This window comes from Saccostrea echinata, unplaced genomic scaffold (assembly GCF_033153115.1).
Source record: "Saccostrea echinata isolate AGI-Se365-2 ecotype Australia unplaced genomic scaffold, CSIRO_AGI_Sech_v1 ptg000017l, whole genome shotgun sequence".
NCBI classification, from domain to species: Eukaryota; Metazoa; Mollusca; class Bivalvia; order Ostreida; family Ostreidae; genus Saccostrea; species Saccostrea echinata.
Window position 1 is genome coordinate 4720152 of NW_026889766.1, and position 72089 is coordinate 4792240.

At 32.0% G+C, this 72089-nt stretch overlaps 3 protein-coding genes, 1 long non-coding RNA gene and 1 pseudogene across 4 annotated transcripts in view; 2 read left to right on the plus strand and 3 right to left on the minus strand.

Moving 5' to 3' along the window:
- LOC133189261 (uncharacterized) overlaps positions 1 to 1274 on the minus strand; it is a 4006-nt gene extending 2732 nt beyond the window's left edge. Inside the window, exon 1 of the mRNA XM_061324664.1 lies at positions 1238 to 1274. Coding sequence (XP_061180648.1) covers positions 1238 to 1274 — 37 coding nt within the window. The remainder of the gene's footprint in view (positions 1 to 1237) is intronic.
- Positions 1275 to 18310: 17036 nt separating this feature from the next.
- LOC133189262 (uncharacterized) lies at positions 18311 to 45726 on the minus strand. The gene is made up of 11 exons (XM_061324666.1): positions 45658 to 45726; positions 45363 to 45557; positions 33558 to 33702; positions 32811 to 33400; positions 32147 to 32268; positions 30477 to 30568; positions 30117 to 30319; positions 29687 to 29803; positions 28033 to 28671; positions 26124 to 26202; positions 18311 to 18366 (listed from the first exon to the last, which is right to left on the minus strand). Exons 1-11 carry the CDS (start codon positions 45724 to 45726, stop codon positions 18311 to 18313), a joined length of 2307 nt encoding a protein of 768 aa, XP_061180650.1.
- A 3011-nt stretch (positions 45727 to 48737) lies between these two features.
- LOC133189156 (uncharacterized) lies at positions 48738 to 49736 on the minus strand. The gene is made up of 3 exons (XR_009721421.1): positions 49618 to 49736; positions 49170 to 49283; positions 48738 to 48928 (listed from the first exon to the last, which is right to left on the minus strand). It is a non-coding gene; the product is annotated as an uncharacterized LOC133189156 (long non-coding RNA).
- A 4473-nt stretch (positions 49737 to 54209) lies between these two features.
- Positions 54210 to 61699, plus strand: LOC133189263 (uncharacterized; annotated as a pseudogene).
- A 200-nt stretch (positions 61700 to 61899) lies between these two features.
- LOC133189264 (uncharacterized) lies at positions 61900 to 65198 on the plus strand. The gene is made up of 6 exons (XM_061324667.1): positions 61900 to 62067; positions 62205 to 62252; positions 62529 to 62624; positions 63112 to 63174; positions 63477 to 63524; positions 64898 to 65198. The coding sequence occupies exons 1-6, from the start codon at positions 61900 to 61902 to the stop codon at positions 65189 to 65191; spliced, it is 717 nt and encodes a 238-aa protein (XP_061180651.1). The 3' UTR covers positions 65192 to 65198.
- The last annotated feature ends 6891 nt before the right edge of the window (positions 65199 to 72089 follow it).

Here is a 72089-nt window from a genome sequence, read left to right on the forward strand (position 1 = left end):
TTGAGGACACAAAGTTCACAGTGGACATCAAGTAGTTTTTCCTGCTATTTATACCAAGCTCTTTTAAACCATATAGTCACTGAGTGCATTCGCTTTCCAACTAATTGATGAAGTTCTGACCTATGCCTATATTTGTTTAAATTCTTTCTGATTTAAGAATACATTTGACCAGTTGAAACCAAGAGTACATGTACTACATAAAATTTCAAGGTTGTGATTAGGATTCAGTCAAAATTATGCCCCATACAGTATAGCAATATGTGGATGCCATGTTCAATATACATATTTGCTATCATTAAACTTGCAGAGACCATGAATCAAAATAATTCAAATGCTTAAAAATCATTTTATTTTTACTGCTAGTCAAAATACAGTCACTCAAGCATATCCTTTGTTAATTTGAAAAAAAAATGATAGTTTAACATTTATTATTAATACCATACCAAAGCACAAGATAGTGCACTTCTTACATAATCCAATGATTCATGCCGTGATTTTACCTATTTAGATGTTTCTTATTTACAGTTCAGTATACATGATATACCAGTACAATGTGACACTAACCTAGTATCTGTTAAATGGATCATTACTATTCTGTTTTTAAGAAGTTTGCAGGGTAAAAAGTATAATAAAATAAAAATGTTGATACATTTATTGATTGCCTATGCTTAATACTTTTATAAAATATCAAACATTGTATCATAACAGCTTTAACAAATGAATTCAATACATTCAAAGATACAAAAATCAAATTATTTTCATCCACAATTTTATCATATTCAGTTGAACAACAGCTACATCTATTATATAAAATGTATGGTAGTTGGCACTGATGGTATATATATCCTGAGCAAAGAAAAAACATACCTAATCAAAGAATACAAAGCTCACTTCTATAAATGTTATCTACTAGTAAGGCAAAGTCTCACTCAACAAACACTCTGGTAATGTATATCACCTGGATCCAAAATCTATGCAAGTTGGTCTGGGTTAGATTTAACTGCTCAATAACCCTGAAAATGTATGTTACATCCAGCATCAGAAGCAGGATACATCATCTATGTTTACTGATCACCAAAGAGTATATTGTTACTTTGAATGAACCTTCTCTAAAAAACTGGTCATTAATCCAGAAAATCTAAGTCAAATCAAGGATTGGTACCCTGAAACATTTACATGTACATACATCATCTTTGCAGGTTTATTCAACGTAGAGTTTATAATTACATGAGAATACGACTGCTCAAAACACTTAATCTTGTGGAGTCCCCCATGTGGCGCAAAGGATAGAGTTTGTAATCTAGAGTCGCGAGTAAGGATTTAATCCTTAAGTCTCAGGTTCAAATCCACTGGGGATGTGGGGACCAGTCCTTCAGATTAGACCATGTAAACCGAGGTCCCCCCTAGCAGTTGATGTGGGCACAAAAAAGATCCCTTACTGCTCAGGCTCCGAGTGCAAAGTATAGGTCAAATTTTGCAGCTCTCCACCAGCAAGTAGTGGCATCTCCATATGGATGAAAAATTCTTGAGAGGGATGTTAAACAACAAACAAACAAAAACAAAAAAAAAAAACACATGAGGAAAATGTAGATCAGGTCAAGCATCTGAAGTAAATCTGTTAATGTGCTTTAATCCATGCAAGTTTGTCCAGGTAGAGCTTAGGAATGAACCTTGCTCCTTAAATTTTAACTGGGATGACAATGCTAGGTATATAATAAGAACTCATCTAGACTGTCCAGAAAAGCTAAAAAAATATTTAGCAATTTCTTACTTGCATGATTTAAAAAAATCTGCAATCTAACATTATTTCAAAAAAAAATCCAACACATTTTCTAATTTTCAACAAATTCAATGCACTATGAGACGATTTAACATTTCTTAACCACATACACTGTACTTAAAGTGCAATATACATGCATTATACTGTATGTTAAATCTTTACAGTTTTCTTCAAGTACTCTAATAGTATATGAAATATGAAGATTACCAACAGTGATCAAGCTTTAAAGTCCATTGAAATAATACATAATTAGAGCAGAGCAAACACAGACCTCTAAAAACACCAGGTGCAATGGAGGAGAAAGCATTTCCTGCCATGTGCTCCTTGACATGACTGGGCAAATGGAAAAATCCACAAACAATTCAGTGTAAACAATTTTGATGAAAAACATTAGTCAACATTCAACTTAATGATCGATTGAATTTGCTATAACAATTAATTTACACGTAAGTGTACACACATGTATGCATACTAGATGAATTATTTCACAATATCCAAAATTGGACAATAATAGTTTCTAATCTAGCTAGACAACAGGAAATTTTCATTATTACTTACATTACATGAAACTATTGAAGTCTGTGAGCTACAAATTATATCTAAAAATGATACACATTTTAACAACTGTTTACAGTTTAGTGTATTTATTATACACAAATGATGACTTAGTAATTATGACATACTAGTAAAGTCCACAGATTGACTTCCAGATTTCAGCTCAAAGGCTTGAAGATTTTTAGTGGCTCTTTCATCATTTTTTTTTTCACTGAATATTTTCATTTTTATTTTCAAGACGCTGTTTTTGTTGAGGTCTTTTAGCAGTTTGATGCAATCCAAGAACTCCAAGGGCAATTTAAGAACTCCTGAATTTCTTTCTTACCTGGAAAAAATAAAAATTTAAAAGTTTAAAATATATTCAACTTACATGAAGAAAACTAGTAAAACTAGTGATAATGTAATAGACCTTTCAGATGTTCCAAAGCAGGTACATGTATCTAATTAAAAAATATAAAGTTTGAAGTATTTAGAGTCACCTGTACTCTGAACATGGGATATATGTATTTGACAGACAGATGAATGAATAGACTGATCACTATAGAGCACCTTAGTCTTTTTTCAATAATCTTTATATTAGTGAAAATCAAATAGGAACTAGAGTGTTTCAAGGAATGTATATGTCACCTGCTAGGTATCCTCATTAAAGAGGTAAATAAATCTAAGAGTGGTCAGCTATTAATTTAATATTAGCATGGAGGTTCATGCATTTGCCTGCAAGGAAAAAAAGGATCCAAAAGTAAAAGACTGGGATAGAATCTGGCAATCAAAGAAAATATGGTTCCCCAGTCCTCAAATGAATAATTTAATTGAAATTATGAGGAATAACTATTTATCATTTTATTAATACACATGTAGGTGCTTCCAACAATCCTCGGAGGAAAGGAATTTCAGACTGTCTTTACTTTAATTGTCACTTTGTCAGTCAACACGATTCATTGTGGAATACTGATCCCAATGTATTTTCATAGTATTTAAATATAAGTTTGTGTGGTAACTGAATTTCATACAGTTTCAAAGTATAGTATCATGAGCTCAAAAACATATATAAATGCTAATTATCAAAACCCTGCCTCTCAAAATTTTGGAGATATAAAGTGTGACAGACGGACAGACAGACACCAGATAAAGTGATCACTAAGTGGCGTTCTGCTCTGCAGTTGACACAAAAATGAAAGTTAGTCAATTTTTGACCATGTATTTCACTTCAGTGATGAAAGGAATGCTGAAGTGGTAAGTCTATCCTAATTATTTGAAAATACGGCAACCCCATTGGTCAGAATATAATACATATCCCGTCCAGCCTTAATTTCATTGGCATAAAGCAGCACAAAACACGATTTGATTGGATGGTGCAACTTGTTTTTCTAGGGGGTGCTGTTGCAACCCTGGAAAAGAAAACAGGACTGGGGCTTGCCTCTAGGGGGCACTTACTGACCGGAAGTAAACAAACAACAGAAATAGCAATACACTAGAAATATGTCCATAGGACATGTATGACTGCTGAGTGTATAGTAAAAACAACATGAAATTTTGTGTTAGTGTATGAAGTTTGATGAGAATATCTTGAAAAGTTTCTTTAAAATTGAAATTGAAATCTAAAAAAAATGGATATAGATGATAAATTCTCACCAAATTATGTATAGATGCATAGCCTTAGATATCAATATTTTAAATGGTTTTAAAACCATGCAAAATGCAAATTGAAGGAAAGTGAGGTCAAGGTCACAGGAAAGGTCAAAAGTTTTTGAAATAGTTGAATCGGTCTTACTAATTATATATGTATCAGCATATTAAGTTTGATAAAAAATATCTTGAATGATTTCTTTAAAACTGAGCTAGTCACAAGCGTGGCGCCATGGTTAGAGCGTCTGCTCTAGAGTCACGAAGTAAGGAGTTGATCCTTATGTCGCAGGTTTGAATCCCACTGTGGGACATGGAGACCAGTCCTTCTGATGAGACCTTATAAACCAAGGTCCTGTGTCACAGTAGGTGCTGGCATGAAAAAGACCCCTCACTGCTCAATGGCCATGAGTGCAGAGTATAGGACAGAATTTGCAGCTTTCCACTGGCAAGTGGTGGCGTCTCCATACGAGTGTAAAATTCTCGAGAAGGCCTGCAGATTACCTGTTATGATTGCGCAGCTATGTTTAGGCTTCCCGAAGCTTTAAAATGGGCTCAAAACATAATTTGTCATTGCGAGGTTGGTTTTAGTTTTAATTTAAAAGTATTGAACTTAAGTACTTCCAATTTATATAGAGGATTTCCTCGGCTATGTATTAACATATTTGTTATGATATCACATGACTTTGCTGATCACATGACGGTCATTTATAATTTTTTGAAGTGTTTCATATAAATCGCTTCGGCGCAGTTGATTTACACAATAATTTACATTTTGTTATAAAAATAAGCTCATCGTATCTTTGTGTATCCGAAATGTGCTTGGGAAAAGTCATAGTATTACTTAGATACAAAATATTTCCAGAGAAATTCAACTTACCTACAAATTTGAGGGTATTTTCCACACAATATCGTAATCTGTATTAAAACAAAGCCAACACACATTTTTCCCAAGCAAGATTCAGTTAGAGAACAACCTCTTCTTACAGATTTCAACAAAAATTCTCAGATTAATCCTCATTCTTCACCTGCGCCAGACTCTTTTATACACACTAAATAAATTCTACCTCCAACCACGGGTATAAAACAGAGTACATTTCAAAAGTATATTTTTCATAAGCATTTTGAACATGCTGAATTTCAATCAAGGGTAGGTAAGCGGTGTATTTTTAAAATATTCTGACATATACGACTTAAACAAACCTTTAACGACCCGTGAATTTTGCAATAGCTACCTAGCATTTTACATGCAGTTTCAAATAAAGTGTAAAGTTCATGACACTCTCCCCGTCATAACACCTCAAGATTTCAGTGACTTGACGTCATTTTCCATTATGACGTCATATTTTGGTAGTTCAGAGATGTGAAGGCACAGAGTGCACCTTGATATTCTACGGGAAGCCTAACCTACCTGCGTGACCAAAATCCCTACTAGGCTTTAAACTCTTCATTTTTGACCTGTATTTCGTCAAATAAGATTTTTCCAGTTAATTAAGGTAAAATTACTAATTGTTAAAACTGTAAATGATTTTTTTTTTTTTTTAACCTGAGCCAGATTTTTACTTTTCTAAAAAGTGTCTGTATTTGACTGTTGGTTCCACCTATCTCAAGGAAATGATCTGTAAAAGCTAGTAAATGTTAGAAATCATAATCTGTTCTCTATCTACTATAATCATGAGAAAAGGTGTTGAAAATTAACAGATGGAGATAAAATCAGCAGTCATATTAAAGGCTTTTTTCAATAATCAATTTATTAGTGAAAATCATAAAAGTATTAGGCAAAAATGAAAAATAAATGTTGTCATTAATTAACCTTGCATATCTCTACAATTTTCTGATAAGAAAATTATACCCGATGGATGCAATATAATCACCCTTTGCCTGCCCCTAAATTAAATTATGAAATTTTGATAGATTTTGATCTAGTAAGCAATTATTTAAAACAAGGTTCTTTTAGAGGTGCCTAGGGTCGAAATTCATAGAAAAAAAACTACAAAAAACGTGAAAACCTATTTCTATCATACTGGTTTATATTTATTACAAATGTCCTCATAGTCAGCATAGCCCAGAACGATAGACCGCAGACTCTCACCATGAACATTTTTAGTGTCCTGGTTCGAAACCATTTGTTGGCACATTTTTATTTTTTCAAACTTTTTACCTGTATAAACACTAAAGAACGAGTGCACTTATGGGCCCCGGTAAAATGTGACAAAATGAAGAATTAAATTAAGCATAATTTTCCATCTCAGATCATTAATTGATATCTAAACCATAAGATTCAACAAATTTTATCGCTGAAATTCATGAATATACAAAGAGCAAAGCCATACAATGTGGTAGGGGTCAGCCGACATTCGTGATTTTTTATGGTAAATCGAGGACGGTCATTCATTTCAAAGCTTTTGTTTATTGTCAGCCTAACATTGTACAAACTTGTGCGATTGACAAAAAATGCAATATACATTTATAAAACTTGTGTGAAAGTAGGAAATTTGTACATGATTAGGCTTGTACTTAAAATATTAAAAATGTATGAAAAGTTCAATGTTTTTCCTATAACAAGCAAGAGCTATTTACCTGTATGACCTACTTTGAACCCACCCGTGGAATAAATTATTTAAAATACTGGTAGTCACGTGAGTTCTACCCAGGTAAACATTCCTCAAAGATGCTCACTGTAAAACATAACCACGTTTTGTATCATTATATCGAAGTCAAGCCGCATAGAGAAGTTTGTATGTATTTGGTTTTAGGAACACGGGATGGTAAGGAGAGTTTAGTGTCGTTAAAATGTCATCATAAATAAAAGTGTCAAACATTTTTAACATTCATGCAAGACAATGGTACTGGTATTGAAAGCCACCTAAATACACTTTTTTTCATTTTAAAATTTAAAGGAACTAATGTTAATAGTTATTTTATGATTTCAAACGCAAGCATGCAAATTTCTTAGTTTGATCACTATGGATACAGGTATCTATACAACTTCATTCGATTTTTTTCTCGGGTAAAATAGCACAAGAAGTATCATTCGGCAAAAGCGGATGCTCTTGTGTATCGAATCAACTGAGAGATATAAACCCCGTATGCAGGTGATGAAGGTATATTGCTGAATAAGTAAGGGAAGTTGACGATTGAAAAGTTAAAGTCATCACGTTTATCATAAAGCTTGGTTGTTAGATTACCATTAATGTAGAACTAAAGCAATACATGAGAAACAAGAAACTACACACATGTGACCTAAAGTCAGTGACCGGAACATATATCGGTAAGCTTTTTCTAAAGACTGAAACCAATATTGGTCCTATAGGTCATCTCATATTTTTAACTAGAAGTGTTCCTTTGATATACTATATTTTACTTAATTTCTATAGACATACTATACCCTGAAAAAAAGGAGGAAAACAGGAACTACCTGTTTAAATGACCCCGACCACCGAGGTTAATCTAAAGTTTGTCCCTGCCTACCTGAAAAACAGACTGCCTCGGGCACTCAGTAATTTCCAACTCTGGTTATGAGATGCTAAATGTTTAATATTTACAATTAAATGCTTATATTTACATTTTTAAATTCATGATAGATTGAGAAAGTCGATAAAATCATTTCTATATTAAGTCTGTATACTGTATAGGGGGAAAATAACTTGCGGTGTTAATATTCGCTATATTCACGGTGTGAATAAATCCGTGAATTCAAGAAACAGTGAATAAGTTTTCAATAACCTACATGTTATATTTGGAAATTTGAGAATAGACTACGATATCATAGGTAAATATATGTGCAGTTCATGGTCATTTCAGTAATTACGAATCGTACTTGTCATTCAATTATTTTAATTAAAATGCTTGACATTAATTTAGATCACCCAGCAGATAATAACCTGTATTTGTTTAAGAAAAAAAAAACTGTTTTAATAGCCAACGCTACATGTTTCATCAATCAAAACACTAGGGTCATGGGTTTTGAATACCCGTACGTAACTATGTTACGACGTGTATTTGTTACCTGCATTATCATGTTTTTATCGACATTTTGGTTTTAAAAAATCATTCAAATAACTATTGAACTTGCTGATGTATATATAAATCTACCCTGTTGTTCGTGAAGTGAATACATAACGCAGATTAATGCCTTCTAGCTATGCTATGGATTAAACGGATATAGACATTGAAGGGAGGTACATGTAACCTTAGTTATATACCGATTCTGCGAATTCAACAAACCGCGATCGTGTCAGAGGAGAGAAAAACATGAAAATTACAACCCCTGAAATTAATCCCCTATACAGTACTTCAACCGAGATATTAGTTGAAACTGGTTCCAGAAAAGAAGCTGAAAATGTTCAATAGTTTACAGACAATACTTGACACATGATGACTGAACAAGAACAGATAGCAATAAGTAATTTAAATGACTCAGGTGAATTATAACCTGTTCTTAGATCCATCTTTTTTCTAATACGAGGGTTGATCCAAAAGTTCATGGAATTTAATTATTTCTAAAATTTTATTGTGATTTGATGAAAGCAAACAATAGGCATATTTATAATATAGAGTCATTATGCAACAATACTGGAAAATTTCACCACGTTCCAATTACCAATAAGGTCACATGAGCTTTCTGAACACTGATAGTTGTAAAATCCGGGGAAGACTTCGACGTAACGTCAAGTTAAGTATGTCATGTCATGTTATAGGAGCATCTCACCCTCATGTTCAATTCAACTAAGTAATTCTACAGAATATTCTGCCTTTTTCTCTTTTTTTCTCTCAAGAAAAGCCTAGGTATCAACCAATCGACTTATCTTTATATTACACTCATATTTCAAAAATACTCCCCATCTTTCCATATGATGTTCCAATTCAGTAGCAAAGTCAAGCACAGTACGTCAGTGGTCAACATCCATCAACGCTTAATTTGTCTACGAGAAAAACAGACCCTCCAAAAGCAGCCACACCTTTAATCGACCTCCATGGAAGTTCTATTGTTCTTAAATTTCTCACGCCACTTGAAAATCAGTTGCTAAATGCATTTTTCTCCAGCCTGTATTAGTAGTATACCCCTTTAAGTCAGAGTGTTCCTAAGATTTTAACAAAACTTATAACTTGACTGAAATGTGACGTTCTCTAACAATTAAAAGATGAACAAGAAATCATCAACTAATAATCTAAATATCAAGTTAAATCAGTAAAACTCTCACAGACAGGTATATTAGTGGCCAAGCAATCGTAATAATGACAAAATTCTCATTTTATTTGCCACTTAGCGCAGGTTTTTTCTTATATCAGGTATTAAGAATTAAAATGATAATGAACGAGTAAATGTCTCCCCTGCATTTTAAAACATCCTTTGCTATGGCAACTGCCATAGAGTTACTATCATTAATATTTAAAATATTTTTTTATTTAAAAAATTCTACAAGTGTCTATATTTTTATTTGTAATTTTCAACCACTTTCACTAATAAATAAATAAAATAAGAAGAAATTCCATGAACTTTCGGATCAATCCTCGTACATGTCAGTCATTAAATTTATATAATATACAGTATGCATAAGGGAGACCAAATGTATTATTACTGCATTAAGGAGACCAACCACTATCCAAATGTAAATCAGTATTCAACCACTTTCACTAATAAAAAAATAAAATATGAAGAAATTCCATAAGCATTTGGATCAACCCTCGTACATGTCAGTCATTAAATTTATATAATATACAGTATGCATAAGGGAGACCAAATGTATTATTACTGCATTAAGATGACCAACTACTCTCCAGATGTAAATCAGTATTCAACCGCTTTCACTAATAAATAAAAAAAAATATGAAGAAATTAGTGATGAGACATCGGTTAATTTTCATAATCGATCATCGGTTGGAATTAGTTACTGCTTCTGATGCGATTTCACCGATTATAATTGGATTTCTTCATAGTTTTGTATACAAAAAGCAGACTATTACAATAATTTCATTTATTTCATTAACATGAATATATAAAATACATAATATATTATTTTCTTTGTTGTTTTGCTTCTTTTACACTTTCTAGACCTAAAAATATTTACAGTGGACACCCAACATGGCTGCCTAGCGGCAGAAAACGAACTTCAAAAAGTTGTGGGGGGAATTGATCACTCTATATTTAAGGTAAATGTTGACTAAGTTGCATATTTTATATCTCAAATAAAAGATACAATTAATATTTTTTGAATAAAAAGAATCAGCTGATTGATCAAACCAAAGAGCAAACACAGATTTGGCAGAAAAAAAATTCACCCGGGGGTAAATTGAATGGGTCGGTCGGGTTATTACAGGAAACAAAAATAATTTTTTTTAGGCCCTATATATGCATCTTCGGTTCTTAATCACCTCTGCTTCGTGCTAGTTGGCTAGTATCAGATGCAGATGCCATTTTCTTTCATTAAGAAGAAATAAATTTTAAACCAGAAATGGATAATTCCGGAATGTATTGTATTAGAAGTATGTTTCCGATGATCGATTATGAAAAACTATAATCGATCATCGGAATCAGTAGCATTTTTTTTGTCGACAATCGATGTTTTCTGATTATCGGCAAAACACTAGAAGAAATTCCACGAACTTTTGGATCAACCCTCGTACATGTCAGTCATTAAATTTATATAATATACAGTATGCATAAGGGAGACCAAATGTATTATTACTGCATTAAGGAGACCAACTACTATCCAAATGTAAATCAGTATTCAACCACTTTCACTAATAAATAAATAAAATATGACGAAATTCCATGAACTTTTGGATCAACCCTCGTACATGTCAGTCATTAAATTTATATAATATACAGTATGCATAAGGGAGACCAAATGTATTATTACTGCATTAAGGAGACCAACTACTCTCCACATGTAAATCAGTATTCAAAACTTGAGATTTTAATACCCTAATAATTTACATGTTTAGTTACATGAACTAAATCTATTTACCTTTGTCATAACGCAAGAACTGTTTTACATTCAGCCAACTTTAACATTACACATGCATACAGTGTATGCCATGCATTAGGAAGACCAGATGCATTACTTCAACATTAAAGAAACCAACTACAATGGAACAATTAGACAGTATTCCAAAAAGTTCATTCCAATACCATAGTAATTTCCCTTAATTTGTTTGTATTTAGATGACTTAAATCAATTTATCTCAGCCAGAATTGGAACAAAAAAACTAATCATAAGAGTGGCCAAACACATGAACAGACAGATGGACATGATGATTCCTATGCTTATATACTCCCAAAGTTGCCAAAGTAGAGCAGATGCAGTGGTTAGAGCGTCTACTCTAGAGTTGCGGAGAAAGAAGCTGATCCTTACATCGCGAGTTTGAATCCCACTGTGGGACTTGGAGACCCGTTCTTCAGATGAGACAGAGGTATTAACCGAGGTCCCATGTCACAGTAGGTGCTGGCTCGATAAAGATCCCTCAATGCTCAATGGCCGTAAGTGCTGAGTATAGGACAAAAATTTGCAGCTCTCCACTGACAAGTGGTGGCGTCTCCATATGAGTGAAAAATTCTCAAGAGGGACGTTAAACAACAAACACTCTACACCCAAAACTTTGTTTCCAGAAGATTTTGTGATACATGCTTTACAAGTATACATATTGTTCATAAGGGAATAAAAATGCTATAATATATCATTAAGGAAAGCAACTGAAATTAAATGTGCACTTCTAATTGAACTAAACAAAATTACCCTTTGTCAGAATGTAGATTTATAAACAGGAAGGCTGTTTTTCTTCATTTTTTCCATGTCAGATTCAGACTGTTCTTGAAAAAATTCTGGCATTCACCCTGTAAAAGTGAACAGTGCAGATAATAAAGAGATTCTAAATAAACTGCATAATATTTAAATGATCCACTTAAAAGGGATAACAAATGCATTTAACTCCATCAAGGAGACCAACTGATATCCATATATATATATAAATCAGTACAAACATTGCTGTGACGTCATGCCTTTGTTCTTGCAGTCTAAAAATTTACCTGTAGCGGTCCGATAATAATAATTAGCAGTCCAGTAACATATTATCGGACGACAGTGATAACAAAATCGGACAGTGGTTAAAAACAACAACTAGAGTGAAATCAAGGTTTAATTTGTCCAGAAACCAAAAAAAAAAAGTTAGGGAGAAAAAATTCAGGGAAAGCAAACGCGAGGGAATTAAGTTGTTAAAAATAGCAAATCCAAGAAGAAACTGGAGTTTTAACCTTCCTCAAAAGTAACACTTTCCATTCATTTTTTTTTTACAAAGCGTTTTCAATACAGCACTGTTAATAAGCCAATTTAAATGCATTTCTGATAAAGAACCAGTCTGCGAATCTCTTCATTTAACGAGGTTTGTTCGCCAAGAGAGGTTAGTTCGCCAATGACCGCACTTTTAAAACCCAAGATTTTCATTATATCATCCAATCAAAATTTTAGATAAAAATCCGCATTTTTACTTAAAATGCATTTTGAAGATATCATCCAACACTGTATCTGTATCAATGTCAAACGCACTTAATAAAAAAAAAATTCCGAATCATAAAAAAAATCCTTCATCACCTGACTACTGTCCATAGTTCCTGCTAAGCCAAACGACTGCCATTGAATGAATGAAACAAAAGAGTTCACTCACTGATTTTACTGTCTAAAGAAAAAAAACTTTCTCTTTTCTTTTGTCTACTTATTAGATGGTTTCAGGTAGAAAACTATTGATGCCTGAACTCCTATTGTGTAATTATTGGACTCCTCCAGGTAACTTTTGGACATTTAAATAGCAATGTTTTAAGTAAGATATATGCCTCATACAATTCTATATGTAAAATTATCAGACTGTTTTCGGCCCTAACGGGCCTCAAACAGTCTGATAATTTTACATATAGAACAGTATTCGGCATATATCCATTACATATATAAATCAGTACATGTATTTTAATTGTGATATTTTAATATCCTAGTAATTTACATGTTTAGTTTCATGAAATAAATCTAGTTACCTTTGTCCAATGACCAATGAGCACAAGCACTGATTTTTCCTCTTTTTTCTTAACGGAATCACCAGGGCCAGTCTGCGGTCCATATGATTCTGGCATATGTACACTCTGTAAAATGCATATTTGTACCATGTACAGGCATATGAACAATATTTCTATACTACATACATGCATCATTAAACTTAATAATCTTTTTTTTTCCAAAATTCATTATTCATAGTGTTTTGCTGTTAGCAAAATTCAACAAAAACTATACCGTATATATATTTGCCTATAAGGTGGTCCACCTATAAGTCAGTTGTATTTTTTGAGGTTATTTTGGAGGAATTTGCTATTGACCCGCTTATAAATTGGTACAACTTTTTGCCAGAATCAATTGACAATTTCAAATCAATGCTCTGATGTTTTAACCTGGTTTCAAAATACTAATCTTTTTATGACTCACCTATAAGCTGGACATAGAATATATACAGTACCTGCATTATACATGCATTAGGAAGACCAAATGCATTATTGCAATATTAAAGAGACCATTGTGGCAAATGAAATCAATGTATGAATTGTATTCAAAACTACGGGTGTACTAATTTGTCTGAAGTATATCATGATATAATGTGATACACAAAGACTTTAACAGGATATGTACATATACATGTACCCACATGCCTAAATGTAACAACAGGAATTATCGTTCTACAATAATTTATTGAAATTGCCAATATGAATAAACAAAAGCAAACTTTGTTTCGATTGTATGGACTATAAGTTTTCTTTTTCCACTACGGTCAAATAATCTAACTATTCCCCCTGGTTGGCTACCGGGTCCTTCGTTAGACTGCCTTATCGGACATGATATTTACTGAAGATTTGATTTTTGGTACTGACTTTTATACTCAAAATAATGTCTTTAATTGTTTAATTTCTTGAGGTCAATATCACTTTGATGTGTTCAGTGTTTACTTTGATATGTAATGATGTGTATAAGCGTGTATTTTCGATAATTTAAATTTCTAGTACAGTAATCGTCCCCAAGCTGCTGTTTCATTATCGTGTCGTAGTATCTCTGAGAGTGCATTTTATTAACACCTCCAAATCACCTGGCCTGCGTAATTAAATTTAACTACCAAAAACAACAGCTTGGGACTAATAAGGTGTGATTATCAGCAATGGTCCCATGAAGCCTGTGCTAGACCTAACGGAAATGTTCAACAGACCGTAAAATTAGCATAATGGGATTATTGTGTACTAAGGTGTGAATTCAGTGGAGCGAGAATTTGTTGGACTTCGAGATAACGCATGTGTTTATAGCACTTGGGACCGTAAATCTACTTCGAGATAAGCGAGGTATTCGAGATTTCCGTGTTCGAGATACCGGGGTTTTTTAAAATCATAAATATAATAAAAACGGCTGGGACCGTTGATTCACTTCGAGATATCCGTGGTATTTGACATACTGGTGTTCGAGATACCGAAGTTTACCTGTATATCGATACATATCTAGATTAATGAATATATCGTATCAAAAACAAGAGGCCCATGGGCAACAATGCTCACCTGAGCACATTGGCTAGGAAAAAGCACAAATCACTTCAGTATTGAAAAGTTTAAAGGGGAGGGGGCCTGGATTTTGAACTACCTGAGGATGCTTCCATATCAATATAACAAATGGCTTTACTGTTCTTGAGCAGAAGATTTTTAAAGATTTTTTTCCTATATATTCCCTTGTTAAAAATTTGATTCCCCATAGTGGACCCTCCCTAACCCCCCCCCTTCCATCATTTGAACAAACTTGAATCTACACTACCTGAGGATGCTTCCATATCAATATGACTAAACATGGCTTTTCTGTTGATGAAAAGATTTTTTCCTATATATTCCTATGTAAAAATTTGATCCCACATTGTGGCCCCACCCTACCCCTGGGGTTTATGATTTGAACAAACTTGAATCTACACTACCTGAAGATGCTTCCATATCAGTATGACAAAACATGACTTTGCTGTTCTTGAGAAGAAGATTTTTGAAGTTTTTTCCTATGTATTCCTATGGAAAACTATGATCCCCCATTGTGGTCCCACCCTACCCCCAGGGGTCATGATTTGAACAAACTTGAATCTACACTACCTGAGGAAGCTTCCATATCAATATGACAAAACATGGCTTTGCTGTTCCTGAGAAGAAGATTTTTCAAGTTTTTTTTCCCTATATATTTTTATGTAAAACTATGATCCCCCATTGTGGCCCCACCCTACCCCCAGGGGTCATGATTTGAAAAAACTTGAATCTACACTACCTGAGGAAGCTTCCATATCAGTATGACAAAACATGACTTTGCTGTTCTTGAGAAGAAGATTTTTGAATTTTTTCCTATGTATTCCTATGTAAAACTTTGATCCTCAATTGTGGCACCACCCTAACCCTGGGGGTCATGATTTGAACAAATTTAAATCTACACTATCTGAGAATGCTTCCATATCAATATGACTTAACGAGGCTTTGCTGTTCTTGAGAAGAAGATTTTTCAATTTTTTTTTTCTGTATATTCCTATGTAAAATTTTGATCCCCCATTGTGGCCCCACCCTACCCCTGGGGGTCATGATTTGTACAAAATTTAATCTACACTACATGAGAATGATTCCATATCAAAATGACTAATTGTTGCTTTGTTGTTCTTGAGAGAAAGGTTTTTAAAGATTTTTTTTCTATAAATTCCTATGTAAAATTTTGATCCCCCATTGTGCCCCCCCCCCCTGCCCGGGGGTCATGATTTTGTACAAACTTGAATCTACACTACCTGAGGATGCTTCCATATAAATTATGACTAATTGTGGCTTTGTTGTTTTTAAGAAAAACAATTTCAAGATTTGTCCTACATATTTCTATGTAAAACTTTGATCCCCCATTGTGGCTCCACCCTACCCCAGGGGGTCATGATTTGAACAAACTTGAATCTACACTATGTAATGAAGGTCTCACCTAAGTTTCAACTTTTACAGCCCAGTGGTTCTTGAGAAGAAGATTTTTAAAAGATGCCACTAAATTTTCACTAATTCTTAATTATCTCCCCTTGAAAGAGGGTGTGGCCCTTCATTTGAACAAACTTGAATCCCCTTTACCCAAGGATGCTTTGTGACAAGTTTGGTTGAAATTGGCCCAGTGGTTCTTGAGAAGAAGATGAAAATGTGAAAAGTTTACGACAACGACGACAGACAACGGACAAATTTTGATCAGAAAAGCTCACTTGAGCCTTTGGCTCAGGTGAGCTAAAAATAACTTAATTCCAATACATTTTGGGCAGGCAGTTTTTTTTATGTAATTCTGTGAAAAACTTGGGAATTTCAATCACCAAAGATTATATTTACCGGTAATTGTTTTGAATTAAAACTGATCAAAAATGATATAATCATTAAGGAGGTAGCACATCTTAAATGATTATTACAAAATCATAAAAATACATACAACTTTACTTAACATGTTGATTTTACAGTCAAGAAAAGTTTGAAAATGAAGTGTAATTTTTAAAGACGGTGAGACAAAAAATTAAAAATGAGAAAAAAACAATTATTATTTTTATAAAATTCATGCATAATGATTTATAAGACTTTTTTGATAGAATTGTTAAAGAATTCAATATATTGCATATCGCATTAAAAAATGTCTTTCTTTCTTTCTTTTTTTTTTTTGCTCAATACACAGCCCTAGCAAAAATGATATACAACAAGGACTTTGATTGGATTATTAACATTCATTCGATTGATCATAATTATTAACTGTTATTGCACTTTCATTTTCAAAATGTTGTTAGGTACATTGTTTGTTCACTCTTTTGCATTGATATTATAATTTTATAAAAGAGTATTTTAGCAGAAAAAATTATCAATTTACCTTTCTTGGAATAAAGACATGTTGACCTTGAGCTGAGATTTTCTCTCTTTCCATAGATTTGTTACACTGGGGTCCACATGATTCTAGCAGAGACCCTGTAAAAAAGGACTTAACTATGGAAAAGCATGAAGAATATATGCCTATTATACATATCTTAAATTCTAATGAAAACAATGTTTTTTAATTAAGATCCATATATTTCTAATAATTGACATAATACAAATTCAAAATAAAATATGCATGTCTATATTATACACTGTACCTTAAGCAGACCAATTGCATTATTACATCCTTCAGGAGACCAACTTAAATCAATGTTTGAGAACTACTTGTGAGAACAATAAATTTGTCTACTTTACAGTACTAAATGTACATGGAATCTATCGGATCATGTTACTTTAATTAACCTGCCTTAGTTCAACACAGTAATCTAACAAAGAAATTGAGCCAAAACAACATTTTAAGACTTTTTGAACAGTGCATGTTCCTATCATTTCAAAACCATTACCAGTAAAAATGCTAATACATGTATAGGAAAATGATGACAATTAATTAATATTGTACTTTCAGGTATATTAGATGAATTAATCTGATTCGTTAAGAAACATTTGTTAAAAAGCACTATTATCCGCTGAATAATGAAGCCACGCCCAGTGTCGCAACAGTCAACATTGCTTGACGACGGGTGATATTCCAAAAAATAGTGACTGCGCAGATTTATGCGCTCAAGGTTCACTATTATTTGTATTTGTATAAAACATTCAGTATAATAAATATTGCATGTAGTAAAATTTTCACCCCTCGAAAACCAAATACGTCAAAAAGGGGATGGGTTTCTTTTCCAACTTCTACATAGTTTTGCCCCTGCAAAAACTGGTATAGACCTTGGAAATGTTTAAACGGGCTAAGAGAAATCAAATGCATCAAGAGTACTTAATTGTTTTTACCCAAGTTACATGCCAAAAAAGATTCAGAGAGACGTCACATAAAGTTAACGTTGATTTGAACTGAAGTTAGGGTGTCAAAAGTCATTCACGTCCAAAAGTGACATTGATCATGTGTGGTAGATAATAAACTCCTACGGGCTAAATACAATATTATATGCACTTAAGCAGCTGTTTATGACATTGTAAAATTATATAAACAAGACCGGTTTATATAATTTATATCAATTTATATAATTAATAATATAATTTATGTAATTTTATCAAGATAAGTGTATGGGGTAGAGGGAGCAGACATTGAGAATCAATGTTGTCGGACCTCATGAATCTAAACTAACAGTCTTCCAAATAACCCGGGAGTCCAATGCCAGGGACCTGTTAAATTTGCAGCCGGGCATGTAAAAATTGCCAAATTACATGTCCGAAGAGGGCATATGTGAATCTTCTTTCATTGTACGATCTTTACTTGCCATTTACTCTGTCCTACCCCCATTATTCACTTAAACGTTGCTATATGTAATGTCGATGGATTGCCTGTCTACATTCTCGATACGACCTGTCAAATGATTGTCAATCTAATCATTGAAGTGTTTAGTTTAACCTATTTGTTTTCTCAAAGTTGCTTGCTAAATTATGAGATGTTCATCAATGCCACATACTGTGGCACTACAGTCATGATCCCATTTCTGAAATTCAGTTCAGCTAAACCGGCCAACAAATGACCAGCATGCAACTCAAAAGTTATTTATGAACAAAAACGCTTTAGAAAATGGCAATCACAGGCCATGGTTGGTTTACGACGCTGAAAAAATTAATACAAAACCTTTATACCTAATGGGTTTTTTTTGTTGCACAATACTGGTAAATGTAAGAATTTTGAGTAGGACATGTACAAATTTGAATGGGCTGGGTAAAAATGATAGGTCTACATGCCCGAAGGGCATGTGCTGAAAAAGAATTGTTGTGAAGACTGAACTAAAGCGACAGCGCCGGGTGATCATATAAAGTCCCCTTTATTACATAATAATTTGGCAAATTATCAACACATCAAGCTAAAATTTCCAACATATCTTAACGGTGAGAATTTTTATTTTTTAAGTTGAAACCTCGTGACCTGTGAAAAAAATGAAATTTGTATCCCATCTAAAGTCAACGCATTCCAAAATCAAAACAGAAAATCTTTTTTTCTGTTTTAAGCATTTTGCCCTTAGGTATTGACAAAATTCAACAAAAACACAGTTTTACAAGATATTTATTGATGAGAATATAAAAAAATCAGCATTTTTCTAATAGAAAGACGATCTAAAGTCACAAACTGAAATGTAAATATTTAGAGGAAATACTGACAATTTGACATATGTACAATAAAGTGATTGCAAGGATCATGGAGTAAATTTCCCCTAAAAGAATATCACTGATACAGTATTAGTTAATCACAATAAAAGCAAACTTAACCTTTCCTGATAGCAAGATTTTACGGGGTAAATTTCCCCCCAAAGAATATCACTGATACAGTATTTACTACTCATAGAAAAAGCAAACATTAAACTTTGAAAATCACAGAACTTTACAGGGTAAACTTCCTCTCAAACATGACATTGGTACAGTTTATATACAGTAAGCAAAAGCAACCAACTTGATGATAGCAAGACTTTACGGGGTAAATTCCCCCCCCCCCCCCAAAGAAAATCACTGTTATTGTATTTATGATTCACAACAACTTAGAGATAGCAAAAGTCTACAGGGTAAATTTCCTCTCAAAAATGACATTGATACAGTTTACATACAGTGATTCAAAGCAAATGCGACCATCTTAAAGATAGCAAAACTTTACGGGGTAAATTTCCCCCCAAAAAATATCAGCGTTACAGTATTTACAACTCATAAAAAAACATCACACTTTGAAAATCGCAAAACTCTACAGGGTAAACTTCCTCTCAAACATGACATTGATACAGTTTATTTATAGTAATTCAAGCAAAAGCCACCATCTTGATGATAGCAAAACTTTACGGGGTAAATTTCCCCCCAAAGAAAAACACACCTCCAGTATTAATAATTCACAACATCCTAAAGATCCTAAAGACCCAAAAATCCACAGGGTAAATTTCCTCTCAAAAATGACATTACTACAGTTTATATACAGAAATTCAAAGCGAAAGTGACCAATGTTTAGATAGCAAAACTTTACGGGGTAAATTTCCCCCCAAAGAATATCACTGATACATTATTCAATACTCTTCTAAAAAAGCAAACATTATACTTTGAAAATCGCAGAACTCTACAGAGTAACTCTATAGTAATTCAAGCAAAAGCAACCATCTTAATGGTCGCAAGACTTTACAGGGTAAATTTCCCCCCCCCCCCCAAAAAAAAAAAAAATTAAATCACTGATACAATATTAACTACTCTTGTAAAATGCGAACATTACACTTTGAAAATTGCTGAACTCTAGAGGGTAAATTTCCTCCCAAAAATGACATTGATACAATTTACATAGAGTAATTCAAAGTAAAAACAACCATCTTGATGATTGCAAGATTTGATGGGGTAAATTTCCCCCCAAGAAAATATCTGATACAGTATTCACTACTCTTATAAAATGCAAATATTACACTTTGAAAATCGTAGAACTCTACAGGGTAAATTTCCTCTCAAACATGACATTGCTACAATTTATACATAGTAATTCAAAAGAAAAGCTACCATCTTTCTGATAGCAAAACTTTACGGGGTAAATTCCCCCCCCCCCCCAAAAAAAAAAAACCCACTGATAAAGTATTTATGATTCTTAACATCTTAAACACAAGAAAAATCAACAGGGTAAATTTCCTCTCAAAAATGATATTGATGCAGTTTATGTACAGTGATTCAAAGCAAAAGCAACCATCCTTTAGATAGCAAGACTTTATGGGGTAAATCGCCCCCAAAGAATATCACTAATACTCATAGAAAAAGCGAACATTACACTTTGAAAATAGCAAAAATCTACAGGGTAAATTTCCTCTCAAAAATGACAGTTTATAAACAGTAATTCAAAGCGAAAGCGACTGTCTTTAGATAGCAAGACTTTACGGGTAAATTTCCTCCAAAAGAATATCACTGATACAGTATTCATTACTCTTATTAAATAAAAGCGAACATTACACTTTGAAAATCGCTGAACTCTACAGGGTAAATTTCCTCTCAAACATGACATTGATACAGTTTATATACAGTAATTTAAAGCAAAATCAACCATCTGGATGATAGCAAAACTTTACGGGGTAAATTTCCCCCCAAGAAAAACACAGATACAGTATTTATAATCAACAACATCTTTAAGATAGCAAATATCTACAGGGTAAATTTCCCCCCAAAGAAAATCACTGATACAGTAATCACTACACATAAAAAAGCGAATAAAATCCAGACCAAAATTGTAACAAATTTGATGATAGCAAAACTTTACGAAGTAAATTTTCCCCTAAAGAAAATCATTGATAAAGTTCTATTACCACGATAGATTTCAAACGCATAAAATCGATGTACGAATTTAGTTCCATAGGGTAAACTTTCCTTGAGACAATTAAATTTTGAACTTCAAAAATATCCAAACACAAATGATTTTATTTAAACTTGCTACAGATATGATGTCTATGGAATAAATTTTCTCTATGGTGTTGTTAGTAATAGACAGAAAGGAAACCCAGTAAATTACACAAAGTAAATGTCTTACACTTAAGACTTTCTATTACGTACAGTCGCGTGATTCATAGCAAAATGCTAAAATAAAATCACATTTCATCTTATAAAAGATTAATATGTTCAAATTATATTTAATCATAGAAAAAAATACCCCAATATAAAAAGCAAAATAAAAAAAAACCTGAGGCGAAAAAAATTCTTTACATTTTCATGGTATATACATTTTACAGGATAATACACAAAATGCTGCATAACTGTACTATGTAAAATCTCAATATATACAATATATACAATCACACATCTTGCAATTACAAATTTAATGCACAAAGAATATAATCAAATTTATGATACCTAACTTATATCTATTTTTTTTAATTAAGCAAAACACTTTTTTTTTCGATATGGACAATCAATATAAAAATTTTGTGATTTGTGAAAAGAAAAACGAGGACTTAATCTTATCATATTGCATAACTATATATGGCAAAAAAAAAAAAAAAAAAAAAAAAAAAAAAAAAAAAAATATAGGAAAATGCATCTTTCTTGTGAAACTAATTTGAACCTCAATATATACAACCTTGTCATAAAGGTAAATATACCGGTAATTGAATCTGCATATGAGAATGTTTCAAAATGCATGAATAAACGTCATGTAACCTTGTAGATCGGATGAAAATATTATTCTGGATAAATGTTTGTAATGAAAAAAGAATGAACGAATCTCTATCTCTTTATCCTAACCTCAGTGACCATAACTTTAAAAAATCATATCACCCAATTTGGCAGTGTTTTAAAAATAATATTACAGTGAAACCTGTCTAATCTGACATGCAATGGGAGACAAATTTTGTGTTGGAATAGACAGGGTGTCGGATTGCAGAGTGAAAAAAAAAATGTTAATAGAAAAATGAGAACAAAATTTAACGTTGGAATTCACAGTGTGACGGATTGCACAGGTGTCGGATTAGACAGTTTTCACTGTATATGTATTAATAATGTGACCCGGCTATTCAAAATAAGATTATTTTAAAGTGCCTATAAATTCAAATGCTTAACTAGTTTTAAACCCTATTTTAGCCCCACCACATTCACAGGGGTCATGAAATAACAAACTTAAATCAGAAAAATACTGGTATTCTTGCATATCAAATTGGTAATTATGACTAACGAGTTCTGTAGAATATTATTGTCTAAGCATTTTTATCTAAAACTATTTCCAAATGGGACTCTTATCCAGTTTACCCATATGAATACATGAATATGCACTACTTGAAGATGCTTTCATATTTATATACAGTGTATAGTAAATCAATGCCCTGTTGTTAGTTCTAAATATTCTGCACATGTTCTTTTTTTTTAAAAATTGATTCCAAATTATGTTTATTTCTACTCCAGGGCACCATAACATGAAAAGTTTTGAATCTGGCAAACACAATAATGCTTATATTTTATAAGAATACTCGTGGTCCTGTGTTTCTTCCAAAAAACATCAGAGATTCATTTTCCTATTGTCGTTTCGCCTTACCTCCCGTGGTCATAATTTGGACAGATAGTGATTACAGACAAACAGAGTCCAGGCAACGTAAGATCAAAAAAGCTCAGTTATAACTTAGTTGAGATGAAAACAAGCAATTTCTTATGTTTACATACGTACTCCAGTAATTATGAATAGCAATGTGCATGCTCTCACTCATCATTATTAATAAGAACACATATTTAGAAGTGAGAGACAAACATGAGCACTGCCATAAATATGCCATCTAACTACTTGATCCCATAATAAAAAGAACAGTAAAATATTGTAATGCCACAGAAATAATGACCAAAAAATGAAAATGGCGCATAAAGTGTAAACAGCATGGATTAAGTAAAATAACAAATTGTTGTACTCATGTTTGTACATGCTTGTTCTAGAAAAATAATAAACAAATGTTTGGTATATTGTCCGAAATTTTCTTTCTTTCTTTTTTCTGTTGACTGTTTTTTTGACTGAATCTGAATTTCTTTTTGAAGTATTATCATCTGTTTCTGCAATATATAAATGTGATTGCATTTTTTAATTCAAGAAATGTTCATATGGACATTCAAATGTTCATCCCTTTAAAATCCTTCGTACCCAATCATTTACATAAGCAGACGACACTCAGCAGTAATAATAGGAAACAATAATAGTCAGTGATTTATCTTTTACTTTTAATTTAATAGAACCTATAAGACCCTTGTCTACAAAGAGTTACATCTTTACACAACTGTAAATCAATAGAATCAACTCCAAATAAGTAATGTTGCAAGTTAAAATTCTGCATATATCAATAAATGATAAGTGACACAAGAGGCCCATGGGCTACAACGCTCACCTGAGCACATCGAATAGGAAAAAAGCACAAATCAGTTCAGTATTAAAAACTGAAAAAAATTACTTGGGGTTGGGGGAGGGGGACTTTAATTTTATGCTACTTGAGGATGCCTCCATATCAATTTGGCTTTTAATTTTGCTGTTCTTGAGAAGACGATTTTTAAAGATTTTTTTCTATATATTACTTTGTAAAACTTTAATCCCCAATTGTGGCCCCTCCTTACCCCCGGGGTAATGATTTGAACAAATTTGGATTTTCACTACATAAAGGTGTCAACATGTCAATATGACTAAACATAGCTTTCCTGTTCTTGAGAAGATTTTTTTCTATATATTCTTATGTAAATATTTGATCCCCCATTGTGGCGCACCCTACTCCCCAGGGGTCATGATTTGAACAAAACTGAATCTAAACCACCTGATGCGGATGCTTCACATAAAAATCATAAATCATGATTTTGATGTTCTTCTGTAAATTTTCAACGATATTTTCCTATATAATCTTATGTAAAACTTTGATCCCCCTGGTGACCCCATCCTACACCTCGGGGTAATGATTTGAATAATCTTGAATATACACTACCTGAAGATGCTTCCATATAAATATCACCAATCGTAGCTTTGATGTTCTTGAGAAGATTTTTAAAGATATTTCCTATATATTTTTATGTAAAACTTTGATCACCCATTGTGGCCCCACCCTATCCTTGATTGTCATGATTTGAACAAACTTGAATCTACATTATATCAAGAAGCTTTCAAATAGATCTCATCCTTTTTAGCCCACTGGTTCTTGAGAAGATTTTTAAATACACCCACCCAATTTTCACTATTTCTTAGTTATCTCCCCTCGGAAGAGGGCGTGGCCCTTTGTTTGAACAAACTTGAATCTCCTTTACCCAAGGATACCTTTGCCAAGTTTGGTAAAAATTGGCCCAGTGGTTCTTGAGAAGAAGATGAAAATGTGAAATGTTTACGACAATGACAACAGACAGAGGACAACTTTTGATCAGAAAGGCTCACTTTAGCCTTCGGTTTAGGTGAGCTAAAATCAAATCTGAGAGCTAGTTAACGACAATCTCTTGCGTATTGTATTGTTTACAACCTAACAGTATTCTTGAAGTGAAGAAAAATAATTAATAATGTAAAACTATGGTAAGTGTTTGTCTGTCTTCTTAACTACAAGATTTTATAAAAAAAAAAAAAAATACTTAATCGCCAATGGTCCAGTAATGTTATTTTTGGCTAAGCTTTTAAATACAAAGTACAAGTAAAAAGTCTTAAAAGGAGGCCCAAGGGCCTTAACGGTCACCTGAGTATTATACAACACAGTAAAGAGTCCATAGAAGTACAGAAGTATGAAACGAAATTAACTATAGATAGATGAAGCTTTGTTGCCCAAGAATTTAAATTACCCTGCTTATTGCAATACTATTGACCCAAGCGACCTCCTTCGATTATTCTTTGTTCGTCCAAGTCTTAAAATGATGATAATGAATGCAAAGTTAACAAATACAAGAGGCACTTGCCTGGTGGTATTTAATATATACAAATATTTTTGACACTTGCATAGTGCAACAATTAAGTACACAAAGATATATCTCTAATGTCTAGGGCCACTGCTTTCACAATTTTATAAGAGGAATCTTCACCAATCATAACCATGCACTTAATTCATCTGCTTAATTCCCAAAAGCAGAGAAGATTTTCAAAGAATTTCAAAGAATTATTATTTTCACTCATCTAAATACATTTTCTTTAATCATAACATCTTAACATCAGAACCTCTGACACTGAGCTAGGAATTCACAATTTTGGAAAAGGCACCCTTGCTCATTATTACTTTACATTTAGTTTGTTTTTTTGAATACGCAGGAACAGAAGAGAAGATTTTTAAAGAAATAGAGTCCCACCCAGACCCTAGTACCAGAACCCCTGACCCTAGGCCCATTCCTTTCACAATTTTGGTAGAGGGCTCAATGCTTATTACAATCATGCTATTATTGCTTTATGTCAAAGATAAAAGAAGACTTTATAGATCACTTTTATTTTTATGGTTTTAGCGCCAACCATCAGGCCCACGGCAGGGGGGGGGGGGGGGGGGGCAGGGGCCATGAATTTCATTATATTTACTCCTCTTCTTCCACAAATGTTATTTGCGGAAGTTGGTTGAAATTAGTTCAGCGCTTCCAGAGAAGAAACTGAAAATGTTTAAAAGTAAACGCATGAAGCACGATGCATGTCGCATGACGAAAAATGATTAAACTTGCCTGTGTTTGATGCCTCGGTTCCAGCCTTCCTTCGCTCTCTGCTCGCCGGTGGTACATTCCTTTTAACTTGCATTTGTACCTAAAGAGATATTTTATTTGAAAATCAAAAATGCATAGCATGTTAAAAGTATGTCTTGATATCTATTATCAATATACAAATAGGCAAAACTAAAAAGATTTTAATACACTTCATCCTAATACATGCAAATACAATGCAGGGTTCGAAATTAGCTCATGTCCGTAAGTCCGAGACTAGTAAAAATTGTGTCGGACTAGTCAAATTCATGTAGCACTCGTCCGTACGGACTAGTGAAAAATCCGACTATAAATTTAATCTTAGTATATTTTTTTTCTCAATGTTTTCTTTCAAATGAATGCCTGTTTAAGCAAAAGTGTCTACAGTTTTATCATTAAAACGATGTAAACAATAACAAGCTTTAGAGAGTTGAAGTTGCTAGCATTACCAGGGATGATTTTGCCAAAAAATTAAAACGACAGATTTTCCCGAGAAGGTGGCCGTCAGGAAGAGGTTAATTGCCATGCATTATTATTGACATTCACAAAATCATCCTAAATTATTTAAATAGTAAATGTACATGTATTGAAATTTTCTTATGTTTTAAAGCTGTTTTTACAGCCTGCAAGTTCCCAAAATCGTAACATATATATAATGATACATCGTATCTTCAAGCAATAAAAAGTTTATAATTAAGTTATTGTTGCAACACATCGGGTAAATGATCACAGATAAGGCCATTCCAAGTTTTTTCTATGTTTAGTGTCCGCGTGCGCCTTAATTGGTTTTTGACACTACATATTAAAAAAAAACAAACAAAATCATGGGTCCTCAAATTGAATATTCTGGTCAAAATCACTGAATTCTGTCAATTTTTCAAAATATTTGTCTACATTATATCATATTAGGAATATTGATAATATAAGCATTGAATACCTTGATTTTGCTGAAGAATGTTTTTTTTTTTTTTCTACGAGAAAAATAGATTCATGAAATCAAATCCTTCGAGTGACGCCATTTTTATGAGTATAAAGTCTGTGTTTTATTTTTTGGTTTGTGTGTTTTTTTGCAAATAGGTAGGTAGGTTTTTGAAAGATGGGTGGACGCTAACAGAGAAAAAACTTGGAATGGCCTAATTTGTAAAGAAACAAATGCAATATACATTATTAGAAAATTATTTAATCACACACAGATCACGGTTATCAAGGTAATTGTCAATCTGTAATATTACGGACATAATTGGTCAGGGGTGAGACTAATACCAGCAATGCCCAAAAAATGTCAACCAACCTTTTTCCATTTTTTTTCTCACTCAGTGATACAATCAATTCATAAAAACATTTATTCACTGTTTTAATTGTTTATTGACACTTTTTGATACTCCGTTTATAGACATTTATGGGGAATTTTTTTAAGTATATCACTGCTAAGTTTAAGTATTTGTTTTTTACTGATGTGATAAAAAAGTATTTATATGTTTGATACCTTGCAATTCTTTTTTTCTGTAGCTACAGATGAATCAGAATTTAATTTTGTATTCAAAAATAATAATTTTATCTCATAAACATAGAGGGGGGGGGGGTGGTTTAAAGTTATAAAGAAGGTTTATCACGGGTATGTTATCATTATCATAAGACAAAAGGTAGACTAGTCAAATGCTTTATGGACTAGTGAAAACTGGAAGTCACTAGTCCGTACGGACTAGTGCTTACAAAAGTTAATTTTGAACCCTGCAATGCATACTGCTATTGTATAACAATGACAAGAATTATATATGACTTTTATTTTTCAGTTTGTCAAAGAAGTAAAACTTGTTCAAATAAAATGTATATCAAAAGATTTTTGTTTAATCAACTAATGTTTTCTTTTAATATAAAAAAGAGTTTTTCTAACCTGTGGTTCATCCAGCTCCTTATCCACCATTTCATGCAGTTCTGGATCAATTCGAGATGGCTCTGTATGTCCATCCAGATTGAAAATTTCTTTCTGCTTTGGGAGCAATGGTAGTAGCCATCGAGCTTGTTCTTTGGCATACTCTAACTGCATCTTTGGGTCGGATTGGAGGTCCCTTAAATAGGCAATAAATCTCCTCCACCACTGAAATTGGGTTTGATCCGAAAACAGAAATTTTGATCGATTGATATTTCTTTCCAGGCCATCAATATTTATTTTGTTGAAGTTTTGTGGTTTAAGAATTTTAGGTAACCCTCTTGGCATTTGTTTTAAAATGGTCCCTTGGAGCTGTTTCCATTGACTGTTATGGCTTCCTTTATATTCTGTGATTATATTATTTTCTTCATTCCGGCGAAATCTAAAATGATGGGGTTTGGTGTGATGAGCTACAGGATTGAGATACGGAGTAAGCCAGTTTTTTATGTCATACAATCCTCTCAGTTGCCTTGTATTGGGGATTAGCGATAGAAGCCTTGGAATAGTTCCTGCTTCGTTCCTTCTTAGCTGGTCTGCAATTCTGCTGAATCCCGCATCAATATCTTCATGGGTATGCCCAACGAAGAGAAATGATAAATGTACCTAGAATAAAATGCATTATAAATATAATAATTCAAAATTCTTACAAGACAGAATACGTAAAATATTACTTGTTAGCTTTCATTTTTCACATCGTTTTGATTCGGTGATGGAATTGATTTTATTTTTCCTGAAAGAAAACTGCAATAGAAAAAAAATTAACAGTAAACTATATGTAGACTTCATAGTACATGCTATGTTTCCGGAAAAAAATCTATCCTCTAGATTGTTTTAATGAAGGTTCATACTTTTACGGATCCGGTTTTAATTTTATAGAGCTATTATAAAAGTCTGGTTATCACTTGTCTAATGAAATGTTTATTTAGAGTACATTTAACAATACAGCAAGTATACATTTGTTTATTATATTGGATACAAGACATTTAATATAAATTATTTATAAAAATGAAAATTTTGCACTCTGCCCGTTGGATCTACAATTCATTCGATACGCACATAGACACAAAAATTTTTATCGCTTGTATCGACCAAAATGTATAATAATTTTCATACAAATTGACTTAAGATCTACTTTTTTTAATTTTAAAACTGCACCATTTTATCAGATTTTACTTTTTTCAAATTTTTCAAAGAATGATAGTAAAACTTGATATCGCCAAAAGGTATACAGGTACTAATAGAGTAGAGAATACATTTGCGATAAAATACAAAGAACGGTGCATATAATTTTCAGGTGTTACGTCTTACATCTAACAAGAGTTGTCAAATACAGTACACCGTGAAATAAAAAAAAATTGTCTTAGATGGGTAGAAACGTTTGTGTCAGTTTTTCAATTTTATCTCTCTTATTGTAAAATCAAATATATTTTACATATTAAAGTTAAGTTACGTATAGCTTATGCCAGAAGTAGATGTGCGTACCCTTAGGTTTCATGACCTAGACTACTTAAACGTGTACAACTGCCATATCAAATTGACAGGTAGAAGTTGTTTGATATTATTGTGCACCTCTAATATATATCATACTTGTATGAAAAGTTCAATAAAAAATACTAACCTCTTTAAAGATATTCTTCCATATTAGCAGTTCACAAAATCCTAGTGTGTATCTATTTTTATTCTCTCTGAAGCAATTGTCTGCCTGAATATACAGGGTTGGTGGAAGAAAGTTACCCTATTTAATAAAGCAGGGGTTTAATTTAAGTTAAACGTATTTGACATGAATTTCTTCTTTTTTGGAAAATACATTTATTGATGTTTATTAAGAAATACGAGAAAGCATTAGTAAAAAGTATGAAATGCATATTCATTACTTTAGCTATATTCGATGGATTCTAGAAAGGATTCTAGAAATACAGCTGTATCACATTTCATTTGTGCCAATTAGATATACAGTGTAATATTGAAATACCATTACAATTTTGAGCAAGTGTAATTATTTGATCCAGTACTTTGATTTTATTTTCGTAATTAGTGTAAATATTTACCATCTGCATGCTTGCTCCATATAATTCCTTTAAAACTGTATTAATGACCATATTTGAATCATGGGCATATTCATTGATATCCAAGTATTTAGTAAACTTCTCTAATCCATGATTTATGACTCCCTGGATGTGAGTTGACAACAAATTCGCCAAATCTAAATCATTAGAACGTCTACCAAGAAAGTGAGGAAGGTTCGTTTTCACTGTAAAATTTGAATTAAAGTGCCATACAAATTGGATAAATGCAAAGTAGAACATTCATTACAATCACTGCAAAATGAAATTTGATCAGATATTGAGCATCCTACATTTGATTATGATTACGCATTAATGAACAGATTTTAGTACTTATGTACTTACTTTGATCCATCCCATCTATTATGATTGACATATATCTTCGACTATTTTCTTTCGCTTGATTCCGTTTAGAATAATAATATTTTCTCTCCATCCTAAAATACAAGTTATACATTTTTTAAACCAAAACTTATAGTTTTCTTTTAATTTTCCATTAACTATTAAAACTTCGAAATTCAAATGCATCTTATCTCTATAGTTCAGTTTTATTCTAAGTAAAATATTATTTTTTCTGATTAATTTGTTTCTAATTTTATCAATGAAATTACATATACCGCTGTTTAAAAGCACAAATACCTACTATTGAAATGAAAGCGTGTAACATTTCATAATTTAATCATCGTTTTTATTTATCAGTAAATCTAAATAATACTATGTGTAGCAATACTTTTTTAGCTCACCGGAGCTGAAAGCTCAAGTGAGGTTTTCTGATGACCCATTGTCCGTCCGTCTACCTGTCCATCTGTAAACTTTTAACATTTTCAACTTCCTCTCGAGAACCACTGGGCCACCTTTAACCAAAATTGGCAGAAAGCACCCTTGGGTGAAGGGGAGTTTAAATTGTTAAAATGAAGGGCCAAGCCCCCTTCCAAGGGGAGATAATCAAGAAAAGACAAAAATAGGGTGGAGTCATTTAAAAATTTTCTTCTCAAGAACCACTGGGTCAGAAAAGCAGAGACTTATGTGGGAGCATCCTAGGGTAGTGTAAATTCTAAATTGTTCAAATCATGACCCCCGGGGGTAGGGCGGGGCCATAATAGGGAATCTAAGTTTTACATTGAATTATGTAAAAAAAAAATATATTCTTCTTGAGAACCACTGGGCCAGAAAAGCTGAAACTTATGTGGAAACGTCCTGGGGTAGTGTGGATTTTAAATTGTTCAAATCATGACCCTTGGGGGTAGGGTGGGGCCATAATAGGGAATCCAATTTTCACATTGAAATATATAGGAAAATCTTTTAAAATCTTGTTCTCAAGAAATACAGGGCACGCAAAGATGAAACTAATGTGGAAGCATCCTTGGGTAGTGTAGATTCTAAATTGTTCAAATCATGGCCCTTGGGGGTAGGGCGGGGCTACAATTGGTATTACAAGGAGGGAAATCAGGTGAAGAACAACAGGGCCAATGCTACTAAGGTGAACATTGTGGTCCATGGGCCTCTTGTTTGTAAAACTGATTCACATGTGCTTAAAAGACTTTTAGAGCCTGGGAAACTAAACAAAACGTAGGGAAAATTAAAAATAAATTTTCATAATTTAAATGTCTATATTCAACATTCATTCATTTAAGGAATGAATTTAATAGCTATCCAAGTTATACTGTTAAACCTGGGTTGGGGCAGTTTACGCTTCATAAATCGCGAATCGGTTTATAAAAAAAGAGCGTAGACTGTTCTAACCCAAGTTATACCAGTATAACTTGGGTAGCTATTAAATTCATTCCTTTAAATTAATTTTCCATCAAATCAAGAAAATGTTACAATTTCTCCTTCAAAAATGTCTTCGAATTGTGCATATTTCAAATGTAACGTCAAGCGGATTAATACGTTTTGACGTGTCATTGTGATGTAGGCAACACAGGTTATACGATATAAATTATAATTTTTATCCAATCAAATGTTGCATAACAAACGAAATTGAATTATTTACTTATGTTTCCATTTATACTTACATCTGTCGGTAATTATGTGCTTTGATGAGACCCTTTATTTCTTCACGCTCTAAGGGATCTCTTGTCGCCTGGAGCTGAGAATCCAATTTTGTGCACGTGTTACACTTTGAAAAAGAGTTGGTCTAAAAATATAATACGAAAAATGTAGATTATAATGATAAATTTAAGAGCATGCACAATATTGTTACAGTAATGCTAACAAACTTATTTTAAGGAGTTGATATAATTGTCAAAGAACAAAAAATTCCTTTTCATCTGAATACCGCAAACCTTAAATAGTCTATGAATGTTACAATTAAATGATATATATTTTTTTAAAATCAAGCTTTAGCCAGTGCTTGAATATGTGAAAAAAAAGGCAGTACAAGAAATGCTGAATTGTAAATGCCAGTAAAGAAAGTATCTTGTACATTTACAGAACATTAAGTGTACATTTTCTATAAACTTAATATGTAATTTGTGATCTGGTTTCTGAGGAAACAAAGTATTAAATTAAATTGGCTCTATACTGGTCTTAAAGTCATTTTGATTTTCTAGTTTTTATGGATAAGTCAGGATATATGTCTTTTAAAATTTGCATACAAATTTTCTTGCAATGTTCTTAATTTTTAATTAAATTATTGCAGAAAAATTCATTTAAAGGCAAAGAATATTGCAGTTTTACCTGTTTTATCTTCAGATGTGGAAATTTCTCCTTCCAGATTTTGTAGAAGTTTGCCTTGGAGACACTTCGTTGCATTTTTTCGATTTCTTCTTCAACATATTGGTTATAAATGTCTATTTTTCTAGTTTTGTAAGCCAAAAGAATAACCCCTTTGTCAGGCATCTGATCCCCATGAAACAAAGCAAAATCACTCATCCATTCTATTGCTTTCTCTGTTGTTGTGTGATGTTCTTTAACATTCAGATATCCTGCTGAAACTGCACCATGCTCAAAATTGGCAACGTATTTGTAATAGAAGGACTTATCAAGTCTGTACAAGTTTTGAAAACATTTTGAGCATATTTGTTTTCCATCTTCAGCTGTAAATCTTATTGACTTTTCTTTGTTAATGGCCTCTGAATACTTATCAGAGAACCATTCTACCCTGCCTTCAAAATTCTTTGTCCAGACTTTTGTTCTTTCTCGCTTCACAAAATCAACTGATATTCCTGAAAGACAGGACAATCTGCAGCTTCTTGATCTTATGAGGCAGTTCACGGCAGTTGATAAGGCTTTTTTTAGTAACTTTTGCTGGTTTGATAATATTTTCACTAGAATTAAACAAAACATAGTACGTACATGTAAACTTCAATACACGATTTGTTTCATTAAATAAATTAAAAAGTGTCTTTATGAAATGATTTTTTTCCAAGAATATACAGCTAAAAATGACTACCATTCAGATAGCAATTAAAGAACTTTACACACCTGATGTTTTCTTTGTCCTTGATGACAGTTTTTCATTGGGATTAAATGTATTTTCAAAACTACTCTCAAAAGACAAATCGCAATGCGCCTCTTCGAAAGTAGTACTTGATCCAGCTATGCTACTGCACTCTAATACATCTAATTCCTGTGAAAAAAAAAATATTACAAAAAATGACCGAATTTATAGCATAATGTTTCATGCACAATATCTTGATTGGTTTTATCCCCATCCCAACCCCACCCCTTTCATCAGATTTATTTGTATATTTTTGTAGATATCTCTGTATACTTATTGCACTAGACTACAGACACTACTATTCTGGTCGTCAATACCTGATTATGCGTCAATATCATGTGTAAAACATCCAATTCTTGTTAATGCACAGCCCAGCGTTTTTAGTTTGAACACTTATTCAGTAATATAGAATTTGCTGATTTTCGGACCTTGATTAAAAATTCTGTCAATTGATTTTTTACCATGTTTACAGAAACCTTTATCCTTAATATATAGGTAGTCTTACAATGACCACATACTAGTACGTGTATTTAAAATACAGAGTTACAAAGGCATAAAAGTACGCAAAAGCTTCAGAAGGGAATTCAAATTCCCCATTCCACTCCTGGAATGATTTCTATATATAGCAAACATTTCTCCATGATACATTATTTTAACAAAATTTTCCTTAAAGAAATTTATGTAGTTGAAATTCCTCTCTTCATATATAAATTTTGAAATAAACTGTAGTTTGCTATAAGCTGTTACATAAAAAAGAATCTAAAAGAAGTATAGGGATTAATTTGAGAACAAATAAAAAAATGAATGACTGTGTGTATACCAAATATTCACTTGAAAGGGGAAACATATTTACTTAAGACAAAACTTAACCTTAAATGTTTATGTACTTACTGTAGTTTCCATCTCAACATCAGTCCCATCCCAGTTAGCACAACAACGTTATTAAAACGTTACAAAAACGTTATGAAAATGTTATGAAAACATTTTCTAAAACGTTATTACAACGTTATTTTGTGTGGTTTTTTAAACGTTATTATAACGTTTTGCAAAAACATTGTACTGTAATGTTTTAAAAACATTTTTAAAAACGTTTTGAAAACATTTTTAAAAACGTTTTGAGAACATTTCTTAAAACGTTTTTAAAACATTTAAAAAATCAATTTTACAACATAATAAACAATATATTTATTATAATTTAATAAATTTAAATCCATTCATTAATGTTGTCTAACACTGTTTTTTAACACCTGCACAATAAAATTACAGTCTTCTTTCAAATGAAATTTGTATTGTTTGAAATACGAAAAGATCACAGCATCCTTATTCCATTAGAAATTAATCTGTTGTACACTTGGACTTCTCTATTTTCTTCTGAAAAACAAAGATTTGGACATAAAACTTTGACTAAATAATTACCCATTCTTACTCGTACATTTCTTTTAAGTTAAACATATCCATGTATTAGGACATCTGACAACTAACAACACATACTAGTGTATAAAAATCTGATAAACACAAAGAAAGTATGTTTTGGTATACAGTTGCATTAATGAACAAAAATTTACGTGTAAATATATCTATATATTTCTGACAACCAATTTCAAACATACCTTATCATATTTAATAAATTCCTCCAGGAAGGTATGGATCAAACCTCTTCGTCCCACCTCTCATTAAATCGTAAGAGATTGTCTTTGATGCTTTGTAAGCCTTGTAAGCAGCAGCTATTAAAATGTAATGTGAAATTAATTATAAGAAATGTAAATAAGTAAATGTATAAACTATAAACATATTTAATAAATGCGTCGGAAGCAAATTAAAAGTGGGGGTTGGGGGCTAAATCAACAAAAACTTTTTTTTCGGGGGGAGGGGGGGGTAAGCCCGAATTTTCACTAACTCTATTATGTCAAACTTTGCAAAAAAGGGGGGGGGGGCTAAGCACCCAACCCCTAGACCCGGTTCCGACGCCTATGTTTAATAGTTAAATGAAAATAAAACAACATTACTAGTATTTATATCGTTTTCTGTTTGCTGTATACATTTCCAATGATTTATAAGTTGATATGTTAACTGAATCTTGATGCATTTTCTTAGCATTAATGGTAATAAAACTTACTTTTAATAATTCTTTAAAAGGGTGCACTTTTCAACTCTCTGTCCAGCCTCAGTGAACTGACCCATGCAATTTGTTTGTATCATTGTCCTCATATCTCTGTCCTGCATTGAAACCATTGCATTCATCTAAAATGAGTGTTATATTTTATCATGAAGAATGTGGATTTCAAAATCTTTGATTGCTAGCAAATATATAATCAAGCCTAAGATTGATTAATTAATTCCTCTCCTTTCCCTTCAAAAAGAAAATAGGTTTAACGTGGCATCGTATTCGATCTGTAAAACATAACACAAATTCGGAAAAATCTAACAAATCATTTTACATCTCTTAAGAATTATTTAACCCTGTCTTGTTAAGACCCCTTCCCACACCCATTCCTATTCCCAACTATGTTTTAATTATGTTTTGAAACCCGTCACACATTTTTAATACATGTAAATAAACCCAAGTTTTCAAACAATAAATCGCCCGCCTAATTCAAATGCCAATATGAACTTTATAAATTCAACTCAACAAACATATATACACCTAAGTCTATGAGAATGAAAGATCTAAGATTCTAAATGCATATGTATTTATACAGCTACAATATGATTGCTAACTATACAGAATGAATACTATTTAAAATTTAACATACCATACGTTGACATTTGTAAGATATTCTCCTATTCCTTTTACTTTGTCTTACAAGAATGCCGCCGGGTTTTTCAAAATTGTGATTCTGTTGACCTATATAGATCACATGGAAATAGCTTGCAACAAGGATCGGCTGCATCAGCCCTGGCCATGGCATCCCGCTGTGTCACTCAATTAACTCTCGATAAACACATTATCGAATGGGGAAGTCAAATAAATGACTCCACTGAATTATTTAATTCAGTAACTTTGTTGAACAAATAATTTTTTAGAATTTTTTTTACTCTCCTTGTTATATATAAATATTTTTTACAATGGTATAAGAGATAAATATGAACACATTTCCGTTTTTTTTTTTCGGGGGGGGGGGGGTCTAAATTTTATTTTTACAACTCAAAATCAATCATAACTTTGGAGCTATTTATAAGAAAACAGTTTTATATATATATACATGTAACGTCTTACACTAAATAGTTAAAAACTTCTGGTGCTTGGAGTTGGTATTTCTGTAACGTTTTTACAATGTTTTGCAAACATTTTAAGACAATGTTGTATTCATGTTGTTTGGTAACATTTGTATTTCATGAAATTTATAATAATATTATTACAAAAGGTATGATTTTTTTTAATCATGCTATTCAATTTATAGCTACACGATATTTCCTCATTATAGAAATTAATGTTAAATGCTAAATGTTTTCTGAAAACCTCCTTGCAACAGGAACAAAATGTTATGAAAAACATTTTTAAAATGATTGTTAAGAATGTTTTCTAATAACGTCTTTACAACCAAAATAAAACGTTTTAAAAACATTTTATAAACGTTTTATTAAAAACGTTTTCAGATAACATCATTACAACGGGAATACAATGTTATGAAAACGTTTTGTGCTACCTGGGATATTGGTTTGCGTTTTTCACAGGAGTCGATGAAGTGAATTTAATCCCTGTTCTGCAAGACTTTGAAACCTAGTACAAATATATTCACATAATTGTGTATTTTTAAAACTTTCAAACTCTTTTTTTATTACAGTAAATTTTGGAAATCGCAGTATTAACTAAATAATGCTCAATATCAAATCATTTCAAAGTGAGTTTTCGATCTTTTTTTCCATTTGTTTATACTAGGCAGTTTTGTAACATTTTTTCATTTGATAATTTAACTTTTACTCTGTTTTTTATCGTATTGTCACGAAATCGAAATATTTCGTGAAAGACAAAAATAGTTCAATATTATTGTTGTTCTTGTTATTATTATGGTTATCATCATCATTATTATATTATGTTACTGCCGTTTTGACTTCTTTCTTTTTTAGCGTTACACTTTTGTCGTTTACTGACTTTTATTTGAAAATTAAAATAATATGCACACGCCTATATATAGTCGCGTACTTATTTTAATTTTCAAATAATCAAAGGCCTAAAGGGCCTGAGAGTCGACTCGCACGGGTTTGATGAGATTTTTCATACAACTGGACACCATACCTTATACTCAGTTTATATTGCATCTAAAGAGATTGAATATCAGGTCTCCACGTTCACTTAAAAAATTAAGGGCTTCAATGCCATCTCACATGAGATTTTTTAATTTATTTTAATTCTGGGTTTGTAAATACACAAATAAGATTACATAATTTGACAAAAAATTCAACTTTTCGAATAGTGATCTGAGTACATCTGCTTAAATTTGAAAGGGCCTCAATTTACCCCACATCTCCGAAAGTAAATAAAGTTTAAGGGTTTATCTCAAATCTTTTTAAGTCAACTGAATTCTTAAAAAGACTTCACTTTAGTTTTTAAATTATAATTATCATAACTCTAAATAGATCTTAGTGTTCCATTAAGAAACAAAAAACTACAATAAAGTGAAAAAAGAGGAGGGGGATCATGTTAAAAAAGAGAGAAAAAGTAACAGTGAAAAAAATTGTAAAATATAAACATAAGCTACAATCTTTAAGAAACAACCTCCAGTAAAAGTAATAAACATTAGACATCTAAATTTAAGATCCGCCTAACTATATCCATGTATTCACACAATTTTACTTTAAGCGTTATCATTATGTTAAGTAACTTATAATCTAACATTTGAAAAACATGCATTTTTATAAACCAATTCCCAAGTACCTGTAAATAACATCATCATGATTATGTGAGAAAATTTTACATTGTTGGCCTATTTATTCCAAATTATTGTGTAAAGCAGCACTGCATGCCTGGATTCTAAAAATAAATTTAAGCACACTACATGTAGTTGCAGTACTCTGTGTTAGGGAGTAATTAGGTCAATGGTTCACACTGCAAACCTGGGTTCTAAAAATAAATTTTTCAAGCACACTAGCTGCAGTAAATGAGAGCAGCAGGTGTGTGTTTTAGGTAGTAATCTAGGTCAATGATAAAAATAAACTTCAGTTGGGAAGATCAGATCTGCCTAACATGCTTGCACATCCATGTATATTCATGCGCAGTAATTGTACATTGTACAGATATTTAATTGAATTTTTCTTTAAAAAGAATACAGACATAATGTTACAATATGAAATTTAATACCGTTTAAACCTCCTAAGATTATGCAATCACTCAAACAAAAGCATTTTTTGCAAGAGCTATCATATTTGGCGTATGAATCACCTTGATGAATGAGTGATAATTTTTTTACAACTACGATGACAAGGTATCAGCTCGCTCCGCGAGCCGAGTCAAAAATCAGTTAACGACACTTTATTTTGTATGCTCTCAAGGGTCCAAAATTGGTCTTAATAAAGCTTACATGTATCTCGTAATATACCCTGTTTGTTGCTATGTCTGTAATAAGGGCGCTGTCTTTAATGGCGTTTTAAAAAAATGTTTGAATTCATCAAATTGGTTATTTTTTTTTTTTTAGATTTACCTATATTATATTTGGTCTTTAATTGTATTTCCAAATAGTCTCTTACCTTAGTTTCCGTACTCGCTGAATGACTTGGAATTTCCGTTGCTTTCAAAGGTGTTGATGTCATAAAGCAGCTTTCGTTTATAGAAATAAAACTCTGAAAAAAAAAATACAGACTAAAAAAACAATGTAGAGTCAAAAGTTGCCGAACTTGAGTTACATCCCACATTCAAGTCTACTCGTCTCAGTTCAAAGGTTAAGGATCTGGGCACAAAACTATCTTGAGATTTGCCCTGAGACAGATCTCAGGATTACATTGTATCTGAAGATCTGACTTATGACAACCATAAGATGTGTCAGTCATTTCACAAAACTATCTTAAGTGTAGCGAATCTCTGACGGCAAATTTCATACACCAATATAACAAGGATATGTTTATAAAAATTTCTTTGCTCAAACAAGAAATGAAATAATAGTGTGTCTTAAATAATTTCTTTGGTATGAAGTTATCTTATTGTATTATTTAAATAACATACAGATGGTTTGAACACAAGTTCTAACAACTTACGAGGTTCTCACCGTAAATGGCTACAACTGTAATTGTAGCTTCATTTCTCTAGGGGTTTTACTTGTACATGTTTTTTTGCGGGGTGGGTGGGGGGTGCTGGGTTGTAGAAACGCTAATTTTTAAGGATATTTTTTAGTTTCCCCATATACCATACAATTTGGAGCACTGGAATTAACATGTAAGACAAATTTCAAAAAACTTAAGTGTGCCTTTTCTTAAATAGCTATGTTTTCGTAACCCCATACTTCACAAGCGTACATCAAAAGGAGTATTCTACTTAAGTGAAGTAGTGTGGTCTCTTTTTACACCCTTGGTTTACCGGTTTAATATTAGCATACGGTACTTTGTATTTCTAATTAAAACATTGTGTATTTATAATGAATAAATAAACATATCAAAAATTACAAACCTATTTTTAACACCTATGGCACTAAAAAATGGCGGAACATTTTTCCCCGATCAGACAACGGTTTCTCTATTACATGGAAATGGGCGGAGACATTTAGATTAGACACAATAAAAAGAAGATCTTAGTATGATATTTTTCTTTCAAATTATATGTTCAAGATTCACATTCAACTACAAATACAATCTCTCTATTTACAAAACTTTGGCAATAAGAGCTATAACAAGATGAACCAAACAAGGCCATGCTGCTCGATATAAAACTGACTAAGTTTCAGCTGAGAACTAGCACGTTTACCGGGGGCATTTACCCGTGATGATACAAATCCACGTGGCTTGTTATGATTCTAAACAGGCCATAAAGAGGGTAATCGCATGTAAATGAAGTCAGCGAAGAGATTCAAAATCAAATTACTTTTAATTAGAAAACATAGAGCACAAGGTTGTTCAACAAAGATATTTTCACTCAACCTTAACACATATAATATATACATTATATTTCAAACTCGACTCTGAGCAAACCTGTGCTTGGTGTTTTCTTATTTATTACTATAAAGTAGTCATATTTATCAAGTGATGTTATCGCAATAAAACTGGCTACTACGAATACAAGTGGTGTTGGTGCGGTATACAGTTATTAATTGCTGTACGTAAATCAAATAAAACTTCTGTCAAAACGAAGGATGCCTCAGATTCTAATTGGTCAATATCGGGGGGGGGGGGGGGGGGAGGTATTAGAAATAATACCTGACTGCATCCTCCTAACCCCCGACCCCAATAAAAAAAGAAATAACAATTATTTACTGGTATTTTATATAATTACCCCAGGTATTTCAAAGTTACTTCAGAACGCTTTAACCATTCAAGTTCAAGTTCTTTATTTCTTTGCGTCATACGACACATCATATTACATATATTAATAACTAAACATATATACAATATTATAAAATATAACAATATGAGAGTGAGCATAATCAATAAATAGCAAGTAAACTATGTAGGACGTGTTTTCTAACAGGCAACTGTAATTATAAAACACTAAAAACTTACAGATGGAAGCTTGATATATAAATATTTTCCAAGGTTAAAAAAGTTTTTTTACATTTTCTACACTTAGAAATTGAATTAATTTCCAAACACTGGATTTCTTATAATAATACTTTTTTTTCAAATACTTAGATCTAAGGTCATGATAAAAAGGACATTGTAAAATAAAATGAAATTCGTCTTCGATAACATTCAATGAACACATTTTAAATACATAATCTGTTTTTTTCTAATTTCATTAACATATCTACCAGTTTCAACATTTAGATTATGGGCATATAGTCTAATTCTAGCGATTTGTATTTTGTACATATAATTAATAGGTTTACGCAAGTAATATTGTATATCAAAATTATCAACCAAATGTTGGTATACACCCAAAGTCAATAAATTGGTGCAATTCAAGATATTTTTTCTCTAAAAATCGACTTTTGATTATCCATCTGCTAATAACATTTTCGGATAGATCAACATATCAAGTTTGTATTCCCAAAGATTTTTCAAGTTAAGTTCATTGGTTAAGAAATTACGTCAATTTGAAATAAAGGTGTATTGTTGATCATTTTTTGCTGAGAAACAAGCGTTACACTGTACGTATCATATTATAGTTTTCCTTTAAGATTTTAGGATGAAATAATATAGATTGTAATAAATCCTCAATGTCAAAAGCAAATCAGTCTACTTACTTTCGTGATAAGACAAAAAAAGGTCAACTGTCATAATGTATTTTATGAATTGATGCAGTCAAATTGTCGTATTATATTTTTTTTCTTCAAATGAATTTGACATATCTCTAAAATTTTATATTTCAAATATGCCTCAAGAAAAATCAAAACTTCCCAGCGCAAATGGGGGTTCTGAATGAATAGAGGATCCATTTATAGAAACGTTAAATAAAATGTTGTTCATGAATTGTGATCTTTTTCTTATTTACATTTTCAAATGCAACAACGTCCGTATGTAACGAATGTTTCATAAGAAGTAATATTTACTGTTTTTAGGATTAATTCCAACAAAATGGACCAATTCATGAGATGTAATTTCTGCTCTACTTGTGCCATGGTATTGAAAATGTCAAAAGAAATCATAATTTGAACTGCATCATCTATATCATCGTGTTATATTTTCCTTGAACTGTACTATATGTACAAACGGATAAGAGATATATGTAAAATTGTCTGTATAGACGTCTTAACAGAACCTAAAATAATGTAAATAACAATTTTTCTGACGACTTTTAGCTTGAAATCATTTAACCATCAATGGAAACTTCCTTCGTGTTTCTGCTTGGGTCAATGCCATAGTTCAACTAAAATAAAATGCTGAAACGTACGTTACTTAACATAAAATGCGAGTTTAACAGTATCAAAATTATAAGAGAGAAACAAAAAAACCCTGATGTCGATTCAGAATAGAAACTCAAGCCTTTGTTTATTCAATATCATATGATTCAATCTAAAAATGTCTTTCAAAATAATTTCAATTAATGTTTTTCTTCAGAATTAACGTGTGTGTTCAATAATGCGTCTCTAGAATCAGTTTATATTAAAATTTATGCAACTTAAGCTTAAAATGATACAAATCAATCAATAAAGTTTACATTCGAACAATTAGTCATGAAAGAAATTCTGTAAATATTGTTGCTATTTTGATATATGATTTGTTAAAAATTTTGTAACATTCGTTACCTTCGGTAACGAACGTTTCAACACCTTTCAAGACTAACAGAGGACATTCAGGTGTAGATTGATACTGGTTGCGTAGTTGTTGTCGGTCGTTATATAAATATTAACAGTTACATACTAATTCATTACATTTGATTCATTGTTATTGCATTCTAGAAAACAAACTCACCAACACTGTCTAGACTTTAGAAAAAAATCATTAAAAAGGCAGTACCGTACTCCGGATGTCAAAATTTGAATACTGGCGCAAAATATTTGACTACGTATATGTGCAGAAGATGTTTGAACTCATAAATCATTCTTTTTTAAGAGGTTTGGTAACGAATGTTTCGGTAACGGTTGTTTCATTTAATCATTTTCTCTTAAATAGTAAGCTAACAATAAGACATTGTTAAATCATGTTTGGAGCATGGAATACAGTTGTTGGATAGAAGAAAAAGTATCACGTGTTTAACTATGATATCATTATATTTCATCTATTAAACTAATACAACGAATGTTTCATGCCTATCCATACGCATGTAAAATAGGAAGATAGAATGTAATTTCAAAGTATTGGTAACATATACAAGGCTTTGTAACATTTTTTTTTAATTTTCAAGAAGTTTCCTTCAAAATAAAACGTATTCCAATCTTACAGGCATACAATACCTAATACTCATACTATATTTAATGTCACGGTCCGTTTTTATTTTGTTTCTGGCGACATGGGGAAATCAGATCAAAGTTTGGTAATATATTTGTGATTATGCTCAATAATTTATTAAAAGCATTTTACAAATAAATGTTTTGAAGATATATGCTATCTAATTTAAGATTCAACTGTTATTTGTACAAAAAATAGCCATTTAAGTGTAATTATTCGATGTTGGCGACAGTAACGTACGTTTCAAAAAATCACTATATGCCAAATAAAATATCTCAATATGATTTGTTCACTTCATTTTTGTATTTTTGCCTTAAAGGTTACATATTCATGCATTCATTCAAAAAGTATTTTCTTTGACATTTCATTATTTTTTTACGCTTAACCCCCAGCGACATCATTTGCACCATTTTATTGAGCTTGAGTGTTTAGCGGGCTACGGGCATTGTTACAAATATTAGAAATCATAGTATGGTTGTTCACCTCAAGGAATCTTTGTTTTACTAACATACAAGTATATCATTGAAATCTGCATCAAATATATAGCCAAGTCCCAGTTTATTAAGTTCATTTTGAATATCTCTGATCCAAATATCATTATTCTTTAATCTTTCTTCCAAGCATGATTTTAGTAGAATATTTTGTGTCCCCTTTAGTTTCAAAAAATATTTTATAATTTTCAATTTTCTGGATTCCCTCATAGGCATTCTTCCAAGTTCAAAATACACAAGATTGTTACAGGCACTTTTTTAAAACGAAGTAACTTTTTACAAAAGAGACTTTGTATTTTTTCTACATCTGGAGCTTTATGAAATCCCCACACCTCTGCTCCATAATTAAGAATACTACAGACATACATTTCAAAAAGTGATATTTGGGTTTCGACATTAAATTCAAAGTTGCAGAATTTTTTGTTCAACGCATAAAATCTTTTCTTCCCTGTTCAGCTATGTGCTTTTGAGTTATATTAAATTTACCATTATAATTGAAACACATTCCTAAGTAACTGAATCTATCTACTATTCCAAGTTCTTTTCCATTGTAATCCCATTTTTCTTCATTTCGTAAACTTCTACCATTTCTAAAAACTAAAATTTTGGTTTTATCTGCATTAACTTCAAGACCCCATTTCTTATTATAAGTACTTAATTTATTCAATAATGTTTGAAGTGACATTGGTGAGTCTGCAGTAAGTACCATATCATCTGCATACATCAACAGAAAAATGGAAATTAACTGCAGTTCAACATAAGGACAATTGTTTTCTAAAAAATGGTTTCTACAATGGCCAGACAAATGTGTAAATATACCTGAATTGAAATCAACAATTTTGTTAAAATATTGATAATGTATTAATACGTAATCAATGAGACTGCATTGCATAGTAAATGCAAAAATATTTAAATGTTTTACCAAAAATATCAGTTTAATTACACAAACAATGTTAATTAATAATTCTACATTGCTTTCCTTTCTCCAAATTTTATTAAAAAAAAAAAAAGCTTAATTGTCGAAGACAAATCCATTATCAGGGACGTAGCATCGTTTTTCAAAGTGGGAGGGTACCAAAGAAAAAAAAACTCAGCTTGACTGAAAAAAAAAAAAAAATGGAAAGCTCATAATTCTACAACTCGAAAATCTTATTTTTTTTATTTATTTTTTTTTTTTTGGGGGGGGGGGGTCCAACTTCTTACAATGCCCGATTTTATTCATACACTGCTACAAAACCCTAATATCATGTATACAGTCTAGGTATACAGTATGACAAAATATGCGCTTGTTTCTCTCAAACCAAGTAAATAATTAAGAAAACTTACTTGTCCTTCTAAATCCTGTTCGACTGATTCACTTCCTGCTCTCTCGGGCACGGAGAGTAAAGAGTCTCCGAAGGCATCCTCTGATAATAAAGAGCTTCCAAGATTTTGTAGGCCAGTAAAAGAAGGTTCAAAATCAAGCAAAGATTCTCCCAGTACGTTTTCTGATTCACTTTCCTTGATTATTTCATTTTCCTGCTGAAATTCGTTTTAATTTAAATTTTATTTTCTCGTATAAGTTGCACTTTATATTTAATTAATGCGATTCATTCATTTAAATAGAGGAGGGGTTACTTACATTGGGTGGAAATGGCGCAATCACCAATGAAATCACTGAGAACATAAACAATATTCCTAAGACATACATTTCAGACCGATTCATCGAAGTGATGTGATTCAAGCAACGGCGAAGTAGGAACTGCCACCCCGCGGGGCAGCGTGCTTATTTCCACAGTAGCACTGAATCTGGCTATATTTGTTTATTCTGTATAATTGACCTAATAATCTTTTTATATATCATATCCTTTTAATAAAATAAACAACAATGTTATTCTGGGAATGTTTTCCCAGTGAAAATGATTGAAAAACGTAACAAAATTAGACGGTAAAATAATTTTTGTCATCCAGATTTAATTTCCTTATTATTGTTTACTGAAATAATTGAGTTTCTATCATTATTTTCCTGTTCTTTATAAAGTGTTTTTCTTAATTAATTTTATTTTTTAAGATAATCATTCAATCTGGTGAAATAAAATTAATTTTACTTTTATTACAAAAAGTGTATCATAAAATCTTCTGCATGAGATTAGTGTTTCGTCGATAATAAACATAAAACGCGTGAAAAATATTTTTTGAAATTTTACCTAGTTTTTTTATGGTATATTAAATATAAGAAAACATAATTAAGTCGTTTAAATAAAGTAAATAATTCAAAGTCATTAGGATTCTCTAAGGTTTTCTTTAAGATTCTCTCGATTTATATAATCTGATAATTTCCTAAGTAATATACTACCACGTTTTATTAATACACCTTTTCTTAAAGAAAATAAAACGTTTTTACGTCTGTTTTAATTGTTTAAAACAAATCTAACCCAATTATATTAGAATTATTTTCATCTCATCATGCATATAGGAAACTTCTGTACTTTTTACAATAATATTATTTCTTTACATGATAATCATTTATTTTTAACAATAAATTAGTACTCTTTGATATTGTTATGCACTACACAGCTAGACTTAGCATCAGAAACTGTATTATCTTTGTTCTACCTTTTTTTTTTAAATTTCAACAATAAACATACATGTAATCGATTTGCTCTCATTGTCATGAAGCGTACTCTTTTTAAATTCAAGATGAGAGTAGCTTTTAATCACAGTATAAACCTTAAAGTATATATCAGAAAACTTAAAATATATTTGAAAAAAAATGATAGGAGAACGGGAAGGGTTACTAGAATAGAATTGTTAAGACTATAAGAACACACTTTTTGTGCAAGCCATTGACTCCTGGCCCATTTCCATTATAGTTAGCTGAATATACATTGAGATACATCCAATACATATCTCATAAAATAAAAATGAAAGTTGAACTGGTCTTTGCAAAGACAAAAGTTACATAGTCCCACAGATAAAGAGAAAGCTGTCAATGTTGCATAAAACCAAATGAACAAAATATTTCATTTTGGCTCACTTTCCTGGCTGCTTTCTGTAACTTGTGATAATATTACTTGCGTTGAAAATCTGAGAAAGCCGAAAAGAGTGAAATCATTTTTTATGATAAAGTCAAAAGAATTCAATACAGATTCGATATTTTCACGCCAATACCTAGCTAGATGACCCTCATACACCATGATAAGAAATAGACAGAATAGATGGAAAGTGTTATATTTCTCCATGCTTGAGGGATCTTTAGAGTATTTGTTCATATACTCAATGGAACAAATTAATACTGTCATAAATACTATTCGAATAAACATTCAGAATTATTAGCTATATAGACTGCAATTATTCTGACATTTTTTATCTTGTTGCTAGTCTCTCTGTTGGTACATGTATGTACATGTATATGTCAATAAGAGATATTTAAAAAAAAAAAAAAAAAGAACAGCCTATGGAGAAGGCTTTCCCTGTACAGCCCTTCCAAATACCCGATAAGGGCACATTATGATTGATAAAAAAAACTGTGTTGAGAGAGAGGGAGAGAGAGATAAATCTTTAATCATTTTGCATGCTTAGTATTAAAAGATTATTTTAATTGGTTTTCTTGTTTTGTTTTTTAATTCTGTACTTATAATTTAGTTATAGAGTAAGGATCGAGAAATAAGATAAGATGATGTTTGTTTTCTGCGGGAAAGAAATGAATAAATTTTATAGTTTCTTAAAAAAAACATAAAATGATGTTAGAAAGGATAAATTTTAAACAGCGTTTGGTATGATTATTTATGATCGTATGTCTCCGTAAATATGTAGTATTTTCTTTGATAATCAACACCACATTCTTCAGTAATAAGTGGGATCGGTTTGAGAAAAAAGTCTTTGAGGAAGTATGTCCACCATTCTCCCTGCTGTTTACACCGTGTCGTAGATCAGATTACATACGCTAATCGACTTCGCAAGCAAATGATAATCGGTTTTCTAAAAGCAGCCGATCTGAGATAAATTGAAAGTGATGGTTAAGAAATACTGACTAATATAACCCCCGTTGTGTTACCGGACTGAACAAAAACTGGGAAATATAACATAAAAACAAAACCGATCATTAAGATAATCGTGGGAAATTAATCCCAATATATAATATGTCAGAATTTTTATTCATGTGAAAAATAGTTTAATAAAGCTGTTCAGTTTTGAAACCTGATAAATTATTTTTGACCATACATGTAGAATTCTGACGAAAATTTCAAATATAGATCAAATAATTTGGGGTCTTTTTTGTAGAGTCAGAGGTTTCGAACACTTAACTTTCCGTTGGAATTCAACCTCATATTTCTTCCGTTAGCAATTTTGACTTTACATCGTGATCGCGTAAACCTGGTCTTTTACTCAAGATTCTTTAGCTTGTTAAAGGTCAATGTCATTTTCAATATCACTGGTGTGCTATGCATCTGGCTTCTGTTTTGTCTCATCCCCCAGGTAGCACAACAACGTTATTAAAACGTTATAAAAACGTTATGAAAATGTTATGAAAACATTTTCTAAAACGTTATTACAACGTTATTTTGTGTGGTTTTTTAAACGTTATTATAACATTTTGCAAAAACATTGTACTGTAATGTTTTAAAAACATTTTTAAAAACGTTTGGAAAACATTTTTAAAAACGTTTTGAGAACATTTCTTAAAGCGTTAAAATCAATTTTACAACATAATAAACAATATATTTCTTATAATTTAATAAATTTGAATCCATTCATTAATGTTGTCTAAACACTGTTTTTTTAACACCTGCACAATAAAATTACAGTCTTCCCTCAAATAAAATTTTTACTGTTTGAAAAACGAAAAGATCACAGCATCCTTATTCCATTAGAAAGTAATCTGTTTTACACTTGGACTTCTCTATTTTCTTCTGAAAAACAAAGATTTGGACATAAAACTTTGACTAAATGATTACCCATTCATACTCGTACATTTCTTTTTAGTTAAACATATCCATGTATTAGGGCATCTGACAACTAACTACACATACTAGTATATAAAAATCTGATAAACACAAAGAAAGTATGTTTTGGTATACAGTTGTATTAATAAACAAAAAATTACAGGTGTAAGTATATCTACATATTTCTGACAACCAACTTCAAACATACCTTTTCATATTTAATGAATTCCTCCAGGAAGGTATGGATCAAAACTCTTCGTCCCACCTCTCATTAAATCGTAAGAGATTGTCTTTGATGCTTTGTAAGCCTTGTAAGCAGCAGCTATTAAAATGTAATGTGAAATTCATTATAAGAAACATATGAACATATTTAACAAAGGCGTCGGAAGCAAATTAAAAGGGGGGGCTAAACCAACAAAAAATTTCACTAACTCTATTATGTCTATCTTTGCAAAAAAAGTGGGGGGCTGGCTAGCCCCCCCCCCCCCCACCCCCCGGTTCCGACGCCTATGTTTAATAGGTAAATGAAAACAACACAGCATTACTAGTATTTAGATCATTTTCCATTTGCTGTATACATTTTCCAATGATTTATAAGTTGATATGTTAACTGAATCGTAATGCATTTTCTTAGCATTAATGGTGATAAAACTTACTCTTAATAATTCTTTAAAAGCTTGCACTTTTCAACCCTCTGTCCATTCTCGTTGAATTGACCCATGCAATTTAATTGTATCAATGTCCTCATATCTTCACCCTGCATTGAAACCATTGCATTCATCTAAAATGAGTGTTATATTTTATAATGAAGTAAGTGGATTTCAAAATCTTTGACTGCTAGCAAATATATAATCAAGCCTGAGATTAATCAATTCCTCTCCTTTTCCTTCCAAACGAAAATAGGTTTAACGTGGCATTGTATTCTGTAATACATAACACAAATTCGGAAAAATCGAACAAATAATTTTACATCTCTTAAGGATACACCAAAGGTTTCCAAATGCCAGAATTTCATTTGCATGTAATTCTTTCATTATCAAAGATAACATAATAAAAGTATATATCATTTGAAAGCTTGTTAAATTTACAATTTAATTATCCTAATTTAAACTTTAATTAATTACTTATTTAAAAATTATTTAAATATTAATGTAAATTTTAGTGCATAAATATTTTATAAATCAACTTTTTTGTATTGAACCCCTCAAAGTGGTCATTTTGCCTCAAGGTAGATTAAAGATCGAACTTGAAAACTGTATCTCAGATTTTTGATAAATCTTCTAATTCAAAAGTTACAGCCATTTGCCCTTCAATATTGCCAATTTATTAGCCTAATTTAACATTTCCCTCGGTAATTCCAAAACTAAGCTAGATATCAAAAATCTGAGATACGGTTTTGTGAACACACATTTGAGAAGCAACCCATCCAATTTTCAGAGAAATTGGTCAATAAATGAGAGAGCTGAATCCTTTGAAATAATACCACAAACTGTCTGATCTTACTTTACAGTAGAGGGCAAAAACCCATTACACAACAAAATCTGCCAAAGCTAGGAATATATGACACCTTGGAGATTCAGCTTTGGATACCTGTCACTTAGCCATATTTCCCATGCATATTCACAAGAATGGGAGGTTCTTTTCTGTATTTAGATGCTTTTAATTAAGTAAAATAGGTTTAATTCTGAATCAGAAAGATTTCCCGGCAAAATGGCAAGAGCTAAGCTCCACCTCCTATTTTATGGTCATCAGTGATCTGTTAGATCTCCTTCTCTAAATCTAGAGTCCCTGTAGTTTAATTACTGATAATCTCTGTGTGGCTAGTGAAGAATTCCCCAAGTGGTCACAGTGATTTATTGCCTCTTTCATGAGCAGGCAGTCACAGATCAAATCAGAAGCTTCAATAACGGAACATTCACATGCGGTAGTGTTTATGTTTCATTATTGTTAAATAATTAGAAAACTATTTCATAATTACCCAGAATTTTGCATGCATTATAAAGCAGTGATTAACTTCTTTTTCTTAGCCAAAAATCTCAAAATTGTTGAAAATCTTGAAAAAAGCCTTTGGTGTATCCTTAAGAGTTATTTAACCTGTCTTGTTAAGACGCCCTCCCACACCCATTCTTATTCCCAACTATGTTTTAATTATGTTTTGAAACCTGCACATTTTTAATACATGTGAATTAACCCAAGTTTTCAAACAATAAATCGCCCGCCTAATTCAAATGCAAATGAACTTTATAAATTCACTCAACAAACATATATACACCTAAGTCTATGAGAATGACAGATCTAAGATTCTAAATGCATATGTATTTACAGCTACAATATGATTGCTAAATATACAGAATGAATACTATTTTAAAATTTAACATACCGTACGTTGACATTTGTAAGATATTCCCCTATTCCTTTTCTTTGTCTTACAAGAATGCCGCCGGGTTTTTCAAAACTGTGATTCTGTTGACCTATATAGATCACATGGAAATAGTTTGCAACAAGGATCGGCTGCATCAGCTCTGGCCATGGCATCCCGCTGTGTCACTTTCAATAAACACATTTTCGAAGGGGAACTTAATTCCCATAGCACAAATAAATGACTCCACTGAATTATTTAATTCAGGAACTTTGCTTAACAAATAATTTTTTAGAACTGTTTTTTTCCCCTCTCCTTGTTACATATAAATATTTTTTTACAATGGTATAAGAGATAAATATAAACACATTTCCGTGTTTTTTTTGTTTTTTGTTTTTTTTTTTTTAATTTTTGGGGTCTAAATTTTATTATCACAACTCGAAATCAATCATAACTCAAACTTTGGAGCTATTTATAAGAAAACAGAAGTTATATATATATATATATATATACATGTAACGTCTTACACTAAATAATTTAAAAAAACTTCTGATGCTTGGTATTTTTGTAACGTTTTTACAATGTTTTGCAAACATTTTAAGACAATGTTGTATTCATGTTGCCTAATAACATTTGTATTTCATGAAATTTATAATAATTATTAAACAAGGTATGATTTTATTTTTAATCATGCTATTCAATTTATAGCTACGCGATATTTTATCATTATAGAAATTAGTGTTAAATGCTAAATGTTTTCTGAAAACCTCCTTGCAACAGGAACAAAATGTTATGAAAAACATTTTTAAAATGGTTGTTAAGAACGTTTTCTAATAACGTATTTACAACCAAAATAAAACGTTTTAAAAGCATTTTATAAACGTTTTATTAAAAACGTTTTCAGATAACATCATTACAACGGGAATAAAATGTTATGAAAACGTTTTGTGCTACCTGGGCCCCTAGCTGTATGAACGATATAAAATCTTGCAATTGGAGCCCTACATTCTGATTTAAATTTATTTCTGCAGTTTCCATTTCTTCCACTAACTCTAGAACCCAGATGGCAAAATTTAACCAACAGTCGAATAATAAAAAAGATTTTTAAAAATCCAGAGCAGTTCCACAAAAAATCATTTTCTAGCCTTATAGGATAAAATATCTCATACAAAATTGGCAGCAAATAAACTCTAAAATGAAAAAAAAAGTCTGTTATTGTTCAAAGTTGCTTATTCAAGAGATAAAATTGTACGCTTATTTTCAGCTTTACTCAGCAGCAGACCCATTATATAAATACCCCCTGGTACCATCAGATATGAGTTCTGACAGCAAAAACTATTAAATAAACAGCAGGAATATTTATCAGTTAATAAAATAATCAAAAGAACACAAGTACAAGGCCCCATTTTTACAAGTTGACTTAAAAGGTTATAGTCCAATCCAAAATACGCTCTTTTACATGTATTTTAATGTTCTTCCTTTATTCATTTTTTATTGTTAGATATTCTCCATGCAGGAATATATGGCTTGTTATGCTAGATAGGCTCCTATATCGTAAAGTCAGTCACATTATTATATTGTACTACATGTCATCGAACTTGAAAAACATGCAATGCAAACCGATAAAATATTATTATTGTAATGTACATGTACATGTAGCATTATCACTTTATTGTTTTTTTTTCTTTTACACGGATTCCGTGTATTTATCTTTGGGCATATTTGAATTACTTCTTTATTTCAAACATTCAAACCTTTTTTTTTTTCCTACGAAATTTAAACATTGGAAGTACTCTAAGTGGCAAAAGTAAATAAAGATATATTTATCATCATCATCATTCATTTTTATGCATGTAGTTTTCTAGGATTTATACTTCATTCTTTAAACTTTCAACTGAGATTCCCTAATTGCTAATTCGGAAATCCAAGAATTCATCAAATTTTCAAATGGACGCGCCCCTTTCAAAATGCTGGATCCGCGCCTGGTATTTAATATTTTGTCTCTATTAATCGCAGTGTTGACAAGAATTAAACATATTGACGTGAGTGTCAAAATCGGCCGCGAACCACATTGTTCCTTTCGAGACAACAAATTAAAATGCGTGATCTATGGTTAAAATATATCTAATTTTAATCTGAAAATATATCCTGATGACATTAAACAAATATATTTGGGACACCCCTCTCCCCCCCCCCCTCTCTCTCTCTCTAAGCCAATCCAAAGGAGGTGTTGAAACCCCCACAACCCTATCTGGATCCACCACTGCATTTCTTCTCTTTCAAGGTTCTTTGATGTGGCGAGAAAATGCTTGGCACATTGTAAAACGCGCTTTATCCTCGTCTGCTGGAGCAAAATTCTTGTAATATTCTGTCTTTTAAGAAATCAAAATTTTATCATATTTTTTTCAATTCCCACCGGAAATATATATATATATACGTCATTTTAAAACAGTTACAATAAATCCTGTTTAAATAGAGAATTTATAACTCGGTGTTTGCTTTAGATAATGCCTAAAACGTGCTATTCCGCACTTCAGAGTCTGTCAATCAGGATTCGATCAGGTACATGTAAGATATTTACCCCCATTATTTATTCTATTTTGATTTTATAATTATTATGCCTTTTTGATAAATATTTAAACACTCTTTTTTAAAATTATATAGGAATGTTAAATAACTCCGCAGAAACGCACAACTACTTAAAACTAACCGATCGCCTCCTGGTGGCCGGTAATAATCAAGTACTAGTCGAATATGATTGGTCACAGGGATAAAAGCAGACCCGCCCACACTTTCCTGGAAATATATCTGAACATACGCTTTTTTTCACTAGCTCCAGTTCTATTTCTTTCTTTTAAATATTATTACGCACAACTAGAGTATACAAAAATGTGGACTTTCAATATTAATGGACATCTTTTGATGGAGAACAAAGACATTGGCGAAATTAAGATAATCAGTAGCAGTAATAAGTTTGGAACAATTAAGGTAAATATACATTTATCTTAGCAATATTTTAAAGTACACATTGTTCTTCATTGTTAGCACTCGTCTAATTTTAATTTGATTTTAGGAGTATTTTTAGTGTAACATGCATGATGAGTACTAAATCTTACACCTGGAAAAAAGAGAATTTGTTGATTCTTTGTACTAATAATGAACTCTTCTTAGCGTGAATTCAGGTCTTTGTAATAGAAATACTGTTTTATGGTTGAATTATTATACCTGTATAGGTTACCTTAAAAGAAGGAAGAAGTCTGTTTCTGATGCTGAAAAATTTTGATTCCACCGAATATGCTAATTTTGATAAAATGTGTCGAACATCAAGGACGGCATTTCTACAATGGGCAAAAAGAGAAAACATGTGTGTTCAGGTATATATTCGTTAAATACAGTCTAAATTGATATTAGGTTAGATAAAACTGATGAAGATGAAGTAAGAATTTTTTTGCACATTTTCAAGTTTAATAACATTTTTCCCTTTTAGGCTACGAGCAACTGTGAAAATTTTGATTTCAGCTCTTCTATGCTTTTGTGATCGTTTTAATTGTTTTTTAATGGTTTTAAGCTTTTTTAAACGATTATTTTTTTAAATATTTTCACAACATTTCAAAAACCACTGGACAAGTTTCAATTGCATTGCCTGGTCATGTGTGTAACATAGAGCTAATGTATATTTAGTACCAAGTTTAATATGGGAATGCATATAAGACTAAACAAAAAAAAAAAACTATTTTAGAAGGAACTGAATATATGAGGTGTTTTGTTTGGTTCCAATGCAGGAATACTTGAGTAAGAGTATAACTGAGTTGATGTTCCATCACCTCGTAAAAACAATTCTAATTTTTTTTCCATCAATAAAAGTTAGTCATATCTGTAAAGTAGACCAAAAGATTGGGGAATTAAGTTTGTTGAAAATAAATAATCTAGGAAAAACTAAGTACTCCCTTGAAACAGAGTTTAGAGTCTGACAGCCCCCCCCCTTTTATTTCCTTGTTACTGAAAAAGAAAGTACATGTAAATTAAATAATATGTTCCTGATCATCTTGGAAATACAAAAAACCTCTGTCCTTCCATGTCATGGAAATAAATGAGTTAAAATGCTCTAAGTATTTGAATAAATACTGCAAAGAAAAACACTAAAATAGAATTGCAGAATCAACAAAAAGTTGGGATGACAATCTTGTAAAAAATTCATATTTGATTATTCAAAGGGGTGGGGGGTGGGGGGGGGGGGGGTAAAGTCACAGCTATGTCTGTTTGTGCCTGTCTGTGTATGTCTTTGTTTATAATGAAATACTTAATGAAATAAATGCAGATTTCCGAAGTATATGTACAATTCACATCAATTTTAGGATTTGGCTGCTGTTGCGAGTTCAACAGAAGCCACAGGAAGCCGTAATACAGCAAGTGTTTCCATTGACAGTAGCGCATCTCAACATAACAACACTGCAGATGATAACGATCATGCAGATGACCAAATAAACACTGTGAGTAAATATGATATTTAGCTTAGATTTGTTCAATGAGATCTGTCCAATAATGTTTAATAAGAAAGCTTGATTAAAAAGAACTCTAAAATCATTCTATTTTCTAAATTACTTACTTTATGCACAAAATAAATAAATAAATAAATAGATAAGTAATAATAATAATAATAATAACATCTCATAAAAGAATTTGAGCACCTTTCAACACAGCCACCAAAAGATCGGCTTGTTTTGCAATAATATTGTCGGAATGCTTGGTGCCTTAAGTCACGGTTCTAAAGAGGTACATGTATATCGCCCTTGCCATGTCAGGCGCGGATCCAGGATTTTTTTTCCAGGGGGGGGGGGGGGTCCACCCCAGTGAAAAAAAATCCAACCTAGAATATTATTGACAAGCAAAAATAAATAAATAAATAATAATAATAATATAACCTAAACTTGCACAAACGTGAAAAACCAATTGGGGGGGGGGGGGGTTAAGTCGTTGACTTCTAATGCTTCATACCTATGACTTTTCATACCAACTTACCACAGATCCGCATTTTCGAGGAGGGTCTACGTTTTCTAGGGGGGTCCAAGGTCACTTTTTACTTGGTTCAGTATAAATTCAATAACTCTGCAAATTCCAAAGGGGGGGTGGACCCCCCCCCCCCGACCACATCCCCCCTCTATATCCGCGCATGCCAGTATTTCGCCGACTAGCAAGTTTAAATGGAAAGTACCTTTAGCTTTACTTGGCGCATTGAATATGTATTGAATTTAGGAGAAAAAAAAATAAAACACGAGGAACTGCCTCTACATGTATATTATATGTTTTACGGTGTGGCCGTTGGGGCGAGCGCAGTAATTCACTTGAAACGTTGATCCACCACTTCAAACTTCAAGTCGCACGAGACTGTGACGTCACAAGACGTAACGGAGCTCGTCAAAGTTTACGGAGACAGTCGAGCGTCTGGTTGAACGAGACTATAGGCCTTGTGCAATTTTAACGAAAGACATTGTAGGTTATTTTTTTCTTTTAAACTACATGTATCTGCCGATTAACTTATACGCTGATTCGTACTATAAATTCACGAGAAACACTTTTAAAACTATATTATAATTGTATATACGACATTTTTCACATCTAGCCCCTCTGCGTATTTGCATATGTCACTATAATAAATTTAAAAAAAATCATGATTATTTTTAATAATATTTCTAATTTGACATTTTACAGAATTATGTATGTTTAACTTTTTCGATTCTTGACTGTTTTTAAGAAATAGTTTTCTTGTTTTCATGAAAGGTCTAGATCACTATTCGCTTCGGGGACTATTGCTGCTATCCACAATTTATCTATCTCTTTTTTTTCCAAAATAGTACAAAATCCAGGTTTGGAAAAAAGTGTATAGATCTATATGTTAAAACTTATGTGAAAAATATATTATTAAAAAAAATACAAGGCATCCCGACTTGAGTAGGGATGCCCTGTATACATGTACGAAACAAGTGCCTGTAGATTGAACCGAAAACCCGAACACAAAAATAGTTCAGCCTACACCTCTAGGCTACGCATATTATTAAAAAAAAAAAAAAAAAACAGGTTCATTGCTGACTAGAGGGGTTATTACTGATTACCGACTGCAAAGTGCAAAACATCGGCGAGACTCTTACTCCAATAGTATTTATGCATTTCTTTTAGAATTGAAGTTAGTCTTTCGTTAAATTCATTGATTAAATGCATTTTGGGTTTTCTGTAAATCGAATAAATTGTTGCAATAGAAATATCCATTATGAATATTTGTGCCAATTCTGAAATTAATTATAAATGTTCGGCTCCTAATCAATCAATCAATCAAAAGATTTGAAATACTAATTACTATCTTGAAAGCTCAGGTTAAATATCATACGAAATATATGCAGGTTGTTAGCATACTTTTTTCAATCCCGTAGAACGCGGGGGAGGGGGCACTTTTTCAGAGCACAGTAATTACATATAGTAAATTTTGCTTTAGCTGCTTGTTGCCCCCCCCCCCTCCTGTTTTTCTTTTGCTGTAAGGTAGAGCACTGGCAAATTCCATTATTTTAATGGCATCGAGCTCTTAAGCGCAATCTTTACGCTACCGAATGCGTCAGTCGATGCATCCGCAAAAGAAAATAGTAATAATCATACATCAATTTCTTTGAAAATGTTCACAATGAATAATAAATAAAATGAAGATAAAATTACATCAATTATATCTACAAATTATTCTGTTATTATATTATTATAAGATATCTTGTTTTATTTTCACACAAGAAAAACGTGAAAGTTCTTGCAGATGAATTTCTATCTAGAAAGGCTGTGTTGAATGACATGAATAACATTTCGGAGGGATAACCATGTAAACACAAACAAACAAAAGAAATAGGCGGTAAAATGATCACACTATTAAATTAACACAAATGCTAGAAGAATTTTACTGTATTTCCCCATTTCATGTATGCCTTAATATTTACATTTCCAATGTCTTTGTCCGAGATAAAATTACAAATTGTAAAAATACTTTATTTCTACATAAATCTACTAGTTCATCGATAGGCGCGGTTAAAAAAAAATCACGTGCGGGGCGGGACAAATAGAGACAGAAGCGGTGCTATTAGCACGGGCATTTGCAGAATCAGGAGCATGTAAGTATAGGGAATAACTGTCAGATTTTTTGGATTCATGACGATGATCAATCGATTGGCTTGCGTGATAATTTTATGCATAAACGCCTTCGGCGTTTATGCAAATTATCACGCAAGCCACTCGATTGATCACATCATGAATCCAAAAAATAAGACAGTTATTCCTTAATTATAACCACGCCCGATCACATCTCGATCGTTGTCGTAAGAGAGCGGGTCATGGTTGTAGTTTAGATGCACTAAATCAATGTTTAGACATTGACAATTAGAATAATATTCATATAAATTCAATAAATCCTTGATAGTTCTTCAACTAACTGAAAAAAAGATAAGTTTAATATTCGACGGCGTCTAGTCAATTCGAACCCTGCTCTATTCGGACTGAGGCATAATGCCCTACACTGTAATTTTGACATTTTGTTTGAAACTTTTTAAAAAAAAATTATTAGTTACCTGAGTCACTCATTTGACATACTTTAACAAATCTTTAAATTAAAAAAAAAAAAAAAAAAAAAAAAACTTTTGAAATTGTTTTTCATGTTCCATGCCATTGAAGCTTTTCAGACTTTTGATTTTAAATTTTGCTTGTCGGAATATTTTTGGACGTTTGACCCCCCCCCCCCCCACTTTTTGGTAAGTTTAGGTTCTGTTTTAGATACTCCGCAAGTGTTTTCCGTCTTAATTGGCAACATACATGAAGATAATTCAGAAGAGGCATCATCGTCAGTCGTGCAAGAGGAGGGATTTCCCCACATTGAGGTTTTGGGTGGAAACCACACACGGCAGGCACTGCAAAATTTAGTTAAAAGAGAAGGAAGTATTCAGAAGGTGTGCATTGACATTTATAAGAATCTCACGCCAACAGAAGCAATGCTCCTTGGGCTGAATCACAACGCCAAACACGAATACTCCAAGCATACTTCCTTTGTTGAACTAGTGAAACTGTTCAGAAAGTTGCGAGAAGAATGCCAATCTAAAGAAAAATCTGCAAAAAAATGCGCACTTATCTGGAGGGGACAGGTAGCAGTAATAATGGGAATGAGTGTAAGTAATAAATATGTTTAAAGTCTCTATAGTATTAAATGAAAGAGACCACTTAAAAAAACGACGGCTTTAGTAATTTAGTTTTAATTAGTTTATTCTTAATTGGCAATCGGTTTTCATAAAAAATAAAGTAGAATTTATTCAGTGGATGTAGATATTTATAATTGCACTTTTCTTGCTTGACAAAATTTCACTTTCTGCTCGATCCATGTAATTTTGATAAAGGTTTCTGTTTATGATACAAATATTACAAAGAGTATTTTTATAATTTTTTTAGTCACTGTGTCTACATGGCTTTGTTTGCTTGTGGGCCTGTAAATTGCTTTTTGTATATATATAGGTGTTTAAGAAAATGCCTCTTGTTTAAGCATATGCATTATTGTAAAAAGTGATATTCAGAAAATAGCCTGTAAATTCTTTTGCAGAAAACTAAACTAAAAAATTCGTACAAAACACATCTTCGCTGTGCATCATTAAATGATGATTTATGGATTTTATTGGACGGTTTTCTTCCAATCCTGGAAGCTGAATAAAATCAGAAATAAACCGAAAGGCGAGTTAAAGCAAACACATCTAATGCCATGGACACAATGTGAAGAAAAAAAGAAAGGAGAACTGTTGAGAAAGATAACAAATGGAGATCTTGATTTTGCCAAATTCAAAGAGCAGTGCTTAATGAGGTTAACAATTTTTCATGTCTTCCATAAAGCATAAAATTTCAGAAATTACGTATTTAAATTTCAGTATGGATTTTATACAAATGAATGCTCTAAACATTTTCTCATATATTTCAGTAAAAAGTCGCTTGTAGAATCAAACGTCCAAGAGATACAGGAAGATCAAGAGACTGATGAAGACGAGTAAGTATTAATTCATCTCTGTTCTGCTTATACATGTACATGTACTTCACTTTACATCCCTGCTCATAATTGTTTTTGATAAATAATGCATTTAAGAAAATTTGAACAAATAACGGCATTCTTCTTGAAATGAATAATAGGTTATTTATCACGTCAAATATTTTTATAGATGTCTTTTGACATAAATGTATTATCATTTGATATGGAAAGGGATTAATTTAATCAATAATACTAAAGGTCGAAAGACCATTTAGTGAAATTGTAAAGTTTTATGCACAACTTTCAATAATAAACTGAAAAAAATAATCATTGTCATCAGCAATATAAATTATATTTTTATGCCGCCGGATCTAAAGATCCCGGGGGTATATTGTTTTTGTCCTGTCTGTCTGTTTGTCCGTTTTTCTGTTTGTCTGTCTGTCTGTTGTCAACTTTAACCTTGCCCATAACTTTTGATTGGTTGGAGCCATGACTTTCTTTTTTCACATGTGTATTCCTTGTGACAAGACCTTTCTTTGGATATCAACCTCTTTGACCCTTTGACCTTGACGTAGGAGTTTGACCTACTTTTGAAAAACTTTAACCTTGGCCATAACTTTTGAATGGTTGGAGCTAGGGCTTTCATACTTTACATATGTAATCCTTGTGACAAGACCTTCCTTTGGATACCAAACACTTTGACCCTTTGACCTTGAAATAGGAGTTTGACCTACTTTTGAAAAACTTTAACCTTGGCCATAACTTTTGAATGGTTGGTGCTAGGGCTTTCATACTTCACATATGTAATCCTTGTGAGAAGACCTTCCTTTGGATACCAACCACTTTGACCTTGACCTTGACGTTTTACTTACTTTTAAAAAAAACTTTAACTTTCGTCATAACTTTTGAACAGTTGCAGCTAGGTCTTTCAAATTTCACAGGTATATTCCTCGAAACAAGACCTTTTTTTTGGTACCAACATTTTTTTTTATCTTTTGGCCTAGATTTTTGACTTGCATTTGAGAAACTTTAACCTTCGCCATAAGTTGCCATACGGGGGCATCAGTGTTTCACAAACACATCTTGTTTTATGATACATTTGTTTAATTAATCTATTGTTATGAAAATAAAAACTTATCTCTAAAGGAGGGAGTAATATGTTGCAATTTCAAAGTTAGAAAATATAGATTATGCCCTTTAACTATTTATCATGTTCCACATTAATAGAATAAATTGCTATTATAATGCATTTTTCACTAGGGATGTAAGCAGAAGTAAAGACAAAGCAGGGAACGATGGTGAAGAAACTGTACTTAGTGATGATGAAACATCTACTAGGTACATGGATGATTAATGTGCATGTATTAGAAGTAATTTAGTAACTAAAAGGATTAAATCATAATCAAAACTAAGAATCCTCATTGTATAATTTAATGAATTCAATCACTAATTCAATTACTAGTAATCAAATGGTGAAAATTTAAATTTATATGATTTTTAATTTAAAGAATTACCTCTTCCAGATCAGTTTCATTGAGAGACGATTCAGGAGAGATGGATATAGCCAACCCTTCTAGTACATGTATAATTGGGGACCTACAAAGCAAGCTGAATGATGAACAAAAGCGAAATGAGGATCTACATAGGAAGTTAAAAAGTGAGCAAGAAAAAAATGAAGAACTGAAGACAGAATTAACTATGCTAAAGTCTGAATTGACAGAGGTAAATTTTGCATAGCAAATAATTAAATAATTGGTGAAATCAGATGTAGAAGTACATGTGTTAAAGTAAGATTGGGAGTTAAAAAAAATAATTTTATGAAACAATCAAGGAATTAGAACAATTTATTCATTCTTTAGGCAAAGAAATGGTCACAGTCTTGGGAAGAAAAATTTCATACCGTGAAGGTAAGTTTTCTCGGTGAATATATCTTCTTGATTTTTATTAGTAAAGAAGTTTAGACCATGGATTCAGGTATTAAGCACATTTCTTAATCTCACATAATTTAACTTTGATAAAATTCTCTTTTTTTAAAAAGAAATCTTTTTTTTTTCAAATTGAATACTAGATTACTTTCCAGAAAAGTCTAAACTTTGAAAAGAATTATTTATTGTTAGTCAATATGATTAAACCTTTAAAATGTAAATTATAATGGTTTACTTTAATCTATCATGATTTTACAGCATCAACATGCGGAAATTCATCTTAAAATGATACAGCAACAAGATGCACTAAAACATGCAGAGGCTGCCGCTGCAAGAGCACGGATGAAAAGCAAAGTAAGATAGGAACACATTGCTTCTTCCATTTTGAAACCCTTTCTAAAAATATTGTTTACATGTCCACATATTACATTTCTCTAATATCCACAAATCTACATTTACAAAAATAATGTCAATTGTCTTTGGAAAAAATGTGCCCATGTACTAAAACATCACAGTATAGTTACCATAAATAGTAAAATAAAATATAAAAACAGCAATATTATTTCATTTTCAGACCGAAGAAGAAAAAAAGAAAAATGAGGAAACTCTATCACAAACTGAGGTAATTATTAACAAGCAATATACACGCATGGTGATGATATATTATTGCAAGCAGAACAAAATTATGAATATCTCAAAGTTCCATGATACATGAAAAACACCCTTTAAAATACTGCAACAGATTGTTAAACGACTCTGGAAACGAGATTGTTTTAAGGATATTCACTTACCAAACTTTAATAATTGTGTTTATTGATTAAAGTCTCTGCCTATTTTGTAGATTGAAGTCACTGAAAAAGGAAATAATAGCACTGCACCAGTTCTTCAAGACAGCACTACTAAGGTACATATATTCAATGTCTTCATATCAGGTTCTGTTTATTCATAATGAAAAAATATTGCTTGAAAAAAAAAAAATTGAAACTTTGGTTTACTACGGGTTATACAATGGAAATTGTAAATAGAAAATGGAACATTGCTCTGATAAATTAATAATTTGTAACTACAGGAATCGGTTCCTTAAGGCACCAGAAGTTTGGCAAGCTTTCAAATTCTGTACATATCAGAATAAACAAATTTAATTGTACAGTATAAATGCGTTGCAACTTAAAATGATTTACTTCAGATTCTCTTTTTCTATTTTAGGGAAAGAAAAGGAAACAAAAGGAAACTGAGGAGGAAGAAATGACTGAGGTAGAACATTTTATATTTATTACTCTTTGAGGGAAAAATAACACATTGCAATGTTTTCATTTTATCTATCATATAAAAAGTCACTCCTTGTACATGTTAATTTAAATATTTAATTAGGTCATTCCTTGTATATGTAAAATAGTTAATTAACAGAAGCTAACAATTAAAAAAAAAAAACGACCGGTTTAGAAGATGATGCTTTAAAGATACAAATTAAGATAAATTCATCATCTCCTAGAAATCACAGAATCTAGATTATTTGAAGTGGTTGATTTTTTTTAAACATGCTTGAAAAACGGGGGTATATAGTGATTAGGGTATCCGTCCGTACGTTCATTACGCTTGGGAGTAGCCGTTCCTTATCTTCATTGCACTTTTACTACTTGATAGAATTTAGTGAGGCTTTCACAAAATCTTAATTACGGAATGCAATTGTGAGATCCTATTTTACATTTTGATCAGACATATATTTAGGGTTTCCTAGAGCAAAACATAGACTTTGCGATTATTTTTGCTAGCACAGTGCTCACAGACACTCTAGTTGATTTTTGGGCTTTTATTAATGGTTGGCGATAGTGTGTGATGGTTTTTGTTCGTTTGATTATTGTTTAACGTCCCTCTCTCGAATTTTTCAATCATATGGAGACGCCACCACTTGCCGGTGGTGAGCTACAAATTTTGACCTATACTCGGCACTCAGGGCCATTGAGCAGTGAGGGATCTTTTTCGTGCCAGCACCTACTGCGGCACGGGACCTCAGTTTATACGGTCTCATCCGAAGGACCGGTCTCCACGTCCCACAGTGGGATTCGAACCCGCGACGTAAGGATCAACTCCTTACTCCGCGACTCTAGAGCGAACGGTCTAAAAACTATGCCTCGCGGGCGATGTGTGTGATGGTGGTTGGGATGAGTCAATCAATCAACCAGTCCTTTCGAAGTGTACATTCTAAATTGTTCAAATTATTACCCCGGGATTAGGGTGGGGCCACAATAGGGAATAAAAGTTTTACATTGAAATAAATAAGAAAAATTTGAACAGCAGAGCCACAATTAGTCATATTTATATGCTAGTATCCTCGGGTAGTTTGAATTCAAATTTGTTCAAATCATGACCTCAGGTGGAAGGATGGAGCCACAATATGTGCTCACTGTTTTACATCGTTATGAGCAGCAGGGCCGTTGTAAGTCTGGTGAACGCTGTGGCCCATGGGCCTCTTGTTTATTTTCGAACTTTAGCTAGTTATGTTGTTTTATTCATTTAAAGGGCTTTAAACATGGGAAAGTATTTTTAAGCATAATATTCTGAGAAACAACATCAATTGATAATTTTAACCTTATATGCTGATGAATGATTTTCAATTTCGTCTATAGGTGGATTGTGGATTGGTACAGTATGATGGAAAGATCTACTTTGGAACTTTCGAAACTTCAGAAAAATTTGTTTTTTGTAAATTACCAATTGCTACCATCAATGCAGAGAATAATGCTGTCATTATCGATGATCGAGCAAAGACCCGTGAAATAAACATGAGAGACTGTCAGACAGTTAACAAAGAGGATATTGTTCTTAAACAAAAAGGACGAATCGATGCCAAAGGAAATGTTATGATCGATCTAACAGTGAGTGCAGTGAAAGAGACCGTGAAAAAATTTATTAGAATATAAATGTAAAACATTGGATCTCTCTTCCTATCAAAATTATAATATTTCATGTAGAAGTTAACATTTCTTACTGGGAAGGGGGGGGGGGGGGGGGCAGCCAATGGAGGAATAAAGGAGGTAAAGATTTACGGGATTATAGGGGTCACATACTATAAAAGAGAAGGAATGGAAGCATATAAAACATTTTGAATTGATCAGGATTACATGATAATTGATATATTTTTGGGATGTGATAGCTCTTTTTAGTAACAAAACTAAATGTTTCAAAAGATGATATTTTGAGCTTTGAAGTTGTGCATTTTGTAACTTGAAGAGAATGATTTTTATGGATAATTTACTTTGTAAAGACTCGGAAGCTTAATATCCTACAATTGGTTTTAGTTGCAGTAAAAAATAAATGCGTTGTTGTGTTGTGTAAAATTTTCTATAATGGGAAGTTGATATAAATATAAAATTGTGTATTTTCCCTTTTTCACAAATGATTGAAATGCATCTTGTTTACTGTTAGATATCTATTTTCTCAAAAATATTCCGCGTCTCTACTATAGCCAGTGTAAGAAATAAATGCATAATTGCACTACATGATATTTTCCCCTGTAAGACCTTATTCCTGTCTAGAAAAGTTGCCCTTAAAATTAACTTTAACTGTGAATAAAGCATATTAGATGCAGTTTTTTTTTTCAAAAAAAAATCATAACAAATTTTGTAGACATTTACTTTGGTACCTTGAAATAATGTTCTTGCTTTTAATACAGAGCACTTGATTGAGAAAAAAAAATACCTAAGATTATGAGAGATATTCATCCCCTTATTTCTTAGTTTTGAAAATAAATACATCAAGATGAAAATATTGTCGACAATTTTGATTAATAAAATTTATCCTTCGAACTCTTAAGTTCAAAATTTAAACTGTAACTCGGGGGAGGGGGGGGGGTTGCTATCATCAAGATGTAATGTTTGTTTTTGCTTTCAAATAAAATATACTGTGTCATTGATATTATTGTATACTTGTAACATTGATGTTTTGTCTACCTCAAAGAATTTTCATTAAGATCTCGTTTGCATGAACAATTTATTATTGATAATCCTTTTTTATGGGAGGGGGAGGGGTTACCCCGTAGATCAAGTCTTGTAATCATCAAGTTGTGGTATTGTTCGTGCTTTGAATAATATATCATATTATTGATATTCTTTGAGATGAAATTTATCCAGAGAGTATTTTCTCATCAAGATGTAATGTATTTTTTTCTGTAAAAAATATATATCAGTTTATTCAATGAGAAGAAATTTACTTTGTTTAGTTCTGCTGTTTTCAATATGTAATTTTTTTTCTGTGAATTATATAAACTGTAGCAGTGATATTCTTTGGGGGGATTTACCCCGTAAAGTCTTGCTATCATCAAGTTGCAATGTTTGTTCTTGCTTTGAATAATATATACTGTATCATTGATACTCTTTTGGGAAAACCTACTACGTAGATACTTCTCAAAGTGTAATGATTGCTTTTTCTTTCAAAGTATAATATAAACTGTTTCGGTAAAATTTTAGAGAGGAAATTTACCCCGTAGATTTTTACTACCTCCAAGATACTGTGAAACATAAATTCTGTATCTGTTGTATTCTTTGGGGGGGAAAATTACCCCGTGAAGACTTGCTATCAGAAAGATGGTTGCTCCTGCTTTGAAATCCTTTATATAAACTGTATCAATTTCATTTTTGAGAGGAAATTTACCCTGTAGAGTTCAGCGATTTTCAAAGTGTAATGTTCGCACTTTATAAGAGTAGTTAATACTAGTACTGTATCAGTGATTTTCTCTGGGGGGGAAATTTACCCCGTAAAGTCTTGCTATCATGAAGATGGTTGCTTTTGCCTTGAACTACTGAATGTAAACTGCATCAGTATCATTTTTGAGAGGAAATTTACCCTGTCGATTTTTCTTGTGTTTAAGATGTTAAGAATCATAAATACTGTATCAGTGATTTTCTTTGAGGGGAAATTTACCCCGTAAAATTTTGCTATCAGAAAGATGGTTGCTTTTCTTTTGAATTACTATATATAAATTGTACCAATGTCACGTTTGAGAGGAAATTTACCCTGTAGAGTTCTACGATTTTCAAAGTGTGATATTCTCATTTTATTAGAGTACTTAATACTGTATCATTGATTTTCTTTTGGGGGAAATTTACCCCGTAAAGTCTTGCTATCACTAAGATGGTTGCTTTTGCCTTGAACTACTGCATGTAAACTGCATCAATATCATTTTTGAGAGGAAATTTACCCTGTCGATTTTTCTTGTGTTTAAGATGTTAAGAATCATAAATACTGTATCAGTGATTTTCTTTGAGGGGAAATTTACCCCGTAAAGTTTTGCTATCAGAAAGATGGTTGCTTTTCTTTTGAATTACTATATATAAATTGTACCAATGTTACGTTTGAGAGGAAATTTACCCTGTAGAGTTCTACGATTTTCAAAGTGAAATATTCTCATTTTATTAGAGTACTTAATACTGTATCATTGATTTTCTTTTGGGGGAAATTTACCCCGTAAAGTCTTGCTATCACTAAGATGGTTGCTTTTGCCTTGAACTACTGCATGTAAACTGCATCAATATCATTTTTGAGAGGAAATTTCTGTCGATTTTTCTTGTGTTTAAGATGTTAAGAATCATAAAAACTGTATCAGTGTTTTTCTTTGGGGGGAAATTTACCCCGTAAAGTCTTAGTATCATTAAGATGGTTGCTTTTTCTTTTGAATTAATTATATTAACTGTATCGATGTCATTTTTGAGAGGAAATTTACCCTGTAGAGTTCAGCAATTTTCAAAATGAAATGTTTGCTGTGTATAATACTAGTGAATACTGAATCAGTGATATTCTTTTGGGGGGAAATTTACCCCGAAAACAATTACTATCTAAAAGACGGTTGCTTTTGCTTTGAATCACTGTACATAAACTGTCATTTTTGAGAGGAAATTTACCCTTTAGATTTTTGCTATCTTTAGGATGTTGCGAATTATTAATACTGGAGGCATGTTTTTCTTCAGGGGAAATTTACCCCCTTAAAGCCTTGCTATCATCAAGATGGTGGCTTTTGCTTGAATTACTATAAATATACTGTATCAATGTCATGTTTGAGAGGAAGTTTACCCTGTAGAGTTTTGCGATTTTCAAAGTGTGATGTTTTTTTATGAGTTGTAAATACTGTAACGGTGATATTTTTTTTTTTTTTTTTTTTTGGGGGGGGGGGGGAATTTACCCCGTAAAGTTTTGCTATCTTAAAGATGCTCGCTTTTGCTTTGAATCACTGTATGTAAACTGTATCAATGTCATTTTTGAGAGGAATCTGCTATCTGTAAGTTGTTGTGAATCATAAATACAATAACAGTGATTTTCTTTGGGGGGAAATTTACCCCGTAAAATCATCAAGTTGGTTGCTTTTGCTTACTGTTATAAAGTGTACCAATGTCATGTTTTACCCTGTAGAGTTCTGCGATTATCAAAATGTAATGTATTCTTTTTCTATGATTAGTAAATACTGGATCAGTGATATTCTTTGGATGGAAATTTACCCCGTAAAATCTTGCTATCAGGAAAAGGTTAAGTTTGCTTTTGTTGTGATTAATTAATACTGTATCAGTGATATTCTTTAAGGGGAAATTTACTCCATGATCCTTGCAATCATTTTATTGTACATATGTCAAATTGTCAGTATTTCCTCTAAATATTTACATTTCAGTTTGTGACTTTAGATCGTCTTTCTATTAGAAAAATGCTGATTTCTTTATATTCTCATCAATAAATATCTTGTAAAACTGTGTTTTTGTTGAATTTTGTCAATACCTAAGGGCAAAATGCTTAAAACAGAAAAAAAGATTTTCTGTTTTGATTTTGGAATGCGTTAGTCTTAAAATGTGTCAAGGTAATTTTCGATACAAATTTGCGGTTGGGGTTATAAATGAAGGATAAAACCAGAGACCTCGGAATGGAATACTCGGAAGTCTCTGGTTTTATTCTACCCCCAACTGGAAGTTGTATCCCATCTAAAGTCTTAAAATGTATTGAGGTAATTTTCGTGGAATAAATGAGTGCTTTACAATAAAGAGACTCAACCAGAGATGTCTGAAACGATTTATTTGACAAGAAAAAAGTCTCTTGAAGCGAACGATGTCATTTTAAAGTAGGTTAATGATTGATAATGATACATGAACAAAATACGAGCTTGAAGCGGGGGTGCCTGAAATTGAGTTAGATACCTTGTGGTAAAAATAAGTAGGGGTGCACCGTATATGAAACAAGTGCCTGTGATTGATAGTCTGAAATTTCTCTTCACCTAAATATTAAAAGCTTGCAGTGATCGCTATAAATCTATACAACAGTCAAGTTACATATGGTAAACTAAAATAAAAACAAGATTACAACAGCCATGATTACAGAAGGTATATTTTGAAGACTCCAGGTCAGTTGGTGAATGTAAACAGGTAAACACACGTGGGACAGTCACCGCAAATATGAACCACAAAACGACTTATAACATTAAAATGTAAATATTCATCTGCACACAGATTTTTGCATGATAATAATAATTTTTAAAAGTGTAAATTAAAATATAAAATAAACAAACCTCAAACCTTGTAACAAGGCTTGTTTCCCTACAATCTTATTCTGGTTCTCTGTGGTTCACTGAAAATGCAGGGAACCAGGCTGCGTTATTAACTCGTACACAGATTTGTTGATACGAATAAACCTATAAACATATATACGAAATAAAATATTATCATAAAAAATGAAGAATTTCAAATTGCTTGAAAAATTATCTTTATGTAGTTTATAATAAATGGTTGTAATTGTTTATTAATTTCTATCTATCTATTAAAAGGATGACTGCACTTAAGGAAATGCGGAATTTGCGACAAAATAAACTTTCAAAACAAGCATTTTTCTTTTCATTGCAAGAATGGTCAACATCCAATCTACAACTTTATGTAATTACGTTTAATAAAAGTGTGTATTTACGAAGTTCGAAGCTGTTTTCAAAGGCAGGGGTCATCACAATTTCTTGAATCTCCGTTCGATAATGAGGACGCCCACTTATATACTGACTTTATACATAGTCAGCGCATGTTTGTCTATTTTTCTACGTTTAACAGTAGTTGTATATTTGCATAAATAATAATGTGTCAAAAGGAGATTAATAGACAAACATGCGCTCATGGTTAAAAAGAGAAAAAACTGCTTCTTCTTACATTCGCTCTCTGTGTTGTAACCAAGGATTGTGACATGTTGAATATTATAATTCATCACGTGATTTCTTACCTCAGGTAACTTTGTGAATACTAAATTTCGTCACGTGACTTGTAAGGAAGCATGTGATGTGCTAACTAGGACATTGTGTTCGAACACGTTAAGTCATCTGGCATTGATATAAATTTGCTTTAATTACATTGATGTGCTCATATTGTTAATTTCGTTTTGAAACCTTTGTCAGAAGTGTATTTGTGCTATACAGAATGGAGAGGGAGATTGGAAAGAGTGATCACGTTCGCTTTTCAAAACATGTCATTGTTATTTATGTAGTCTAATTTTAGAGCCATTCTTACAATGTTAGCTCCACCTCACATGCATATCTAATGTTCAATCAAGGGCAGGTAAGTGTAAATTCACTATATTTGGAAAGCAGTAAGGACAAAAAACATTGAATCATTTTATTGTATCACAGTCTAAAATCATTTTAAGATTTAAATGTGGTTCCAAATTGACAGTATTCTTTCATAAACATACAAAAGTGAAATAAGGTTTAGATATAAAAGCAACAGAAGCAACCGAAAAGGACCCAAAAACAGGCGTTAAGTGCAGTCATCCTTTGATACGTATATCAGCTTAATATGTATCCGTCTGAACAATTATTGTTATTACACTCCCTGTCACATCTTCATAGTTAAGCCTGTAAGCATGGTAAGTAGGAATCAATTTCAGTTGAAGGGGACCAAAACCAAACATTTTTCAGTTTCATTTGGTGGGGAGGGGGGGGGATATAAACCTCAAATGATTATTTTATCTCTGTCACTGAACTGCTGAAAATAATGAAGGGAACTAGGCTGCGACAATGATTTGTTGACAGAATTAAAATACGAAATAAATTATCATACATACGAAATAAAATAATTTCATGAAAAAATGAAGAATTTCCAATTGCTTAAAAAAAGAAGCTTTTCATGTATGTGATTTATAATAAATGGTTGTACTTTTATATTTTCTATATATCCATTAAAATTTCACAGTATCAGTATTTCACTATTTGTAAACATTAACAATAATATTAAATAAATGTTACACTCACTGTGGCTTTGACTGAGTTACTGTCACATATTCATAATTAAACGAGAATATTCCCTTCCGTAAATATTGCTATATATATCTGAACTGTTACCAATTCATCTTTCTTTGGTGAAAGAAAACCTCAGGGATGGAGAATAGGCCCGTACGTAATTTAGTTGGAGGGGGGGGGGGTGAGCACAACCAAACAACATTTTTCAGTTTCAGGTTGGGGGAGGCTACAAACCAAAAAAAATTTTAATAAGCAAAAGAAAAATACATTATCAGAGGTTATTATTGAGGGGGCCCAAAAGCAAAAGAAAAATAGATCATCAGAGGTTATTATTGAGGGGGCCCAAGCATAAAGGAGCAATGTTTTCTATAGTATACCTAAATTTCAGCAAAATTACAGGGGGCCTGCCCCCCCCCCCCCCATTCCTTCAGCCATGTATTGTATCAAATCTGCTTCACCCTGATTCAGATTTTTTTTACAGCATATATATTCTATTAGCAGAGGACCACATTATATTAATAAACAATTATTAAATTACAGCTATTTTTTTCTTACAGGGTCTGTTTCATTTATAC

Excerpts from the sequence above, each read along its gene's own strand:
- LOC133189262 (XM_061324666.1), bottom strand. The coding sequence starts at position 45,726 with ATGTATGTCTTAGGAATATTGTTTATGTTCTCAGTGATTTCATTGGTG. Across the intron at positions 33,401-33,557 it reads AAGGACAAAGAAAACATCAG|TGAAAATATTATCAAACCAG; the intron begins GTGTGTAAAGTT and ends GTTTAATTCTAG. Across the intron at positions 30,320-30,476 it reads AATAGATGGGATGGATCAAA|TGAAAACGAACCTTCCTCAC; the intron begins GTAAGTACATAA and ends CAAATTTTACAG.
- LOC133189264 (XM_061324667.1), top strand. The coding sequence starts at position 61,900 with ATGGATATAGCCAACCCTTCTAGTACATGTATAATTGGGGACCTACAA. Across the intron at positions 62,068-62,204 it reads TAAAGTCTGAATTGACAGAG|GCAAAGAAATGGTCACAGTC; the intron begins GTAAATTTTGCA and ends TTCATTCTTTAG. Across the intron at positions 63,175-63,476 it reads TTCAAGACAGCACTACTAAG|GGAAAGAAAAGGAAACAAAA; the intron begins GTACATATATTC and ends TTTCTATTTTAG.